At 39.8% G+C, this 72089-nt stretch overlaps 1 protein-coding gene across 1 annotated transcript; it reads left to right on the top strand.

Moving 5' to 3' along the window:
* Positions 1 to 22617: 22617 nt before the first annotated feature.
* Positions 22618 to 49574, top strand: ETNK1 (ethanolamine kinase 1; the record flags this gene model as incomplete). The annotated part of the gene is given in 10 exon segments (XM_082011935.1): positions 22618 to 22773; positions 34348 to 34607; positions 35416 to 35556; positions 37023 to 37165; positions 38854 to 38861; positions 38863 to 38911; positions 43714 to 43797; positions 45512 to 45672; positions 48251 to 48324; positions 49502 to 49574. Coding segments are annotated over 10 exon segments (1149 nt in total).
* Positions 49575 to 72089: the final 22515 nt, after the last annotated feature.

Here is a 72089-nt window from a genome sequence, read left to right as displayed (position 1 = left end):
TGTAAACCTGCAGCACTCATGACTCTTAAGGACCTCTCTAGTCTGCCCAGACAATCCACCTCAATGCTGCTTATTCTCAAACTCTTAAATATTTTTCCAAAGTTAAAACTGGGGGGTGTGATGAAATACAAATCAGTTTTTGTCTTACCCGCTGAACATGGAGACCGGATAATCCCTTTAGAAATAATAGAAGAGTCTTACTGGATTAGACTGGCAATAACTGGTACATATTCTTTTAAGTAATCTTTTTTGTTGTTTAATTTATAGCATCTGGGCCAATAAGATCCACATGTTAACTACCTGCTTTGGGGAAATTTACCTCCTTTTTATTCTGAACTTACAAACTGATTTCACTTGTGGACTTTTATCTCTTACTTTATGAGAGAGAGGGAAGAATTGTTCCCTTTATTCATGCAAAGTTTTTTATGGAAATTTTTTTTGTGGACTTACCATCTAACTTTTTTTTTTTTTTTTAATTCACTTGTTTGAAATAAGTAACTTTAAATTTTCCGTTCTTCCCTCATGGGTCTTTTTTCATGCCTCTGAACATTCTTTTTCATTGCCCCTGAAGACTCTTTGAACAGGCTATGCTTTTTCTTGAAGTGTAGTATCTCAAACAGGAAATAAAGTTCCAGGGAAGCTTTACCAGTGTTGGGTAGTGAACATCTCCCTCTCTCTGGGGTTATGAAATACAGGGATTAATGCAATGCATATTTCTTTCTCAAAACATTTCTGTCTAAGGACCCAGTTTTTCAATGGAAGGTTTTACTAGTCAAAGGACCAGAAATGAGGAAAAACACCTTTTTTGGAGAACGAGTTCAAATCTGTTTCTTGGATACTTGGAAGGATAAATTAGATATGATTTAATGCATTAAGAAATGTGCTTGGTGTATTATACCTGTCTTAGGGCAGAGGCAGAATGAGACCTGTCTTTCCATAAATTAGCATATTACTTAACACATTTCATGTCAATAGTATCCCAGTTCTCTAGGGTCAGCTGGGACTTAAGGAGGCTGAAAGGTAGAAGGGACTCAGCTGAAAGTTTAGTCAAAGCCCTAGAATATATAAATTATATGAGGTATCTAAAATAGCATTAGATTCCCTTCTGGTTTAGGCAAATTATGTTCAATATAACATATACTTGAAACTAAAGCTAGAGTATGTACTTTCTCAGTAATATGCACGCCAGAAGTCCACAGAAAATATTGAGTATTTTCATCATAAGAAAAAAAAGTTACATCTGACATTGCACTTTAGTATCCACTTTATTTCTTGCTGAGTTTTTTCCTTTCTGCTTGAAAGTGATGTTTTAGCAGGTCATGACAATAGAAGTCATGTTTCAGCAAGATAACAAGTATGCTATGCTTAAAGAACAGCGTTATCTTATTCGAGCAGGTATTGTTATGTATTAAATGGCATTGTAACCCAACTATACAATTCAAGAATATTGCTAATTACGATATTAAAGACATGTTGTGTGGAGCAATGTGTCATAAAAATAGGAGAGTTTTGTGTAGGGAAGCTGGGAGACTTTACCATCTAAATGCAAAGATACACATATCCCTTCTTTTCCAGTTGTTGTAAGCGTGATAGAATTTTATTCTGTGTTTTGTTTTCTGCTTAACTTCTAGCTCAGTGTATGCTCAGATTTCCAAGAGAGATTTCCTTTGTGGTAGACATGAAGCCTTAGTTTAGAAATTGATACTCCAAAGAAAAGGTTTTCCCCATAACTTCCAATTTGCTGACCCATCACTTTAGGGTAGGTTTCAATTACATTAGCTTAGTAGCCACCTTCAAGATACAGATTAGAAGGTGGTGGTCTGGGCTTTCCATGGGTTACAACATGACGTGAGATGTGGTGGGCTGTGTCTTAACTATGGGGGAAAGTGCTTTTTTTATTATATTGCATTGAGCTGTTTTGAACAAAAACGAATGAAAAAGTTTTTTGTTTTTTTTTAGTTTGTTGAAACGTACCAAAGACACTTTATATCTGCTTTTGCGTATTAGCATCCACAGAAGATACTGGCTCTGTTTCTACTGCAGTTACTGTGATAAGTAGTCTACAAAACAGGAGTCTTTGTCAACTGTTACCAACAAAGAAAACTCTGCTGTGCCAGTTTTTGGTTTCTGGAAAAATACCAGTATTTCTTTGTAAAACTACACATTTCAAAGCAATCTGGCTGAAATCTACAGGACACCCATACAGAAATGTTTTTAATAATGCTCAGAGGGATCCTATATCCAGAGTGAGAGAGAGAAATGTCCTTAGTAAAGGACCCCTGCATCCCAGGGAAAAAAAAAAAAAACCACCAACTTGCACTCTGACTATGTGTGCCCACTACAAGGATTTAGACAGGGGCAAAATCCTGATCACTACTTTTTATTGCCTGTATGTATTTGATGTGACATTGCAATCCTTAATCCCTCTGATTAGATTAAAAGATACGGAGTGAAACCCTGTCTTAATAAAACCAGTAAGGTGAAACTCTCACTGAAATGAAGATATGGGGGTTGTTATGAACTCCTCCTGGGGGGAACAAGGCTTCATTACTGAGGTTTCTGATTTACGCTGGAGGAGCTCACTGTAGTTAGCCTTGCTTAAACAGAAGATTAAGAGCAGTATTAATGTCTGTTACAATCTAGATGAAAAAATTCCTGCTGCTATAAGAGTCTCTAATATAGCAGGCTTGATAAGGAAAGGATGGAAGTCTGAGCAGGACAAATTAAAACTTGAAATATGTAGACGTGACAAATGGAAATGTGATTATCATTGAGCAAGTTATCAAAGACGGGCATTTTTTAATTGCCTGTAATCATAAGTCATTGGGAGCACTTAGAATCTGTAGTTCTGTCACCAAGACTGCATTTTTTTCCTGACCTGTAAGTGAGAAATGGCCCGTGACCTTGCGAAGATGTGAGCTACATGAAGCAGGAAGGTGACTGTGGGCAGGCTGCAGTCCTCCGTGGCTGTCACCTCGCTGCTGGGGCAGCTCCCTGCCTCTCTCCCTAGTCATACGCACAGAACGGGTGGAAAGTGAGCCTGGAGACAGCAGCAGCAAGGGGCTGTGAAGGCAGTCATGAAATGGTGGCTGCCTAGTACTTGAGCCAAAAGGTTCTTTTTGACTCTCGGTTACTTGAGGAGGATCTTACAGGCTCAGTTTTGCTGATTCATCCTACGTTGCCTAAAGCTGCATCTCTCAATAATGCTTTTTAATCTTGATGCTGTAACTATTAGGTAAAAATCAGAGGATTGTAGTAAGTCATTTCCCTGATGGAATTAAGGTACGTGCTATGAGTAATGGTATACATGGGTGGTTTACTTTTGTCCTGAATCTATTCAAAGTCATTCCTAGGCTAATGGAACTAAGTTGAGCTGACATTGGTGATAGATGATAATATAGTCTATTCTTCTATATTATATAGGAACTGAATACAGAACTTATTTGGAGACAGTATCTTGGAATTAATTTTTGAAGTTAAAAATTGTCAGGGAGTTTAAATACTGTACTGGTGATACAACAGATAGTCAGATGCAGATAAATGTGCTAATATCCCATAATATGTATGAAAAAAGGCTTAGCCAAAGAAAACTCTTTCATTCCAATGATATTTTAAAATATTATTCCCATGCAGATCTAGTACACTTGCTTCCTGGATAGCAAATCACAGAATCACAGAATCACTAGGTTGGAAAGGACCTTTAAGATCATCAAGTCCAACCATTAATCCAGCGCCACCATGTCCCCTAAACCATGTCCTGAAGCACCACATCCACACGTTTTTTGAACACTTCCAGAGATGGCAACCACCACCTCCCTGGGCAGCCTGTTCCAATGCCTGACCACCCTCTCAGTGAAGAAATTTTTCCTAATATCCAATCTAAACCTCCCCTGGCGCAACTTGAGGCCATTTCCTCTTGTCCTATCGCTAGTTACTTGGGAAAAGAGACCAACACCCTCATCGCCACAACCCCCTTTCAGGTAGTTGTAGAGAGCGATAAGGTCTCCCCCTCAGCATCCTCTTCTCCAGACTAAACAACCCCAGTTCCCTCAGCCGCTCCTCATAAGACTTGTGCTCCAGACCCCTCACCAGCTTCGTTGCCCTTCTCTGGACACGCTCCAGCACCTCAACATCCTTCTTGTAGTGAGGGGCCAATAAAATATAATAAAATATATTAAAAAATATAATAAAGTCTTTCCTATGGAAATGAGATCTCAACACTTTATATTCTTTTGAATGTGACATCTTTCCAACAGTCTACTCAAGTCAATCTTCTGTTGACTTCAGCAGTTTGGGTTTCAGTCCATATCAAGCAGTTCGTAAGAACAGAGCACCTTCAAAACATTCCATTGCAAGCTGTTATTGCTGTATGAAGGTCTCAATTTCCATATAGACTCAAAAGAAATTGGATAAAATAAATATTCACTAACACAGGAACGTACGCAGTTACCTACTGGGGGAATCAAACAACTGGATCTGATGTCATGTTCTCAGCCAGTAACTGGATATCATTTATCTTTCTTACAGTTCTCTGAGGGACATAACATTGCATATAACTTTGTGTGTTTTATGAGCAATGAGCAGCAATGGCATAACTAGGATATCAGTTCACAGAGATTGCAGCAGAATCCTGTGTACATATGCTCTAGCAAAGATATTTAGTTACAAGCAGTACAATAATAATAGCTATTGAGTGCTTCATGCTTACAAAGCCCTAGTTAATTAGTCAACACCTAGTTAATAATTTAATTAAATGTAATTGTCAGCAGTGGTATTTATATCAGTAGAAGATAATTAGTCCTTCAGTGACACTTTCAGCAATTCTGCCCTTCCCCTTTTTCAGGGTTGAGATAAAGAAATATTTAACTGCGATTGTAATATGTATGACTTAGTTACTAAAACAGTTATATTTGCTGGCTTCTTTATTCTGCTTAATGTTGTTGGTATTTTCTCTTCCTTTTTCCTGTATAAATGTAATAAATAGGTCATTTATTCAGGTCCCATCCCAAAACATGGAAATATTAATGAATGTGTATATTTATATATTGAAATTGCTGTCAGGATCAAAGATGATGAACCTGAAATTTTGAAGTAGGTTAATGCTTATTAAAGCAATGGTCCTTGTAGTTTGTCTCATCAACAGCTCTGGCACAGGCAGCAAGAGTACATACATACTGCTCAGCAAGTCAGTCTGTGTCTTGGAGGAGACTATTTTAAGCACGATAACTCTGCATAAACTATCTGTAGGGTAGTCTTCAAGATTGCTCACAAGATATGCGTGTTATTTCCTGGTGCATTAGAGAGATTAAATTGGATTGCAATCAAAACAATAAATCTTTGTATTCTAAAACTTGGAGTGAATGCAGTTCTTAATGACCATGTGATGCCTTTGCTCCTTGTGTTCTATTTGGAATAGACATGATGATGTAGGTTATTAAACATTAAAGTTTTTTATGTACAAACAATAAAAACACATTAATGAAGCAAACCACTGAATTTTGTTTTTCAGCAGCATGTAACGCTCTATGTTCAGCTTCTTGCAAAAGTGGAATGCAGGCTTGTGTCTACACAGTGATACTCATTTGCTGCCAAAACATCTGCTAGAGAGGGGTTCACATTGTTTAAGAGTTTAACTCTCATGCCAAGCCAAAAGAGACAGAAGAGACTCATGATCTGAAGTCTTTCTCCTTCCTGAGTACAGAGGAATCAGGAAAACTAGGCACTTAACTCAAGGCTGGTAAGGTTAGAAGCTTAAACTATAAACCAAGATTAATATCTTTATAATTCACTTCCCATCACCGTCCAATTTGTTGTGAAAAGTATGTGCTACCGCTGCAGAAAAGGTCAGTCAGGCTCAGCTTAGCAAAGTGGTCACGGCACATCGTGTGAATAAAGTAGGGGAACTGTGATTGCTATGAGACGAAGGCCTTCACAAACTAGATTAGAAAAACTCTTCCCTCCAAGCTCACAGTGATGGGGAAAAAGATAAGCAAAGAGAAGAAACTGCCCTCTCCTTATCAAGAGCTCTCGGGGAAAGGGTGTGGGCAGGGAGCCCCAGCTAGAAGTCCCAAGTTCGTTTTGTGTTTTCTACTGAGAATGTGCATTGTGTGTTGTGGCAAGTGAACAGTGCTGCTGCTACAGGATGTGAGGCTCTGCACTAGGGGGTTTTTGTGATGAAATCTTATGCTTTATAAGAAGTCACACAGCAGTCTAAAGTATAAGAGTCTTCTTATCTGTGGCTGATGGGTTATTGGAGCAATCATGATGACTACTTCTAACAAAGCAAATCTTTTCTTTTAGTCCTATCATGATTCCTTAACACATTCATGAATCCCACCTGAGGTCGGAAGGCAGTATCCATTCACAGAGAAAGCATAAAAGTTCAAGAACTGCAAGATAACTAAAGCCCCACGAAGTACACTTTAAAAAAAAAAAAAAAATCATAATTTATAGATAGCCGTGGATTCATATAACTGAATTGTGTACGGTGGAAAGGAGAGAAGATGGATGGTCTCAGTACTGACCCATTCTTTATTATTCAACTGGAATTAATCCAGTTCACTCTCTTGATTACTAGTCATTGAAACAAACTTTGCATTCACTATTTAACCACTTTACTTCTCAAGTAAAAACTCTCGTAGAGTAAAACCTGGCTAACTAAAGTAGAATCCTGTCATCTGTGCTTGTTCTTTGAGTACTATCTTAATTCATTCCTGACAGAGTTGTGTTCAATGCTGCATTTGACCCTGTTAACAGCAATTTATGGGGCTTTTGAAATATGAGGACAGTATCTTCAAACTGCCTTCAAAGTACAAAAATTCTCATTCATCAGGCTTGTTCTGCCTTTCTCTGCTTTTATGTACAGGAGAATTACGATCATCACCTTGGACTGTCTTGATAGCAGCTGAGGGAGGTACTGCTTTGATTTTATTAGCAACAATTATTATGAACAGCACAACTTGAGAAATATATGCTAAATACATTGCTTAATTATACATAATAATTCTGTAAAATGACTGAGCATCTTCCAGTGCATGAAAGTTAAACACAGACCTTAATTAGGCAAGCCAGTAGTGAAAGGTGACATCAGGAGGGGCAATGACATCACCCACCAAGGTGCTGTCCCACTGCACTCAAACAAGAAGAGCTGCCTGTGTCCAGTGATGGTGACAGAATTCAGTTAACAGCCTGGTAATTAGCACTCAGGTCTATAGTAATGAGGCAAGTTGAAAGTCAAGACAAGGCTGCAACATGAGGCCATGATCTGCAAGGCTGGATGGAGCCAACTCACCAGAGCTCTTGGGCAAGGACTAAGGAAGGAGCAAGGGCAGGGACCTGAGCCTATGCCCAGCTCCTTGCCCAGGGAGCAGAAGCTGCAGAGGCCATGGGGGGGAATCTTCTCACCACTTCTCTGTTTTTGCAAAAGCTGTACAGCTGTGGCAGATCAGTGCTTGTCTTAGATGCTGACAGCTAAAGGCTGAGGAGAGAGGTGGGAGGGATTGCAAAGGAGAGTTATGGAGGAAGGTGGGTACAAACTGGTGAGAGCAACTGGACCTGGTCTTCTTGTGTTGGTGTGTTCAGTGCCTCAAAGAGAGTATGCTGTTAAAGTTGGAAGTTAAGGTAAGTAGGCTGCTAGCTAGCACCGAAGCATCTAGCAGCTGGGAAAATTCTAAAAAATAAATTCACGTTGAACACAAAATAAGGAGACACACTACTGTATTTTTAAGGAGTAACAAAAAATTCCTCGCTACAGTAGCGGAGAAGAGTTTTCATGTACACAAATATATGACTGGCATCCCATAAGAGCTGTGTCCTACAGTTCAGGCTCCTGGAATAAAAAAGATCTGTGCTGTTGTGTCATTACCAAATATAAGGACTAAGAACAGACCTGACTCTGCTAATTTTAACAGTCTGAAAGCAGCAAGGAGAAATAAGAATATTCCAGTACATCCATCCTGATTTTTAGACATATTCACTAATTTTTTGTCTTAATTTCACATACTAGTCCTGCAGCGTCTCACAAATTACTTTCAATAGTATGAAAACCTACCGGTTTTCCTGATTTTGTTGTTGACTCCTGAACCCTCCACTGAACAAAGGCAAGCAAGACTGATATAATCAGTTTGCAAAGATGAGCTTCCCCATGTAATTTTTGCGAAGGTCAACTGATCCAAGAATTCGTTGCCAAGCATAGCTGTGATCTGTGTGAAGACAAGGCCGTGACTTTTTGAAGACCGAATTCTCACATGGCTTCTGAATCCAAAGAGTTAACTGCTATCACCTGTAGCATCGTATTTTATCTGTGGCCTTCCTTTCCAGTGATTTTCCATTTATGCCAGAGATTATCTTAATGCCCTATGTAAGTTTCGGTGCTTTAAGTCAACAAATTAATCACTTCATCAGCCTTCACTTCTTTTTGGAGGATTGTTTTGAAATTAAGGCAGACCTAATATTAGTTTAACCTTGTTATTGTCTTCATGTGTGGAGAAACATCTTGGTGGCATTGATCTTCAAGTTTAAAAAAGCACGAACTGTCTCAGATAACATTTGAAACATTTTTCTTGTGCTATCTGCCGTGTAATATCTTGCATTATACAAACACGCACATAGTGCTCGGTTTTGGCTTTTAGGTGTCACTGAGATAAGACAAGGCGTGAACTATCACAATGGATGAGTTATACTGCAGATGACCTACTCGAACTAACCTACAGCCAGTAATATGGGGTTGGTAGTTGGTGTGATCAGACTACTCATAGTCTAAAACTGGAGTGTACCGCTTATTCTCTACGGGCAGTAGTTCTAAGGCACGTGTGCATCTCTAAGTGGTTGAGATGCACAGGTATTATGTGTTTGACTCTAATGTACTCTGATATTCCTCTGACCCAGAAATTCTTAGTCTGGTGCCGGAGCATGGGTGAGAACTAAAAGGCTGAGGCAAAATCTCTTTGGGCGTCATGCTACCAAGCTAGAGGAACTAATAAAAAAGTGTGGAAAGGATAATGATCCCCCCTGTAATTCTAGATATTCCCCTGTCCTTTGTAATTCATGTCTTGCAAGCTTTTTTGCTCATCGGTGATCGTTAGATAAGCGTACAAAATTGTGTCCGTGGACACTTTTTGTAATCTGCGTGGAGCAAAGTTACAGCTTGGTCTTTCAGATGCAGCCTTTGCAGCTATGATCTTTTCCAGTTGCAATCTGAGGCTTCATTATCAGAGCATGCTGTTACAGAAGTTATATTTCAAATGTACCTGTGATATTGAATGTCTCCCAGAGGAAGGGGAACCTTCAGCTCATAAACCAGATACGCATCACGGTTTCATTTTCGGTTCTTGGCGGCTGTATACATTCTTTTCACGCAGTCACTGAAAAATACTTTGGTACATGGTAAAAAATGCAGTCCTCCCTCACAGCTTTATGTTAACTGGCAGCGCCTTAAATTGTGATGAACGACATCAGGATGTTGAAGTTGATGCAGCTGAAAAGTAACGTGGAAGTAGAATAATTCTGTTTCAACCACGTGAGATAACCATGTGGTCAGATATGAAAAAGTATCAAAGCTCTCAACTAGGGGTGGGCTGGATGTAGACAGGGTTACACTTCTGTGCTTCATTCCAAATGGCCAGAACTGAAAACAGTAGGAGGCTGAATTTACAGTACAGCTAACGAGCTCTTGTTCTCCACTTCCCTCTCTGATGAGAATAAACACATGGGAATGTCTGGTATTTCTTACAGACAATATACTACCCTACATTAAGAAGCCCATTTTTTTTGATTCAGTATCAAAGAGGACAGAGTTATCAAGTTTCTTCTGAGTTAACCATGCTTGTTGGTTTTGTAAAAATTAAAAGACATTTCTTGTCCCTGTTAACTCATATTTGAAGGCTGCTTCAGAACCTTCATGTATGATTAGAAACTTCCAGCTAGAATACCAGTAGCAGTTTATGCCTATTTTGTGCACACCAATACTGCTTTTTAGCCTAAACCGATCTTTTCCCTTTAGGGTGCATCTGTCCAGAAGCTTTTGTGATGGGTGGTTCTGTCGACACACAGCTTTTATTGTACTAGAAGGAACTAGCCAAGCTCCAGACTTCTCTTACAAGAGAATGGGGGGCTCCATTTACCTAATCATGTTGTTATCCTTTACCCACACCTGTTTTGTTTTTTAATATACGGGACCAGAATTGTACACGCTACTTCAGATGCGGCCTCAGCAGTGCTTTGTACTACGATCTCCCTACTCCTGTGTCCCATGCACCTCCGTATTTGTAGGTAGTCCTTGCTCGGACTGTCTTGACGGATACATCCTAGGATTCCTTTTGCCTTTTCAACAAGCATATCGTATTTGTGCAACAGGCAAGTTTATAAAATCAGAATAATGCCCTATCAGGGTGCAATTAGAGAACTTAAAGTGTAGAAACTAAGAGCTAATATATGTGTGTTCTACACATGCATCGCCAGTTGATACGCAGCTGGGCTTGCGCATAAAAACCCGCCGAGAATTCTGCAGAGCCCTCTGAGGACCTGGATTTCCTCCGCAGCCTGTGAAGGGCTGGGGAGCTCGCTACGGGAGCAGAAAGGCTCAGCGGTGGCAGAACTCCCTCTTTCTCTCATATCTCCACACCAACGTGCAGCAGCATGTGTTCTGAATACTCAGTGTAGAAGTAGGTTCCAATTATCATAGAATCATAGAACGTTTGGGTTGGAAGGGACCTTAAAGATCATCTAGTTCCATGGAGCACCAAGCTAAGAAATTAAAAATGTACTAAAGATGGTTACATTAATGTTTTAACATACTTTTGAATCAATGCACTACATTGTTCTCGCTATTAATTTCTGCTTGTGTGTTTGCAGGCCCTGTGGGTTTCCACCGAGGACACCAAAAATAATCTGATGCCAGATGATATTAGTGATCCACTCGTCTATTATCAGCAGTATCCAAGAACCAGAGGCTTCCAAAAATAGGTGAACAAATTCTAATGTTCCCTAAAAATGTGTGCAGTGCAATAATAAGTAAAGTTTGGAAGAAAAACATTCCCTCCTGACTTCTACCAATTTAATTTATACCTTACAAGAATAAGATTTAATTACCCTTATCTTAATTATCCTTAACTTGGTATGTGCAGTAACTTCAGGTATTATTATCAGCCATAAAATTATTCAGCCACAAAATTTACCTAAACTGCCCAAAGCACTATTTTCCATACACCTATCTCAGTTAAAAATGCTTTTCTTTAACATATTCTGAATTCATTGGACATAAGTTTTATTGGAGTGAATTCCATGTTTTGCTGATAAGGGACATAAAAGTAGCGATTAATTTTTGAAAAAGTTTTCCATAGGCTACGTCTATGGAAACAGCTTATCTTCTTTATTAAATGCTTGTACTGCTTTGACTCACCTTATGTCCGTACAGAAACATCTTATGCTAACGTAAAACTGGAATTAACTTCAGGGTTTTGTAAAACTGGGTCAAAGATGTAAGAAATGCATCTCCACAGTTACTTCCGGGCCCGTTGCAGCTGCTGCTTGAACTTTGAGCCTACGCTTCTCGACCATGCAGTTCTTCTATTATTTCCTGCCCTCCCCTCCAAAAAAACAATGAAGATTGTGTTTCCCAATACAGTATTCAAAAAACCCAAACCCTGTACTAATTACATTTGATTTTCGAACCTTTTTCTGATCTTGCTTATGCTTTCAGCAACTACATCAAAAGTGTGCTTTGTTCTTGTATTTGTGTTCTGGTCTGTGATCCTTCCCATATGAAATTCAGATTTTGCCAGACTCTTTTAGCCAGGTAAAACCTCTTATTTGTGAGCTTTTCTTTCTAAGTGAAGCCTCACTGTTTTTATGGAAACATCTAGTGAATTATGAGGATCAGATCTGAACAGCTAGCTGAGGAAAGAATGCTGAAAAACACCATGAAGATAAAAAAGGGGAAGTTGAAATACACCGGAGAAGAGCAGAAACCCAAAATATTTCTGGAAGCAATTAAAGAGTTTGCTTTATAAAAGATTAAGCAAGGGAGATGTTATTGTAGGAGAAAATATTTTCTGCCAGAGGTTTGGTTTCTGGCATCGACTTTGATGTACACACATGATTAAGGAGAACTTGGTGGAAAAGTTTTCCTTCTTGGTGGAGGAAAAATAAATCCCCAACTGGCAGAAAGTGAACTACAAATAAGTTGTGACCTTAAATTCATCATAGGGTTTTAATGGTGATTTCTGTTTTTAAAGGGTTCTGAAGGTTCAGACACCTGGGTTTATTCTGCTTTCTTCATCACAGGATCACATGTGGCTTGTAAGATAGGATCTGGTTGAGGCTGTGGCAGAGCTGGTTTGGGGACATGTTAGGGATCACATGGAAGTTGACCTTGAGCTGATGACTTTATGCAATTTAGCAAAGCAAAGCAAGACAATGATTTATTGAACTAGAAGTGACCGTCACAGAAGAGCTATCCCATGAGTTCTACTCATCCACCGCCAAGGATCTATGAATGGTATTGCAGGTGTTTTTATAAATACATAATTAAATACATAATTCTGGGCAATTAATCCATGCGATTGTAAGATCGGTCAGTCTACCTCTCAAATGTTCCTTTGCTATTTCTGCTTTTGTATACTTGTATTTTTCTACTGCTTAAAGCTTCCAGTTCCCAAAGACAGAGGGAAACAAATATTTATAAAGATAAGCAGGGAGTTCAACGTTTATGGTAGAATAAGGTTTTGGAAATGTTTTTGTTATTTACACGTCGTAAAAAGACCAGTGGACAGCTTTTAGCATGGGTCTTGGTGATACATTTGATTACATGATCAATAACTGCATAGTAATGGCTTCCCACTGTTTCTTCCCAATGTAGGTGGTTGCTGGTAGTGCCAGAAAGATTATTTCTGGTAAAAAAAAAAAAGGAAGAAAGATGATTATCAGGAAAACCTATTAGAATGTAAACCACTTTAAGAGAAACTCAAAAGATTTCTCAAGTTCCCTACTTTTTTGGATACAACATTACTCATAACAGACATTCAGAAAAGCTCCTGACTGGCTGCTTTGCTTACTCTAAGCATTTCTTTAATTCTGTAGATTAAATAAATATAAAAATATTCTCAAAGCATGAGAAAGTGATATTATTATTGTTGTGGTTGTTGTTATTATTATTATTATTACAGAAGAGGGAGTTGGATTAGAAAAAGTAATTCCCCTGAAAAGAATCACCTCCCAAATAATCTTGCAGTGCAAGGAAAAAAAGAAAGACAAAATGAGTGATAATTAACAGAGCTAGCTGACATGCTGTTCTTTAAAAGTTAACGATGTACATCAGCCGGAGACAGGATATCAAATATCAGTGGGGAGAGCAGCAGGAAACTTTTTCCACTGGATGAAAGGGATAAAAAGAAGAAAAACAAGTCTCAGTTGCCCTAACAGCTGACTAAGCTCCTGACGTACTGGAAGCACAGCCAGTTGTAATGAGTTCCAGGGAAAACAGTACCTTCTAAACAAAAATGCGGCTCACTTAGACACTTGAAGTCAAGATAAAAATGTAAATCTCAGATTAACATTGAGGCAGGAGATACACGGATCACAGAACTGAAACAAAACGCTGCAGCTGCAACCTGCTTGCAAAAGCTTTTTCTGCTGTGCTCTGGGTGAACCTCAGCCTTTCGGGGCTGCGGCAGGGAGGCCCAGCTGACATACAAATGCAAAGTTCCAGCGTGTGGGAAAGAACCAGAGGCGTTGCTCCCTACCTCTGCTGCTTTGGAGAGAGGGGGTGAAGCCGGAATGAATATTCTTTCCTTTTCACATGGTAACAGCTTTGCGGATTTACACGAACCAGGAAAGTGGTCGTCACATTTTCATGTGTAAAGCCTGCAGAGCTGCATCTGCTGCACAAACCAAAATATTTTAAGGGAGGAGAAGAAAGCAACAGAATTTAGGAAAGCTGGTAATGATTAAGAATATGTGTTTGCTTACACTGCAGTGAGGCTTCCAGTTCTCTTTCAAGGTGTTTTGATAAAACTTAAACTTTGAATTCCACTTGCACTGGGAGCCCCTGAGTAAGACACGATGTTCCTGTAGTAGCAACTCTTGCTACCTTTCTCCTCGATTACCCTCCTGTTTACTTACTCCTTGTTGACCAAGCTGGCAGGAGCCAGGGAAGCAATTCTCCTCCCCTGCAGTCCTCTGTGCTTCTGTGGTTGTTGAGCTCAACGACCCCATGGAGGGGAAGACAGACTTGGGTAAACTTTGGCCCCTTACCCTTGGTATATTTGCTGTCATTTTATTGTATTGTATTTATTTTTTACTGTACTATCGTTTTACTTTTCCAATGGGAATACATAGCTTTATTATCCCTAAACTTGAAATGTAATTTAATTAACGTGCCAAGCTCTCCCTTAACAAAAATACAAACGAAGCTGACTAATTCAGTAATTTCCCATGCTTAGCAACAGTTGCAAACAGAGAAGCCTGTAAAAGATATTTACAGCCTATGATTAAGTATCAGGCTGTTCTGAGCTGTTCTTCTCTTGTGCCCACTGTACTTCTTTGGCAAGCCCCCTAAGATTCCCAGTCTCAGGAGCAAAGAAAATCTGTAGGACAAATAATGAAATAAACAGTAGTGGAAAAAATGAAGTCTGTAGGACTTTCAAAAGCAGCCGGAGATGGTGACCTACAGCTTGTAGGTTCAGAATGGAAATAGGAGTTCGCCCCTCTGACAGTCAGATTTCCTTCTCCCCTAACCCCTTGACAGCAGGTTGTTTTGCTCCAGAGTGGGACCAAGAGGGGTGCTGCCAGGCCCTGGGGGCACTCGTGGGCTTTATTGGCCCTGCCCAGCCTCCCCAGGACCTCGATTCAGCCCTTCCTGCCCTGCTCCTTGGCTGGTGTGGTGGGATGAGCCCTGTCCTGCCGCCCCGGAGGTAGCCCCCATAGCCCCCGGCCCCCAGGGTGCTGCTGTACCCCGAGGGGTGGGTGGAATGCGCACCCTCGCCTCACCGTGAGGGCAGCGAGGGAGCAGCGCACCGCTCTGAACTTTAATCCAAGCTCATGTGACTGTACAGACGTGCGTAACCTGTTTCACTTCACTTGGCTCCTAATGAAGTAAACGGTGGTGGTTTTCCTGGTGACGGCAATGGAAGCTGAACCGGCTGCTCAAAGGTCTGGTCCTCTGGCGTAACTGATTTTAACCAGGCTGGTATACAACAAAAGAGGGAGAAGACCACAAGAAAACAGAGGTCAGCTAAAAGAAAAAAAAAAGAAGAAAAAAACCCAACAAACAAAAAAACCCGAACCCAAGCAAAAAGGAGCATGTCTATTATAGAACAAAAAGAAGCGCTCCAGAAAAGGAAAATGACTGCAGAGCCATGGACTAATTTGGGGTGCCGTTGCCCGTTCCTTGGACGCAGTGCAAGTACATCATTAAGGAAGTACATACGTCCACTCCACCAGCAGGAAAGGACCAAAGCATGGAAAGGCTACATGAGAAACAAGGCAGGGGGGTCAAAAGAAAGAAAAAAGAGGCAAAGTGTGAGCAGGGGATGCTAAACAAGGTTATGCTAGTCAATTTTAATCCAAAGAAACTGGGATTATGCACCTTTCAAAAGTGAAGGGACCTCTCCTTTCTACCCAGCTGAGAAGTGGCAACTATAGAGACAAAAAACAAATAAATTACTTCATCGGCAGCAAGAGAATGAGTAAAAGCTTTGCTCGATTATTCTTTCTTTCAGTGATAAATAATAGTGATTCTTTACACCTGTTCAGTAATTCCCAGTTACAGGATTTAAAACGCTCTTGGGGATTTAAAGTCCCAGTGAAATTCCAAAGTCATACTTCCTCAAGTTATTAAGGGAGGACAGACACAGAGTCTGGTCACATTAACCTTAATTCTGTAGGAAACAGGCTATAAACAAGGATGGAAGTAAGGTTTAGAGAAGAGATGCACAGAGGGGCACCAAAAGAGCATCCAGTTTGGAGCCTACTGGGCACGCAGGCTCAAATACTTAAGAAAAGGATGCAGTGGTTTTGCCCCAGAGTCCTCCTGGTTATCTAACAACTTTATGTAAAGGAACTGGATATAAGCACAAGAATGCAGCATAATTTCTGCATAAATTCTATGGTTTTTTTAGTCCTTGACTTCTTGAAACTACCAGGAAAGTTGCTGGGAATAGTATTTTTGTGAGGAGGACACTTAAGCCAGTTTAGTAATTTCTTCTCTCATTGACACAGAATCACAACAAGTTCCCGCTCTTTCCTTCCCCTTCTACCTCTCATCTCCCCTCTTTGCCTCCCTTCTTTGCCTTTCCTTCTTCTTTATTATTGATTAAGGTTGAATGTGAATTGGCAGTCATTTATGTGATAACCATATTCTCAGTCTCTCAAGATAATTCTGTACAGATTTTTAAATTGTTTCAATTTACTTCAGCTAACTCCCCCCACACTTCTTATGCTATAAAATTGATGAGAGATTTCAATAGAGAATACAGAATGGCATTCTGATAGTACCTTAAAAATATGAGAAAGTATTCTAGGCTTCTTTTATAAGCTTGCATAACACTTAAATGCACATTTTATATTGTCTTTGTTCAAACAGAGTGTTTCAAATTGCTGAGGTTATAAGTTTTCTTTAGAGGAGGTTGTTTGATTAGTCAATAAAATGTTAGAAAACCTTAAATTTCTAGAAGATACAAAAGCCATTCATAGAATCATAGAATAGTTTGGGTTGGAAGGGACCTTCAAATGTCATCTAGTCCAAGCCCCCTGCAGTAAGCAGGGACATCTTCAACTAGATCAGGTTGCTCAGAGCCCCGTCAAACCTGACCTGAGATGTTTCCAGGGATGGGGCATCTACAGCCTCTCTGGGCAACCTGTGCCAGGGCTTCACCACCCTCATTGTGAAAAATTTCTTCCCTATAGCTAGCTAAATCTGCCCTCTTTTAGTTTAAAACCATTATCCCTTGTCCTGTCGCTACAGGTCCTGATAAAAAGTCTGTCCCCATCTTTCTTCTAAGCCCCCTTTAAGTGCTGGAAGGCTGCAGTAAGGTCTCCCCAGAGCCTTCTCTTCTCCAGGATGAACGACCCCAACTCTCTCAGCCTGTCCTCACAGGTTCTCTGGTCATCGCCTCCATCCCTCTGATCATTTTTGTGGCCCACCCTCTGGACCCTCTCCAACAGGCCCATGTCTTCCCTGTGCTGAGGGCTCCAGAGCTGGACGCAGGACTCCAGGTGAGGTCTCACCAGAGCAGAGGGGCAGAATCCCCTCCCTCGACCTGCTGGCCACACTGCTTTGGTTGAAGCCCAGGATACAGTTGGCCTTATGGGCTATGAGCGCACATCGCTGGCTCATGTCCAGCTCTTCATCCACCAGTACCCCCAAGTCCTTCTTGGCAGGGCTGCTCTCACTCCCTTCATCACACAGTCTATGCTAATGCTGGGGGTTGCCCCAGCACAGGTGCAGGACCTTGTACTTGGCCTTGTTGACCCTCATGAGGTACACATGGGCTCATTCCTTGAGTTTGTCCAGGTCCCTCTGGATGGCATCCCATCCCTCAGGCATGTCAACCACACCACTCGGCTTAGTGTTGTCATTCAACTCCTCTTCTATTGCTGCAAGTGAATTTATTCTTGCATGCAAGGCATCCTAAATCTGCCTAAGTAGACTCTTTTTGGGTACTTAGTATGTGTATTTGTTGCCCTTGAGAGAGATACCAGGATATAGTAAATCATTGGACGTGTGTACAGTTTGAGTTTAGTCAAGGATCGGTCAACTGGTAAGTACTCTTCATATTTTAAAATACAGCTATATGTATTAAAATGAATGCAGACGCTGGCCTTCATTATGATTTTGTACTACTTTATTTAACCTGTGGTTTTGAGTAGTGTAATTAGTACAAAGATTTTCTCCTTTCTTTATACCCAGTGGCTATAATGTTTTATAAATAGCCCTAAACAAATGTACAGTTCAGCCCCACCAGCATGGAGAAATTGAAGAATTCCTTGCTAAGCCTCAAGTTTTGTCAGGTTTTGTCTCTTCATTGTCCTGAGTTTAATTAACATGCATGTTTAAGTGTTTTGCTTAGTTTGCTCTGGTGTCCTGCAGGACATCTAACTGGATAACTACTCATGGCAGTTCAGCCTATGGTTCATGGACTCAGAGCTAGGGACAGCACAGAGGGAAGACACCTATGCGTTCATCTGAAGGGACCTGGGAGGTAACCAAGCCTATTGGCACAGACATCCAGACTTCCCCTAGAAACTTCTGAGATTTCCAGGTGAAACCCTGAAAAGCTGAAAGAGCTGGAAACCACTAAGCTATTTCACATGCAATGACATCTGTAATCACATCACACTACCTTATGCACCCCACCACTCCCACGTTGGAAAAAATAGGGGTTAGACCATCAGGAACTAGGTTTTCACATGGAATGTGTCAAATGACTGTCACTAATTGGTAGCTCTCTAGAAAATGAAGACATAAAACTGCAGTGAGCATTGAGGCTTTTACTCTGCTATCATATGTAGCTTTCAAAAATATACACTTGAAAAAGCTATAGTCTATTATTCTGTCAAGCAACTTACACAAGAGAAGGGTTTTTACTATTTCAACAACATACTAGGCAGTATCCATCTTAGAGAAATTTGTAAACTGTCAAGATTTTTATAAAATAATCTATTTCAAGCTAGTCTTCACCAAGATTAAAATGAAATCTGTTTATAGAGTACAATAAACATATGACAGACCTAGCAACTTCGTGTGTTGAAATTTGTTGCTGGTAAATCAATATGGATACTAGGGCACCAGGCACTTTAAAAATCAATATAATAAATAAATAAATATAAGAGTTGAATTACAGTTTAACACTGTGTACAGAGATGTGATTCGTCTTGACACAAATAATACATGCTGGATAATCAACAGAGATGACATTCTTTAAAATGCTGAAGAAAGCCTGTGATCGAAGGGCTGGACTGGAAGTCAAAAATTATTTCCAGGCCCGCTGACTGACTGGTTTAACCTTCTGATGACTCAATTTTTATATTTGTGAGATTAGGACAATAGAAAGTATTTTGAGACTCTCTGCTATGCAAACTGATATTAAAATTAATTATGGCTAGAAGGGGTACATTTCCCAGTTATGGTCATGTTTATGCACTGAGTTTTTCTGAAGCAATTACTGGGTTTGGAAGGCAGCCAGGAGAACTGCACCTGGGAAGTAAAAACTGGTTCTGAGCCTGATGTTGCTCTTTCCTTTGTGCCTTTTTTTTCTTAAAGAGCTTATAAAGCATCCAGCACTGACCTAAAGGCATGGTGAAAAATGTAGGAATAAATGAAATGGCACAACCTGGTTTCTGATTAGCAGAAGAAGGAAAAGAGAATGGGGGAACAGAGAGGGTAAGCAGGTTAGACAGGCTGTATGTAGTCAGTACCCAGACTGCCTGGGAGAGAACTAAAGCGCCCTGTTTTCTTCAGCTCCATGTTGTGTACATCTATGGCCAGCCTTAGGATGACTTTAATTTAGTATGGTGTACCTACAAAAATACCAGGCATTAAGAGAAAGCACATTCTCTTGATTCCTGAGCCCTTACTTCAGGTAACATCAGGTCTTTCTAAGAACAAGTGTACAGCTGAGCTGAACACTTTGTATCCTGTGAGGAACCCATGAGACTTATTATTAATGAATTTCACAGTTCGTAGGGTACAGGTGTCAGTAATGGGGGAAAGAAAAAGGAAAATAAATTTTTCAAAAAGGAAAAAAATACTATTCTTGGAAACTTGAGAAAGAGTCACAGTCTTCAGAAGATGTTTTCTGGAGTTTGATGTGGACATGGCAAAAATTTGCAGGAAACAAAAGATAAAAATGAGAGGAAACAGGGTGAGTAGCTAGCTATAACTTTTATTGAACTGTTTTAAATCAGGAATTAAGACTTCCCAATGAACCATGAGGACAAACAAAAAGGATGTGTCTTTATACTATGACCAGAAAGATGAAGGTGCTACTGCCTAAGTGGTCTTGGTTCTTTCATCTATTTGATAAACATCTAGTAGGCAGAAGGTCAGTTCCCTTAATTCCCAAACAATCTAAGCACCATGACTGCTCCAACTTCCCACCTTTATGTTTAAAGTATACTCACAGCCAACTTATGGAAATTTAGTCAGAGTTGGGTAAGTTAGCAAGGCTTCTCAGAGTTAACAACTTTCTGGTAGGACTATTATGTTCAGCATCAGCAAGACTAAATTTCTGTTTAGACCACAGAATCACAGAATCATTAAGGTTGGAAAAGACCTTTAAGATCATCAAGTCCAAACATCAACCCAACACCACCATGCCCACTAAGCCATGTCCTGAATTTTTTTTTATTTAATGTGTAGACGTGGCACTTCAGGACATAGTTCTTGTTGAAAATAACATACGGAAGCTGGAGCATTCAACCTTTGATATTTTATTTCAACAAAAATGCCACTTTGCCTTTAATCCATAAATAAGTCTTAGTTTATCATCTACCAAGCCGCCTGAACTGAAGCAGAGGGCACTATGTATCACATGCTTGATCAGACAGACTGATACTATGCTACTATGGTAATACTAATTTATAGGACTCAACAATGTATAAAGGTGAGTATGTTTCAAGAAGTCTTTTTTTTTTTCCTTTCAAATAAAAGAAGAATTTAACTTTCAAAATTTCCTTACATTTAAAGAAGAAAAGGTGGAGTGGGCTAATGGGAGAAATGAGTAGGTCCAATCAGGTGAGATAGAGAAAGGTTTTAAGAAAGCGGTGAGTCAGCATATGTAAAAGACAGACGCAAAATCACAGGGAAGAGGGTTATAAAACTCTTTTTTTTTTAGAGAACAGATTTAAACTAAGGAAAACCAGAAGCATATTACCACTAGAAAGGTACTCAAGCTGTAACATTTAAATCTGGAAATTTTATAACATTTGAAATTTGATTCAGACCCCTATATTCTTACCCTTTTAATCCTTCATAGGAAAAGACTATTAATATAGACTAACATATTTACACAAATAACACCAACACACAAACATTACATTTTCATTTAAAATACAACAGAAGGAAATTTTGTTTATTGAACTCTCACAAAGATAGATTTTAAACAATTGGTCTGAATCAAAGTTCAGACAGAAGAGAACACTAAGGTCAAGGATCATGAGGAATGAGAGAAAAAACTTTTAAGAAGGAAATTACGTGAAAAACTGTTGACAGACTATTCCAAATGTTTAATCCTGTCTGAGAGGAAAGGCATACAGGTGAGTGGATGAAGAAGAAATACTGGGATAAGGTGAGGTGTTCAACAGAAATAATAGGAATAGAAGCAATGATGCACTTACATAGTGACGTCATGCAAAACCCTTTGGAAACAAGATGATAGCAATTCTTGGTAAAAGGCAAGACATTCACAAGTAGATGGTAGTGGATGACACAATGGAAAGGTTACTAGTGCACTGCACTTTTGGAGAGGAATGTGTATGAAGGAACCTATGGAAGTCGCTGTTTCTCTCATGGCATTATTCATTTTGAGTGTAAATTATGGCACTTTCCCCTGACCGGTGTCTATTTAGAGTAACAACTCTTCAGGGAAGAGACTGGCCATTATTCTGTTTGTGTAGCCCTTGTGTCTTAGGCTAACTTAATAAACTTGCTTTATAACAGAGGGACTTCTTGAGTCTTCAATGTTTCCTACATGGGAAGATCGCAGAATGTGACAAGAGGCAGGTACTTGTATGAATATTAGGGGTAGCATCAAAATATTTCTGAAAAAGATGGGATCATTTGTTCCCTTTTTTTACTTTCCCCTGGATTGGTTAAATGCTGCAATGTAGTCTGGGCTCGCTTTTTTTTTTTTTTTTTTTTGACTGAAAATAACTTCAAGGCATAAAAGAGGAAAAGAAAAAATAAAAGAACGTAACTGTTCTGTGCTGCTCATGGAAAGGATGATCTTTATGAAGGTGCTGGCACCAGGGCAGGCGCGTAGCGTGGTACTTTCCCAGTGCCCGAAGGGCCCACGCATGGTATCCAGCTGCGGCTGGCCACAGCTGGGGAGCGAGGTGGCCGGCAGGTACACAATACACCCTGCGGGGAAACAAAAGCGGGGCTGTTACGACGGCTGGCACAGAAATTAACGACAAAAATTAACCGCAGCAGATAACTCAAAAGCCCGATTAAAATCAACCATTTGCCCGGCGATTGATTGGGCGGCGGCGCCGCGGCAGCTGCCGGCCGCATTCCTTCACGCCCCGCTCGCCCGGGGGCCGCTCTCCAGCACCGGTCGCCCTCACGGCTCCTCCCTCCACAGCCGCCAGGAGCTTTTATTAATCACCCCCTGGCTAATCACCCCCGGGCTAATCACCCCCGTGGCTGCCCCACAGCCGCGGGGTAGGAAGGCGCCGCGGTCGGGCAGGTGAGGGGCGCGGGGTAGGCGGGCGGGAGGGCGCCGCCAGGCCCCGCCCGCTCTCCCAGCCTGCTTCGCGCCGCAGCCGGGGGGAGGTGGAGCCGCTTTATCGAGAGCCGAAGTGGAAATTTCCCCCTCAGTTGCCGGCTCCGCCGCGGAGGAGACGTTAGTGAGAGCCCGACGTCCTTGGCGTCCCGTCCGACCGACTGCTCGCCCCGCCACCATGTCCAACTACATCCACGTCCCGCCCGGCTCCCCGGAGGTGCCCAAGCTGGACATCACTGTCAGCGAGCAGGAGGGGCCCGGCTACCGCCAGGGCGCCCTGCAGCTCCTGCGCCGCCTGCGGCCCCACTGGAGACCCGAGGAGGTGACGCTGCAGGTACGGGGGAAGCCGAGCGCCTCGCGGGGCCTTGCGCCCGGGCCCCCGGCGGGGGGTTCGGCAGCCCGAGCTTGGGGAGGAGGAGAAGGAAGGAAGAGGGGGGAAGGGCGGGCGGGCGGCCATTGTGCGGGGGAGCTGCCGCCTCCCTTCCTTCCCCTCCCCCTTCCTCCTCGCTCTCCAAATGCAGCCCCCTACGCTGAGCCCCATTTGCCAGGCAGCCTGGCGGCGGGGCGTGTCGGCGCGGCAGCATCCCCTGCCCCCTCCCGGCCCTTTTCCTTTCCTGTCGCTCGCTTCCCTCTTCCTCCTTTCGTGCCCTCCCCGCTGAAACTTGGCTCCCCCCGTTAGCGGGGCGGGAGGGGTGGGGAAGAGCTCTTCCACCCGCTCCCGGTTGGCGCCCCCTCCGCTCTGCCGCACGCACGACGCCCGCTGCCGGCCCGGGGGCCGAGGGCTGCGTGGCCGGCTGGGGAGGGAGGGCCCCGTGAGGTTCACTCTCGCCAGGTCCGTGCCGAGCAGGGCGCGTTCTTAAAGCGGTCGGGGGGGAACCTCCGTCGCCTCGGGTCAGAGAAGGGGAAAGGCAGCCGGAGAGGGGGCGGCTCGCGGCCGCTGCCGTCGCGCGGAGGGGGGGTGGCCGCCGCGGTAACGGGCGCCACGCGGGGCTGGGGCGCTCCCCTGGGCGCCATCGGCGGCGGGGCCCGGGGCGGGCTTTCCCCGCGCCGGCGCGTGTAATAAATAAATAAATAAATATAAATGCGTGCTTTGGATTCGCTGCGGGGTCTGGTTTTAGGTTGACGGCATCTCGGTAAGTATTAGCCCCGTTAACGGCCTTGCTTGCATCTCTTAGTCTTGACCGTGTGCAGAAGTATCGCCGCTTAGTCTCTGGTGTTCTCTAGGTGAGCAATCGTTTGTATTCATGACGAGTCATCTGCTTGAGGATTGGCTGCTTTTGCGCTTCTAGAATATACTTAACCTGGCCCCATGCAAGTCTTCAGTCAATTTACCTGGCTGAAAGAGCAGTTTACTTGCAGCCTGTGTTCAGTTGAGCGTTGGTATTACAGGCTCTTAAACTATGTTGTTCGGTAGTAACTGATGGGTGGAAGTGTCTTATTTGATTGAAGCTCTTCTCGAGAGAGCTGCTGGAACTCATTTGCAGAGGAAAACTGCACATTGAGGTATCAGCATATAAATTGGCTGAAATTTTCTGAAGTTTCTTGATAGGAAAAGAAACTTGACACCTGTCAGTCCGGTTAGTATGAAAACAAAGCTAATGAGGTTTTTCTAAGTAATTTCTCTGAGGGCAGTAGCCGTAAGTAAGCACAGCCCCAACATCTTGAGGCGCAATGAAAATAGCGTTATAACTTGTAATTTTAAACAGGGTTGTTAGAGTTCATAGAATCGTAGAATATCTCGAGTTGGAAGGGCCCCATGGGGATCATCGAGTCCAACTCCCTGCTCCTTGCGGGACTACCTAACGTTAAACGTGGTTTTGTTCTTTTTAGGTCTCTGTGGGTACGTCTCAACAGACTTATTTCGTTCATAGAGGAATGCTAATAAATGAAACTGAAACCTTTTCTTCTTAAGGAGGGATGACTGACCTTTCATGAAAGTTCTGCTTGGTTTAAGGGGGGGGGGGGGAGAATGCTGCTTCCTTCTTCCCTCACCCTCTTCAGAAGGAGCTATTAAGAGAATAAAAACCACCGGTACCGTTGGTGTGGAACAGGGACTCATTTGACTGGTCATGCAGTAGTAAAGTAATAGACTACTGTGTGTGGTTAGAGGTCTCTGTCTAAAAATTGTCCGAATTTTGTTTCAACCAAGTTACTTTAAAAACAAAACTTTTCAACTCACTTTTTTCCTTTTGAACAGCAGAAGAACATCCTATTCATGAAGCGGTTCGGTGGCCTTTTATTTTTAATGCTTTGGTCTGTTTAAACTGCTGTGCGTACCTAACGAGCAAGGATGGATGTGGTTTGAAACTAGTTGTGTTACCACCATTGCTGCTGCAGTCTGTTACATGTGTCATACAGTAAGATGCTGAAATGAAAGATTACTGTTTTTCTTAAGAGTATGGAGTGAACAGAAGGTCTGCCTTGGAGTCCCCTCATTAGAGGGGCATGTATTTAGAAGGGAGATGAAAATGAAAATCGTGTATTGCATGGAAAATATGCTTGACTAATCTGAAACAGCAGCATCATAGCAAAGTAGACAAAGAATATTGATGGGTGGAACGGACTACTACTTCCTCTGTTGAACTCTGCTGTTAGCTACCTTTGCTCTTAGTACTTCTTGGGTCAAAACAATTAGTAAGAAGCTGAAGAGTCCAGAGTTTGACCTTAAAAAGTTAATTAACTTCTCTTGCAACGACTTGCTGCTGTGTGTCAAATTGTTTAGTCAGCTAAACAATTTTGAAACAATGTCGTTAGAAAATTATAATGCTTAACCTCACTTTCACTAAGATATATAAGTATCTAAAATCATGAATGTATTTTAACATTCTAAATTTTTTTGCATCGTAGCATAGAACATAAACGTAGGACAGAGGATAAAAGTAATTTAAATATTCAGTGCTAAAATTATTCTTTTATTGCATTATTTATCAGAAAATCTATAGAATCCATAAGCATTGCCAATTCTTTGCTGAATCACAAGCAGCTCTACTGTAATGTATCTCCTCTATCTCAAGTTATGTGTGAATGTTACCACTACAGAACAGTACAAATATTCAAGTTCCCTTACACTGGTAAGGAGAAACAAAATTGTCCTGTCTAAACTCTGGTCTTCATACGTGTGAAGTTGTCATCTGAGGGTGTACTAGGAGCTGTGTGGAACTGGATGTTACATTTTCTAACTCTTGAATTCTTGAGCTTTGCTTTCTCTGCTTTACAGTAATACAAAGCAACGTCATTAAAATATAGCTGCTTTTTTTTGGTAGTCATCTTTTCTGTAACAGCTGATTTTAGTAATAAAATTGTAGAGTAGTTCAGGTTGGAAGGGATCTCTGGAGGCCTCTCTTCCAACCTCCTGCTGAAAAGCTTACTGCTTACTAAATTGAGAAATTGGCTATGGTGAGGATGAGAAACCGATTTCGTAAACATGCTCTTCAAAACTCAATCAAACCCGGCTTTGAGTTAGTAAGCAGCTTGAATTGTGACAGTGGACGTTCCAATTTTTATCATCTGGACCTTTTTATCAATGAAGTATCAAAAAAGTAATTGTTTTAACCCTTTACTGCCTTAAAGAGGCTGTATCACCCTTTCTAATGGAAAAATACAATTATAGTTTGGAATCTGTTGCCCACCTTAAGAACTTTTTTATTTTTCCTATTTTATTGAGATTTATTCATGTTAATATTTGAAGGAGGATCAGCATTTGGTTACAGTATGGGAAGGTTAGTTACCACTTCAGGATTCTTTTATCCCATGACCTATTCTACATCTTGTAGGCCTTGTCATAATGAAGGATTCAGTAGGCTAATACATAGTTTCTTCTCTGCAGTGTAATGTTAATAGTGCAGCAAAACCAATCTGTATTTCTTTCCATTCTGAAGTAATCTTTAACATGGAGAATAAAGGCTGCTTGCTTTTATTGGTAAAAGTCTTAATATTAATAGTATTAATTTACACCATTATTTGGACAGACCAGCATGATATGTTATGTGCAAAAAAAAATCTGCAAAATGCTTCAGAGATCTAAAATTACAAAAATATGCTGGTAAACGTAGTTAAGTTTGTTACTTTAATTCTCTGAAATAAATGGACCTTGCTTGTTTTCTGGTACTGTGTCTTTGTTGGCAAGATGTACATGTCTTTGCATTTATCAACGCTTTGCATGACTTTACTACTGCAGCATTTTATAATTCTTTGCAAAAATTTGTACCTGTAGGTATGAAATGTGATCATACAAGACAGAGCCATGCTTAGAAATTGTACTTTTGCCAGCAACATCCCCTCCACTTTTTTTTTATGTACCAGGTTAGCTTTTCTCCCTGTGTCTTTGCTTTTTCTTCTTGACTTGTGCTCAGTAGCTTTTCTTCAGGCAGTATTTTCTGGCTGCAGCTTTAACTTACTTGCTTGTGTCAATCTTGATATTTTCTTTATAATAAAGTATGATTAGGTTCAGATTTCTGAACTAGTTTGAACAAACTGAAATATTTTAACAGATGATTGTGGAATTTAAAGCATTGAAATAACTGAATGGAAACAGAAGATGTTAGTCTCTGGGAAACAAAGTAAACTAACTTTTATTTTATCTCAGTGTCGTTACGTTTTTCAAGACATTTTTACTGCTTGGCTGTTTTTAGGACATCATGCTCTTCAGCAGTTGTGAAAGTAGTTGCCACATAAAGGGGAAGGACTGAGTTCACAGATTAACATCCTGAAGTGCTAATATCTCTAATTAGTGAAGTGATGAGTGAAGGAAAGAATAAGAAAAGTTAGTTGCAGAATGGGCTGCATTGCTAATGTGTTGTGGAAAAATGTAATTTGAGGTGTGCCTTGAATGCAATGTCACAGTAAGTGGGAAATGTAGGCAGTATTAGATGTCATTTGAGGCTGGGTTGGTTTCTCCATTCTTACTAAGGTTCTGATGAAGCTTGATAAGCCTGTCTTGCAAAGGGTTTTTTGTGGTATCAGTGGGTGGGGCAGCAATTGTGCATGTGGTGGTATTTTATGTAATTGATGTGCCACATCAGAGTGCACGACGTGATACAGGTGTGTTTGTATTGATGACTGGTTCTAATTACAGAGAACTGATGTTTGCTTAGGCATGGTGTGGATCTGGCTATGTAATGGCATATAACTATAGACTCATAACGTTGGAAAGGAAGGTAGCTATCTTATGATGTTTTAGCTCCTGGTCTTTTTTCTCCCTCACTGCTACATGGCCATTTCATGTCAAAATCTTCCAGGGGGAGAAGCAGCAAATTAATTCTTTTGAGTCAGAATAAAATCTTAGACTCCTTTTGTATTAGCTTAATTTTTTTTGATTTATCTGCAACTGTTTTCATCAGTATCATAAAATCTGTAAAAGGATGTAAAACAATCCACCAGTTTAAAAGTCTTAACTAGTTACCTGATGTTGGCTGTTTTCAACCAGGAGAACATTCTTCGGAAACAAGATGAAAAATACGTAATTTCTCTTTAGGGTTTTCTTCTGACAAAAAAAAAGCTTTGTCATCTTGTCACGCATTTAGATCAGAACCAGCCCTTGGAAGGGATGACGTATCTGTAGCATTTTATAATACACTATTGAATGTAATTTTAAATCATATTTATATTGAATATGGAGGATGTGAAAAATCAGTTAAGAGCTTAAAGAAAAAAAAGCCAACAAAACTCAAAAACCCCACACACCATGGAAAAAAAAAACCTCTGAGTTCTTCCTTGAAGCTGCAGGGTTGATGGTTTGGCAGCCAGAGAATCCAGCCAAGTGATACATACAGCATAGGTAGTGTTGGTATTGCCTTGTCCGTGCTGCTGTCGTGGCAGAGCACCCCAAGAGCCTATGGCCAAACTTAGCATAGAATGGTTCCGTTAACTTACTGGCTCTCTGCTAGCCTTAGTACTTGTAACAGCAAATGATCTCAGCCACCAAAATCATGTAGACAGTGGCTTTCACCTGCTGAGTGTAATGATCTAGAGGATATGGCTCCAGAGCCTGGAGACCTTTGAATGATGTTTCTTGTAAGCCCTGCTGAAAGAAGAGATGGAGAAATAACTAACCTTGTTTAAAGAAATCAAATTCTTGAGAGATGTATACTTGTGGATGTGCCTGTATAGACTATACCAGAAAAAATGGAGTTGCATCTTAGAATACAAATTTGAAGTTTTGTGAGCATTACAGGAACATGTATTAAAAGTCTACTCCTTTCTGGAGATCTTAATGTGCGATCTGGGGTTCAGCAGCAGAATTGGGGGAATCCCTACTTATTAATGCTGAAACTTCATATCGCTGTTCTGTTCCTACAGCAGTACAATACCGCTTTCTATATTTCTCCTCCTATGGCTGTAATAACAGTCTGGAGGAAAAAATCAGCTTGGGTTTACATCTTTTCTGTTAGTGATAAGTGCTTTCTCTTTTGCCCTGTGGCACTTTATTTCTGCCTGTTCATGCTTGTTACATGTGATTGTAATTTTATTCTCATTCTTCTCATTCTTTTGAACGCCTGCAACAATAGGATCAGATATAAGCTTTTCTTAAACCACCTGCTTATGAGATGGGAACATACCTATCACATGCCCTTTTCAGGAATCTAATAACCTGATTGTTGCTGATAAGAGTGCTTTTAGGGTAAACTATCTGAAAGATGCTTCATGTCTTGGTTGCGTTTGCTCTTCCTGGACTCACTTGGCCTGTCTTGTTTCTACCACATGCTGCTTTCTGAGATTGCATTCGAGTAACTCAAGCTTATTTGTAGCTTTCTCACCTTCGATCTGCATTTCAGTAAACAGTTTCTATTTGTTCCCAAGAGCTAGAATGCCTTGACCTCAAGCTAGGTCTCTGACTGAATTGTGAGGCAGTATAAATACAGTTTCCAGAAATGTTTTCAGAATTTAGTTTTAGCTTTGTGTCACCATACCTGAAAGTACTTATTACTATGTGATAAGTACATAGCACAGTAATTAAATTCTTGCAGATCACAAAAGTACCAGAATCTTGCTGCTGGATTTTTTTTATGCATTGCATCATGTTCTTGACTTCTATTGGCTCTCTATTTTTTTTAATTTCCAGAATTTTCTACCTGCTATTCATAACATTCTGTAGATTCTTCCGTCTTCTTCCACATGGCCTTGCAAGTTTACTGATTATCTTATCCATGTTATGAGAGTCCATTCTCTGTTTGTGCCACTTAACTGATGCTTTTGTTCGAGAACAACTGTTGCAAGGCATTCTAAGCTGATTCTTAAAATGCTACAGTAAAGACATTCTGAATAAAAGAATAAAGTGAGTTTTATGTTCTTTTACTGATAGAAAACAGCTAATGTTTTCTTATGATGGAATATGGAAGTTGTTCGCTCTGAATAATGTTATTAGAAAAGTAAGCAGCAATAACTAAAATATAAAAAAATAAAAAACTGGGTGTAAATAATTATAGCAGCATGTTACAAATAGATGCTAGTAAGAAGCAGAGTTCCTAAATTGTCAGTTGAGGGAGTCCAATTTCCTTGTAGATTTCTTTTTATTAACACTAATGAGACTTGTTTGAAGGGGCTGATAGACTGTGCAGAATGACAAAAGCTGTACAGTGGCCAGGAGTTTCTGTTGAACGGCATAAGCAAGTCAAATTCTTACTGTTTCTTGGCATCAGTACTACTTAAAGTCTGTGTTTGTTTTTTTTGTGGTATCACTATTTCTGATGACCTTAGAGCCTTGTCTTTTTTTAGTACAATTTTATATGGCTAGAAAGGCAAGTTTCATTAGAGGACTTTTGTAAGAAGTAGAAAACATCAGCACAAGTTCTAGTGATTTGAAAGTGCTGTTGTATGTTGGGAATTATTGCCTATTTTGTTTGCCTCCTTTGCCATTCGATAAAGACAATAGACTTTTTCTTCAGAGGGGATGGTGAATTTTGTACTTTCTGGTTTTGATCCTTGCAACAGAACTTTCACTTTCGGCCCTGCAATGACAGGATAAGAGCTTTTTCTAATGGTACATTTCAGAAGTTTTCATTGAAGTATGGCAGACAAGACACTTAACTTGATTGACAGCTCAATACAAATCAGTTCTCTAAAGCACTCTTTAAACTTTTTACGGAGTTAATTCTGTTTCTATGCTAAAATGTATGAGAATCATTAATTCTGTGTTGATTTGCCTTGTTAGAGTTCTGTGTCCTGTTCTTGGCTCCCCAGTATGAGAAAGATACAGGCTCACTGGAGCAAGTCCAGCGAAGGGCTGTGAATATGACTGAGGGACTGGAGCATCTTTCAGATGAGGAGAGGCTGGGACTGCTTGGCCTGGAAAAAAGAGGTCTTGTGGGGATCTTATACATATAAATACCTTATGGGAGGGTAGTGCTTGTCTGTAGTTCCCACAGACAAGGCAGTGGGAACAAAATAAAACACCCATCAAATTCCATCTGAACGCAAGAAAATGCCCCCCGTGCTCCCCCCACTGTGAGGGTGGTCAAACACTGGAACAGGTTGCCCAGACAGGTGGTAGAGTCTGCAGAATTCCTGGAGATTCCACTGGACGCAGTCCTGGGCAACTGGCTCTAGTTGGCCCTGCTTAAGCAGGGAGGTTGAACTAGATTATCACAGGAGGTCCCTTCTGATCTAAATAGTTCTGTGACAATACATTTACAAGGGGAGAGGTTATGAATTAATATGTTATAACATAAAGGTGTAATCTGTGATTTATAAGCCATACTTCAAATGCATATAAGTAGTGCCTGTTCAAATTAGGTAATGCTGCTCAAGCACATCATCCTTTTCTTGTTGCAACAATGCACATGCTATATCAATATGCTTATGTCCACAGAGAAAACTTAAAACATCTATGTATGTGTCAAGCAAAAGAATAGGATAGCTAGTTGTGTTTTTAATGTGAAAAACAGTATTGTGCTAAACAGTATAATTTTCTTAGTTGCACTCATTAACTTTGTAACATTTAGTTGTTATGAAGACTGCTTAAGATTCTTCATTACTTGTCTCCTGGGTTATTAAAATAATAGCTAGTAATAAAATGTGTCCATAAGTTGTAAAGTCTTAATTTTGACTCAATCAAGGAGGCTTTGTAAGCAGGTTATTTGAATTCATGGTTTCTCTGTGTAGGTGAAAGGTATATGATTTGCTGAACCTACTTCAAGATTGAGTGTTCATAACTGTTTAAGAAGGTGGAGTACCTTCATATCCTCTGCTATTCTGCATCTTTCCTCAGGAACTTGAGCTATTTCTTGTTGGTTGTGATGACAACTGTCCTGGTTTCAGCCATGATAGAGCTGGTTTTCTTCATAGAAGCTAGTGTGAGACTGAGTTTTGGATCTGGGATGAGGAACTGTTGATAATGTGCTGATGTTTTGGGTTGTTGCTGAGCTGTCAAGGACAGTCCAGCTTCTTGTGCTGGCCTGCCAGCGAGCAGGCTGGGGGTGCACGGGAAGCTAGGAGGGGGCACAGCCAGGACAGCTGACCCAGACTGGCCAAAGAGATATTCCCTACCATACGTCATGCCCAATACATAAACTGGAGTTGGCCAGGGGACGGAAATTGCTGCTTGGGGACGGGCTGTCGATCACTGGGTGGTGAGCAATTGCTGTATTGGGCATCACTTGTTCTTGTACATTCCTTTGTTGGTATTATCATTGTTGTTCCCTTCTTTCTTTCTGTCCTATTAAACTGTGTTTATCTCAACCCACGAGGTTTTTTTCCTAATTCTCTCCCCTGTACCCCTGTGGGAGGGGGAGTGAGGGAGTGGCTGTGTGGTGCTTAGTTACTGGCTGGGACTAAACCATGACAACAACTAAAGCTTCCCCAGTCCTTTTCTGCATTTATTGATGAGTTTGTTCACCTCATCACATAAGGGTGCTGAGGAGAGTAAGGCATAATAGCTAAAATGCATCATCTTCCACTCGGAAAGTCTTGTCTTTTCCTAAATGGGAACACCTGACCCAACTTCAGACTCTTTTCTTCAGGAATTGAAAAAATTACTCTTAATGCTTGAGTATTCAAAACCCCTTAGATTTGGAAATAAGCTGTCACTTTTGTTGGAATGATACTACTTTATTTTCAAAATAAAGGCTACCTTGTGGAGGGGGGGGAAAAAAGCCAATGTTTCTGAATTGTGTTTTGCAACAGAGTGGGAGAAGAGGTGTGACTGTAAACACTGAAAAAAAACCCCAAAAACTTGAATATAAATTACAGTTCTGTGAGAACCTTGATTTAAAATTGCTTAGCTCATATTTAAGACTGCAGGAGACTGTTCAGCAGTTATGAAAACAAAACATTGGTGTTCTTAGAGTCATAGAGTGTCTCAAGTTGGAAGAGACCCATAAGGAGTCTAACTCCTGTTCCTCGCGGGATTACCTAAAACTAAACCATATGACTATCAAAAGAAATGGAAAAAAATTTTAACTGGGAATGTCTTGCAGAAAATGTCATGCTAGTTTTCTTATTATAACCAAATCTCACAAGTTATACATATAAAGTATATACACCTATGTACTTAACAGAGAAGTTCAAACAATACATTAATTGCTTGGGGTGTTTTCCCCTGGGAATGTTAATACCTTGCCCTTCAGTCACTTACCTAACAGCTGGAGTTAATATTGGTAGTGCTCCTCTAGCAAGTTCTTATGCATTCAGTCTGAGTTGACATAGTGCTAAGAGTTAGAAAGTGCCAGACATCTGTTTTCTGAGCTGTAAAACTGTCCTGGATTGTAGGAGGAGATTAAGAACTGCTGTGTTATTCCCGAAGGCTTTGAGCGGGATTTCAAGTGCTTGACTACATGCAAATGGGTACACAAAACCCAGTAACTCAGGATCTAGTCTGCTTGTCAGGTAGCATCTGCAAGAGTTCAGCCTGTATGACTGTTTTAGGCCTTGTCAAATGTGAAAGGAGAAGCAGCAGCTGAGGAGTTGTTTTTTTGTTTGGGTATTGATGTTGTGTTTGTGTCCCCCACCCCTCTGACCTTCCATTGCTGTGAACTTGTAGTATTTATACCTCCATCATTATTTGAAAGGCTGTGGGTAGATTATCAGTAGATGTTAACATAGTGCTCAAATAATGCTCTTACTTATTTTTGTAGGAAGTTACTTGCTTCATCTTCAGAGTGTTCAGGCATCAGTGACTAGAGTGGTCAAAGTCCAGTAAATTGCAGGGCTATAAAAATTGCATTTATATACATCTTAATGATAAGGACCTAAAAAGCTTTTTTTCAATCTTCTAAATGGCATGTACCAGTTATGAAGTAAAATGGGAGGATAGTGGGTCTTGTCAGAAGCTTTTCAGTTTGGAATGGTACTTGAGGCTGAAGGCTAGGGTCTTGAATTTTAAGTAGTCTCAAGTTTGTAGAGGAGCCAGAGTGACCTTAGGAATTGTTCTCAATCAGTAAAACCTCAAGGCTAATGGGAAGATGATAACTGCCAAACTTTAATTGTTGCTTTTTAAAAGGAGTAGCTTAGACCTTCAGGAGTATCTTTTACTAGTTGTGCACTGATCAGCAAATACTGAAGTTCTGAAGTGCATCAGAATTGTTTTTGGTTTTGTGCTGTCTGTATTCATGACTTTCATAGTGGTTTAGGATTGCTGCTTTGTTGGGGTGTTGATTTCAGCCATTTTAATCCATCAGTTTCAGAGGGATTATGTGGAAACTCATTTTACAATATTGAGCTTTCAGTTACTGCCTTTTACATGTAGTATTTCTGTAGTTCACTGTAGCATGTTTTCACATTTTCCTCTTCTCTCTTCATGTGGTAATGGTAAAAATCCTTGCAATTTTCTTCACAATTTTCCTGTTTCTTAACGATTTGTCTTGTTAATGCTCCATCTAGTAAACTTTTTTTAACTGAAGAATAACCCTGCATTCTCCTCCTGCATGTTGAAGATGCAAATCTGAGTTGCTTACGCTTTGTTTTTACTTTTCAGCTGTTCACTGATGGAATCACCAACAAATTAATTGGCTGCTACGTGGGTGACATAACAGATGATGTCGTTCTAGTTAGGATCTATGGAAATAAGACCGAGCTCTTAGTAGATCGAGATGAGGAAGTGAAGAGTTTCCGTGTGTTGCAGGCCCATGGCTGTGCACCTCAGCTATACTGTACTTTCAATAATGGCCTGTGCTACGAGTTCATGCAGGGAGAAGCACTGGATCCAGAGCATGTATGCAATCCAGATATTTTCAAGTAAGATTTTTATTATTATTCCATTATTCAAGTTCTGTGATGCACTTAACGGTGTTCTGTCAGGCCCAAAGGATCTCAAGCTTAGTTTGAGTAGGCAGAAATATTTCTGTAAGCCTGCATGAAGTTCATGTTCACACTCTTGACAGCTCAACGTCCTCTTAGTTATCGTGGTATTTCAGTGCTGAACAAGTGATCCTTGCTGTCTCCCCAGAAGAGTATATACTCGTTAGAGGTCTGCTTATTGTGAGTGTTTAACACTTGCACATTACCATTAGGGAGATTGTTTAAAATATTGGAGTTGTAGGGGGCTGGACTTGATTGAAGCAAGTGTTCCTCAGCTCGTGTTTCTAATATATTCCATTTGTGAATAGGTTCAAGATAGTCTTCCATTGAGACATAATCTTTTAAACTATTATCAGTGAATGGAAAGTAGTAATGTTTGTAAACTTAGCTTTTCATGTACGCTGCTGAAATGTATTTGCCTAACAATGGCAGCTAATTTGAGTCAACTCTTCTCTTCAACTTGCGTATCTTTAGTAGACCTGTAAATACAGGTGAAGTGTGCATGCTGTAACTGAACTCCAATCCCTCCTACCTCCCCTCCCTCAAGTAGTGTTGCTAATGACCTTTTGAGTTTTGAAAGATGCTACCCTATAGCTGTGCTGCTCTTATGTAAACCCTCTTTGGATTCCCTTGCTGCATTTTTAACAATTTTTCTGTTAAATACAGTGTTTTCTCTTTTTGCTAGGAAAAATTTAATATATATCAGACAGTCTTTATCATATAACATTAATTTAAACTTTTTTAGACTCATTGCCAGACAGCTTGCTAAGATCCATACTATTCATGCACACAATGGATGGATCCCTAAATCTAACCTGTGGCTGAAGATGGGGAAATACTTCTCTCTCATACCCACAGAATTTGCAGATGAGGAAGTGAATAAAAGGTAGGTATTTCATTATGTACTTTCCTGATTTCCCCATTCTTTCTGATTGAGGGGTAGAAAAATATTTTAAAAAACAGATTTGCGTTACCACATAATCTTAAGTTTGTAGCATTTTGAGTCTTGTCATACTTTCGTATACTGAAGTAGCTGTATATATGTCTAGTATGATAAGGAGTGTCTTTGAATTCATGTAGTACATTGTGTATATATACGTACAGCTCTTGGTTTGATTGAACACTTAAATGATGGTAGTTTTCTGTACTAAAAGCGTGTTTCCTGGGATTGCAGGAGTACTGCTTGTTCTTCCTTCTAATCTGCACCTTTTAGTTGTCTTGTTCAGTTTATAAAGTTGTCCAAAATTGGGCGATGCAAAAGTAAAGTTAAAAGATGGGGTGACCTCCCAAAGTCTTTTCCAGAGGAAAAGAGGAGCAAGAGGTATCCACACAGTTGTTCTAGACCTGTGCTATCATGTAGTATGAATAATGGTGTCACCTGGGTTTAAGGGTTTAATTACATCTTGTTTTTAACATCCCAGTGTAGCTCTTGAGTTGTAAATCGAACTGTGTTTTTCTTCTTAGGAGCTTAACAAAATAAGAAAATATTTCCAAAGAGTTCTAATGTCAGTCAGTACACGATTAGGATGAGAGGAATGGCAAAATGAGGAGCAATGATTATCCTAAATAAAATTTCTGTATTGTAATCTAAAGTTTGAGTTGAAGACAGTGTTTATTGGGGAGTGGAGATGAAACTCTTAAGCTAAAACTATAATTTGGAGGTGTTTGTATAGTATCATCAAACTTCATATCACTCAGGAAGCCAATTCCAGCTTAAAAACATTCTTCATGGAACTTCTTTGAAATCACTGATGCCAGCTCCCCTTCTTGCTGCATTGTAGTTAAAGAATGCTCCAGCAAAGTTGTTTGATTTTTTTTTTCTTCTACAACGTAAAATTCTTAAGAAAACTGAGAAAAACTGAGTATTAACTGAAAATCTAGAAGAGAAAATTGCTACTTAAGCATATTTACTGTGATTAGAACTAAAAATGAATGTTTCATTTCCTCTGTATAGATTTATAAAGTACTTGGTACTTCCTTCCTTCAAGAAGGATACACAATAGTAATGTCATGTGAGGAAAAAGTGAATGAAATTCATGTTATAAGCCTTTTAATCTTTACTCCTTTAATATGCAGGATTGTATTCAAGTTCCACTCCTGATTTTTGGACTACTGTCATGTTTACAGCACAGATAATCTTCACAAAATTGTTTTTTTGGGAGGACAGAGGGAAATAATTGTCTTAATTGGACTGCTGTTGTGCCAGGGGAAAGAGTGCCCTGGTTTGAGAGAAGGTCTGCTGAATTATTTGCAATAAGAATGTAGAGGAAAATAAGTTATTTCATTAGAAATGCTTGGTATGGAACACACAGTACTCAATATTAACTCTCAAAACTTCTTATACTGGAAAAGGTTTTTAAGTGACATTCCAAGTCCTGAAGTTCTTCAGGAAGAGATGGCCTGGATGAAGGAAAGACTGTCAAATTTAGGATCACCAGTGGTACTCTGTCACAATGACCTGTTGTGTAAGAATATTATTTACAACAAGAAACGAGGTAGGTGTTGAACGAAACAGCAAGTAGTTGAGTGGCTTTGTGTATGCTGTAATTGGTATTTCCTACATCAGTGGTGTCATTTTACTTGTTCAGGGGAACTCAGTTTGAGCTTTTAAGACCCAGTGTAATGGGTGGTGATATTTGTGCAAATACTAAGTTGCTTAACTAGATAACTCTCACCTGTATGTTCCTGTACAGGGGAAGACTGTTGGTGTTCCTTGCATCTCTTCAATGATTTAATGTATTTGTTAATCCCTAGCCTGCCTGTATGACCAGGCTTTAAAGTATGTAATTGTTCATGTTAATTCTGTTCCAGCTGGATGAAGCTTTTAGGAAGGGAAAAAATCATACAAATGTAGAAAATACAGGAGATAATGTCTTCAGGTTAATGTGTATTGTTCTGGTTTGTGACTGTGGGAAGACACTTTCATAATGAAATATCTTGGTGATACTACTGCGTTCAGTGACTCAATTGATTTTCTGCATGAGGTACATAGGCATCTTAAAGATTTCTTTTGTAAATACATGCTTTATTAAGCAGTTGTAGGCAGTACGCATCTTAGCAAAGATGAATTACTTTTTTGGGTTTTATTATAATACATTCAACTCATAATTCATGTTATTAAAGAATGCCTTTAAAATGTGTAAAGTTTCTGTATAAACTCATTTTCTTTTACTTCGTTATTTTAATGGTTTGAGGTTCGGTTACTAAATCAATCTATTAAACAGGATACTAAACAACAAAGGCAAACTTGCAACACTAAAATGGCCACTGTGCAGTAAAAATGCACAACTTTCCTCCCATTTCAAATATCTGAGCTTAACTGAGTGCAGCAAGTTAATCGGATTAGATCAAGATTTTCTTTTGAAGTGAGAATGACATTCCTTCTAGTAGCTTCATATTTGTTTTGTGACAGTGTGAGAAGATTGTGGGTATGTAAGCCAAAAGTGTGTGAAATAAATGACTGAATGGAAGTGAAGTTTTCTCCATCAGTCATCTTTGGTCTTTGACCTCTTAAGCTTATGTACCTTAAGTTGTAAATAAAACTAACAAACATGCTGGAGTTGGTTCTAGTATGAAAACTAGCTGTGTATATATAACCAATTTCTGCATCAGATATGCACTGAATGCATGTGAATTGAGAAAATGAAGTATTTTGGTGGTTCCCTCTGACTAAATACCACTTTTGAAGGGATATTGCTAGTACTTCTAGTTATATAGGTGTATATATATATCTGTATATACCTGTACAATGCTATTAACATAAATTTTAAATTTTAAGAATTCAGTACCAAACTTCAGTGGTTTTACTTAGTTTCAATGATGGGTTATAGTTCTGCTTAAAAAGGGGGGGGAACCCAACGTGGAAGGTATGCAAAGAAAATGAGCTTGTGGTCTTACACACATTGGGGTTGCGATATTGTAGTACTAAAGTAAATCTATTTACAAAAGTAAATCTATTTTTACTGCTTGGGTTTTGTCACTGCTGAAACTACCCTGAGTTTTAGCATTCCAGAACAGGCATATTGATGTAGAAGGAATTTTTATAGTCACTTTTCATAGTAGAACCATGCTGAAAAAGAAATAAAATTTGAGGAATTCCTTTAAAAGGTTCATTGTCATGGTCAATAGGCTTGAAGTTCCTACTTTTAAAACAAATGCTATATGCTTTTCTTTTTGTAAACAGAATGGAGGAAAAAACAATGCCAGCAGTGCATCACATATGAGCAATCCTACAATAACGAGTGTGTGAGTGCTTGGCATTTGGGGACAGGGTGGGGAGGAGGATGGTATGTAAAGTACTTTTTCTTCAAGCTAGCTGTAAACAGCTGGGGGAAAGAAGACTTGGAAATATGAATATGAAATAAATATGTTTGTTAAACTTATGTTTGAATGTGGCATGTGTACTGTGTTACAAAACGTCTGCAATCTGGGTACAGCAGGTACGGTTTTCATAGTAACCAAACCTCAATGCCATCTGTAGAAAGAATATTTGCCATTTGAAAGCTGTTTCTTACAGTGTTTTTTTTTGCAGAACAAAAAATACCCATCTGTCTGTTAGTACAATCTTAAAGAAGATTCTTAAAGAATCTTTTAAAGTGGAAGCTCAGCTTTGACTGTATTGCTGGAATTCTGTTCAGCAGAGCAAAAGCTTTTATTGGTATACAAATAATTTTGCAAGAGCACAAAATAGAATCTTTGAAGACATGCTTCATTAGGAACGGCATCAAACCGTATGAAGGTAGTTAACAGCTTTGGTGATGCTGTACTCTTACTAAATTTACTCTTCCTTCTGGAAAGTCTTCTGTGTATCAAAAAGACCTTGGTGACCCTGAACTGAAATGGAGAGAGAATTAGTCTTCTAGATTAACTACTTTTTTATTCTTTTCAGTAAAGTTTGCACAAAGTTGGTAGTGTTTATCTGGCTTTTCAGAAGCTGGCACTTTGACTCATTTACTGGTTTTAGCAACACTATTGATCGTGTTGTTTGTGAATGCTTAATTTGCACATTTACTAGGCACAGTGTGTGTGCGTGTATGTGTTCAAGCTATGGACTATCAACTAGGACTCCTGTCCAATGCAGTTAGAATGATTATACCCAGTGCTTTGCTTTAGACTTGTCCTGTGCATTAAATTCATATTAAGTTTTCAGACTTGAAAGAAAAATCATAGTTGTGACATGTACTGCTTTTAAGAAGAATCAGTCTCATGTCCTTAAATTCTATTTATGAGACTGGAATAGCATGTTGAGTGGAGTTTCACTCATCTGATTTGAATTTGTTCATGCTGTGGCTGAGAGAACCCTGCCTCTTGCTGTTTTGTTAATGTCCGTTTTCAGTCACTCAGGATATGAAAATTTGCAAGTGTTACTTTACATAACTTCTAATTATCAGTGTCATCTAATCTTTGAAGGATGTAACTCAGAGCTTCACGTTGCTTTTAATTACAGTTTGGACATCAAGATAGTAAAAATATGCTTTATGCTTGGTACTGCTTATTTTTAGACCTTGTGTTCTAATGCTCTTAAAGTTTGGTGTGTGTTTTTTCCAATGTGACCTGGGAGTTTCAACAAATACCTGGTATTTGAAGAGTATTCAAAATACTTGCTATTCGATAAGACCAAGTATTAATTTGTCTGTATCTGTATGTGTTCTTTTTGAACGTATTGAAATCACCTGCCAGGAAGTTAAGTGTATAGGTAGATGGCTAGTTTTATTCTGTTTATTCCCTCTGCCTACCCAATGTTTTCTATGATCTTTGGTAGGAGTCTGTGGGTGCTCAGTGCTTCTGAAGACTGAGGTATGTTTAAGGCTTCTGGTTTTGATCTAAAAACCTATTTTGTTTTGCCAAGCTATATTGGGTAAAGTTATTCTTTGGGTATATGACCCATTTGTGAATTTTCAAGTCTGTTCATAGCATAGATGATTGTCTTTACTGAAGCTGTCTTCTAGGGCCTCAGTGGCTCGCCTGATGAGCAGCATGGGATGGAACTCAGGATACACCATTCTGCTGTGGTAACTACAGCTACAACTTGCACGTTGAAAGTGCTTACCTTATTAAACCATTAAAACTGAAGAGCAGCTAGAAAGAGAGGTGTCATCACCCTCCTACCTTTTAGTTCCCTGAGGAGGGCTAGCAGATGCTCTATTGACTACTACTTGATTTAGTAAAATTAATTTCTGGTCTATGGAACACAACACGTATTCAATTTTGTGTCTTTATGTGGCTTTTGTAGATTACATTGCATGTTGTCTACACTAGGAGACCTCTGGAAGAAACTAATGTGTTTGAACTTGAAATAGTCTATATTCTTGACACCTCTATTCCTGTTGATAACAGTAGCTTCTCCAGAGGGATGATAGAGCTTAGTTTTAAATCATGTCTCGCTTCAATAAAATACAGAAGTGCTTAGACTAGTGTCTCTTGTTGGTCTGCCTGCTCCCAGTGATACCAGTGCGATGTATACATTCTTTGTACTTAGTAGAAACCTCAAAACAAAAGCTAGCTGCTTAACTACTAATGTAAGCCGTATCTTTTAGAAGTGGCTTTCCCATATGAACCGCTGTAAATATTAGAAGTAACTTCTAATACTATGGATATTTTAAACTACTAATGTGAAGTTTCTTCTGCTTCTTCTACAACACGGTAGCTGGGATATACATGTGTTATGCATTTATGAAGTGGCAAACTTAGAAGTTTTTGGTTGCTTTCAGTTTCACGGAAAGAACTGTCCAATTTTTTTTGAGCCTTCATGCAAAAATTAAATTTAAGGTTGAATTCCACAGTAGCATGAGTCTGAAAGAGATCAGTAAAAATGCAGGACTTCTTTACTTAGAACTTCTGTCTTAGCAAATGTGAGTTTGCCAAATTCTCTTAATCTGCTAGAGATTAGGTATGCTGCCTATGAATTGTTGCTGCCTTGTGGTGCCATGCACTGTACTACTTGTGCGTGGACTGAAGGTTTATCACATCACTTGTTCATATGCATTTCCCCATAGGAGAGAGCCTAGTAACAGCCTCACCCATATTTTGTTAGTTTAAGTTGCTTATTGTATGTAATATGATATCTGGAAGTAAGTTTTAAATGTTAGCTGTGCTTAAAAATGCATAATAACACATAGGTATGTTCAATATAAAATTTGCACATGAAAAAATTTTAAAGTATTTCTTACGTTGATAATTTGCAAGCGGACTTTCACCTGTTGTGTTTATATTTTATGTGACAGAGGAAGAAAAAACCTCTAAATACAAGCAATATTAAATGTTTAGTGAGTGTTATTCAGGAGATCAGTTGTGTAGCAGAATATTAACCAGGGTTGGGCTGTGCATTTTGATGGGCTTGTAACTTACAGGTGTTTCTTTTTCACAAGTGGTACTAAAGAACCAGTGGGAAGCACAAGCATGTGAATCTGCCAGTCAAGCAGTGGCAGAAGTTAATTTGTGACAATATTGTAAGATCTAGGCTGCAGCTGCTGTAAAATTTCTTGTCCCTTCAGAGTTCTAGAGAACCTCAATTTTCCATTGCCAACAAGATTTTCCTGGGAGGAGCTTGCCACTTTGCAAGGCCGCTTTCATGTTGGTTGGTTAGAGCCTAAAAGGTTTAACCTCGTAACCTTGGTAAGCAATCCTCTCTTTCTGTGAAAGTAAGGGTAAACTCTGACTTGGAGGATTGTGACTAAGTGATTTCATTTGTGTTGTGGGGTTTAACTTCCGTTATAAGTGCTTAGACTAGAAGATTTATCCATCTGGGAAATATTAATGTGTATTTTAAATATGGCAAAGGTGAACTACATAGGAAGGAACACTTACAACAAAGTTGTTCTGTGATAACTTGGTCAGGACACTTATCTGGCAAAAACTATTGTATTTGATATGTGCAATATCCATAAATCTTAAGGAGGCAGTATATTAAACACTGAAAATCCTTAGTCCGGTAAATACGTAACATACTGTAATATTATTCTTGATTTATTTTTTTTGTCCTGGAGTTCTGATAGTTAGCATTAGTATCTGTAAGGTGTTTTAAGTCATTCGAAGATGATTGTTCATTGTAGTAAAAGGAATATGTTTTTATTGAGTAAATATGCAGCTAGTCATCAAAAGAATGGGTATAGAGAGGGAGAAGGGTAAAACTGTGAAAATAACCCATTTCAGCATAGCAGTGGGAAATGTAAGGTTTTACATTTTAATGCTCTAGTGCAAACAGCTCTTAAGTTAATCTGTGGCTTCTTTTTCTGATGTTTTCAGTAATTTTGCTGGTTTCCCTTAAAATGAAAGAGCTCTAGTTTTACCTAATCCATCTTGTTGATGTTTTGAATGATGTGGTATAGACATTCTTGAGCAGCTTCAATGCTGTATTACCTTGAGTGAAGCATTTTCCCTAGCTTCACTGCAGGTAAATGTGTGTAATCTGGAAACATTTGGGGCTGTGTTTTGTGCTCTATTAGTCCTTGTTTATATAATGCTACATAGTTTCATAATTTTGAGGGTTGTCTGACAGTTTTTTGAGACTAGTTTAAGCCAGCTAAAAAAAGCAACAATTAAGAGTAGTCATGCTTTGTAAGTGTGGTTGGACGAAGCAGGAAATACCAACATGTTAAAGGAAGTACCAACATCGTCCAATATGTTAGTCCACTGTGTTTGCACACTTGTGTGAGAATAAACAGGACTGTTCTTTTTTGAGTCAGGGAAAAATTGATCTGTTATTTCTACATCAAGCTTAAATAAAGGAGCCTCTGCGGCATTCCTTATTTTGAAGGTAAGGGATGCCCTCATGTGGTAGAAGTTCAAAATTGAAATTCTGCTATTCAGAGTTTAAAAATAGAAAATTGTAAGCTCTAAGTAATTGAAGAGCTTTCGTGAATGAATATTCAGTGGAATCTTATATCACAAAAATCACAGCCTTACCCTGGAATGTCTGAGTGCACACAACTGAGCAAAAGACAGGTGTGTGGTTTTGTTTTGGTTTCTCCCCCAAAACTTCAAAGGACACCAAAAACTTCATTTGGTATGGACTCTGATGTTGCTGCTGTTGTGTCTCACATAGGTGATGTGCAGTTCATAGACTATGAGTATTCTGGATACAACTACCTGGCTTATGACATTGGAAATCACTTCAATGAATTTGCAGGTAAAAATTGGATTTCTGAGGTAAAGGTATACTGGTTTTATAAAAAAAACAAAATACCACAAAACAACTCATTCTTGCACATTATCTATCTAGATGCTTGTATATTGCTGTTCATCTGATGGTATCAAACTGTGTTGATGTCTCATCTTGCAGGCCCTTTATGTCCTTCCTTTGCAGCTCTACTAACCCAGAAATGAGAACATCATGTCCTAAGTTTTGGTAGAGTTAGAAAAATACAGAACTCGCAGCTTTCACAGTATCCCTCTGTGAAGAGACAGCCCATTGCAATGAAATACTGCGAATGTCTCTCTTACAGCATAGGTGTACATTGAAAATATGGGAATACGCTCTGTGGTTCCACAGTTCCAAATGGCAGTGTTTTTTCGGTGGCTTTGAATGTGTGTGCTCTGAGTACTTTCCCTTGAGTCATGTCCTAAAATGAGAAGTAAAGGCTAAGAATGTGTGATCAGAAAAAGGTAGTATTTTAGAAATAAGGTATCGATAGATTCATTCATTGACTTGTTCAGATTTTTTTCAGTGAATGCCCATTCCATTTACTCCATAAGGGAGGAATAACCTTGAGTCTATGCTGTGTTGTTTCAGAAGATGGGGCAACAGGAAAAACCTGCATAATGTTTAGTACAGATGGAAAGCACAGTCTAGTGAAATTAGGAGCCTGAATCTACTAGTCATTGTTTAAAAAACTGAATATTAAGTGTAGATAACTTAAAAAAAAAAATTCAGACTGTATACTTGGTAACTTAATCTGCATACTTGGGGAATTTTAAGTATTTGGAAAGCAAGTTAAATACTTTACAAAATATGTTAGCTTTTGATGTTTCATCTGGGACTTCTCAGAGTCTGGCTACATCTTTAAGGAACTAAGTACAGTAACAAGACTAAACGCATGAATACATCTCTTTTTGCATGTGGAGAACATTTGTGCTTCACCTCCACTATTCTCTCTTCATCCAGTAAAAAATCTAATTTTTTTTTTAAAAAGCTAAATTTGACTGGATCAGATACAGGAAAGTTTAGTTGCTAGGGAATTGTACCATTCATAAAATAAGACATATGGAGAATTCCCAAATCCTGTGGGAACGATAGCTAGCGGGAGTGAAATGTCATCTAGGTTTGGGACTCTGGGCAGACTCTGTGTGGCCTGTGACTAAGCATCTCCAGTATAGGAAGAAAAATAGGACAGAAAGAGTGGTTATGGAGTTAAAACTTCTAATTTTATCAATACCTTGTGGAGGAGAGAGGTAGATTTACTTCTAATAACGTTTTCCTCCAATAAGAGCTTAGTTGGTGACAATGTGTATGCATCTGGAGTCAGCTTTGGATATTGTTGCATACAAGTCCGTTTTCCTATGAAATGTGTAATGATATGTTGGGGAGGGCTTTTGTTTCATAATGCAAATATTTTTTTTGAGGCTTCTCTCAAACCTGAACTTGTTGAATCTCAAAATACAAGTAGAATATGTATGTGGCTGAAAACATACACAGCATAGGTCTTTCTGCTATGTTGAATGCTGTGATTCATGTATGAGAAGTTCTTGCCAATGTGTAACTGATAAAGTCAGGTCAAAGTAAAAACGCTGATGTTCATCCACATCAATTTGTGCCTGTATGTTGGGGGGGTTGGGTACTCCAGTAATACTCTAATGGACTTTTTAGACACTGTAAGGTTCTAATAGGTTTTTTCTTTTCCTAGGAGTAAATGAGGTAGACTACAGCCTTTATCCTAACAGAAAATTACAGGAACAATGGCTGAGATCTTACCTTGAGGCCTACAAAGAGTATAAAGGATTTGGCACAGAAGTCAGCGAAAAAGAAGTTGAAGTTCTATATGTCCAAGTCAATCAGTTTGCACTGGTAAATAACAAACAATTGATTAGAATATATTCAATGTTATGGAGAAGCCCTGCTACTTTACAGACAATTGCCAGCTTCTTTGAGTAGTGTGGCATGTAAAGAAAAATTGCTATAGCCTGTTCTATGGAAACTTTTTGCTATGTTGTGTGTTAAAAATTCTCTGTAGAATATTCCTCATGAAAGAGGCAGTGAGCATTCAGAAAACGAGGAGATGAGCTTTCAGCAAGTATTTCTATGTGCTGTTTATTGGTCTGGCAAGTTCCTGGATTGGCTAGATATTACGGTGGGTCTGTGTTGAACTTTTTTTTGTAATGATAAGAAGACAGAAGAGCAAGATAGTGCTTCATAAAGACCTATAAATCTTTTGACTTCAGAAGCCTTTTTAACAAAGTTTTATCATCTTACTTCAGAGTAAAGCTAGTATACTTCGATTTTATTTTTCTTTAGAACATGTAATTAGGTCACTTGAGTCTTTCAGTACTACCTTAACTCTTTCCTTTCCTGCAGTGTCCTGGCAAGCAGGGAGTTGGTTGCAGATTTGGTTTTGGTCATCTTAGTGGTTTAAATTTTGTAGCAAAGTGCACGTGTAGTCTCCTGTAGTCCCCCAGAAGTTCTGCCTCTCTGTAGAATGTGAGGGCTGGCTGTATGAGTCTGCTCCCTGCTCCTCCTTTATCTTGTGCATTATAAGCTGTCTGTTGTCTGTCAGTCTGTCTTTTGCAGGCTTTGGATGTAAAAGCTTCATTCCCTTGTTCTTTCCCTTGGAAAGGGTGGAGCTTGTTCAGTTTTCATCTGGCTTTGGTGCCTTGTCTTTCAGGGTGGAGGGGGTAGGGAGTGAGGAGAAACCACATTAAGTCTAATTCATGGAGGTAGAATAAGAAGTCAAAAAGGTGTGGCATTGAGTCTTTGAATGTCCCAATTATGTATACTGTTAGAAGCAGTTTGAAGATGTCTGTCTTGTTTTCCAACCTTTATCTCTGTGTGATTTCTGAAGATACTTTACACGTTATTTTTTTGTTGCTTTTTCCATCTAGCCCTGATCTTGTTTTGCCTAGAGGATGCAACAGGAAATGTTACAGTAAAAGTGCCTTTTACCCAATAGCTAGATAACTTTATTTTGCTTTCCCCTAATGAATAACATGCCAAATTAGTCATAGGAGGACTAAGGCTAAGAAATCAGGACTTATTTCAGTCTTCTTTCTGACTAATCCAGGCACACCTCTGTTACTGTAATACCTTCAGTTTTCTGGCAAAAGCTAATGACTGCAGTGAGGTAATACAGTTCACATTCTAGGAAAATTATTATTGAACAAGCCTTTAAAAATACCAGCTTATTTGCTGTTATCCTTTTAAAATCTGTATTACCAACTGTTACTGTTAAATTCAGCTGTCCCATTAATTTAGGAAAGTTAGATCTGCAATTAAGTAGGCTAGTGGTCTCCTTTAAAATATATAGCCTTGTTTTGTCAGTTTTAAACTGTGGTCATACTAATGTTTAAGAGGATAAGAGTTCTGTTTAGAGAACAGCTCAAGACCTGCTTATAGACCACACATGATACAAAAATACTGCCAAACACTCTTGTGTCAGTTAATGTGGGAAGCTTCGTTAAGAGAAAAGACAAGCTAAAGCTAATGGATGCTGGTGTAAAATGCCAAACTGCTCACTATTGGGTAAAGTTACCTAAACTAGAGGTACAAGAAAGATTTACATGTACATACAGTAGTTGCCATTTTAAGGTGTTTTCAGGCATCTGTGCATGCATGTGTTGTCTACACTTCTGGTAAAGTGTTACGTACAAGCTTCAGGAAGTGATGTAGGTAATTACTGTAAGCATTTATTTACTGAACAGAAGTCTGAAGTATATCACTTGTAACCTGGATGGTCCAGAAGTGTCTTCCACAAGGTGGCTATCAAGCCCATGGCCATTACATGTATTTGTTCATTTCAAGTATACTAATAATCATATTGTTATTGTAATCCATAGTTTCAGTCTCTGAAACGGAACCTCCAGAGTCCTTGTCTGGGCTTGTGGTAGAAGTAAGTTTGGAAGAGATGAGAAATATGTAAATGCTGATGAGTTAGAGGTTCTCTTACATAGCTACACATCATATCTCTTTGTCCAAGTCAGTAGTGAAAGTGAGTGGTAGTTATAATGGCCTGAGAGGTATAACCAAAGATTCAAAGGGAGTTTCATATTTGTACTAGTTGAATACATGTTGAATAATGTATATTTAATTAGCAGTAGAAATGAGAGTCATATTTCTCTGCGTTTTTTACCATGGTGTGTGTAGTTGTGCAACAATCTACTTGATAGATGACCTGTTTCATACATGCAACGTTATTTTTCTTAATGACGCATGGAGAGTCAGGAGGCCAATGGATTTACTTCTCTGATTGCTAGTAATTAATTCTGTAATACTTGTTTACCAATCTCTTTGGTAAAGCAATATCAAAACTTTACAAAATGATTGGGGTTTGAGAGTTCTCTTGTAGATAACTTTTTGTCTCAGTGTGAGAATATATTTATTTACATGTTGGATTTTATATAATGTTAATCTTTCACTAATTTTTTTCTTTCAGGCTTCCCACTTCTTTTGGGGATTGTGGGCTCTAATTCAAGCCAAATACTCCACCATCGACTTTGATTTTCTAGGGTAAGTGTGATTTCGGCATATAATTGCAGAATACTTGGGTCTGGAAGGGGCCATCTAGTCCAACACCCCAGCTATCAGAAACTAGGAGGTCTGAGCAACAGAACTGATCTATGTGATCATACTATAACTCTTAATTTTTAACAGAAAACAAGACAGTAAAAGCTGTCTGTGCCTTTTGTTGCCAAAAGTTCTCTAAATTGGAATGTGACACATGGTGTAATAAAGCAATGAACATAACTAGAGGAATAAGTGATTTTGGACATTTAGTGTTTTTTGTTGGAGACAAAGAAGCTTAAAAGCCAAGTTGGTCTGTGTGGTGTACTATCTGTCAGATGCAAGGCCTACACTTCCAAACTGCAAGAGTCAAGAAATGGGGCTCTTCTACAAAAGAGAGCTTGCTTACTTCTTATGCATGGATCGTGGAAATTCCTAATCTTCTTTTAAAGAGTCTTCATAATGCCAATGAACGTTAAGTTCTGTTTCCTGAGGCGCTGGCCAGTGGTGTTCTGTTTCAGGTAGATATATGTGACTCTGGCACTTGTTTAAATGGTCTTTCACAGCAACAAGCAGAGGAATTCATCTCTGCATTGGGGACTGGGTGAGGTGATAAAAATAATCATTTCACTTGGTGAAAGATCCCACTGTAGATTTTTTTTGTGCTAAGCCAATTTACTAGGTTTAGTTGAATTATTTTGTAAATGAGACAAATACGGATTTCTTCTTGTGACGTTCTTCTCAAGTAGAAGTACTTGTTAGTAACCGCTAGATGGCACAAAAAACAAGTTAAAACACAGGTGGTAGAATCCCAAAACTTGTCAGCTTTTGAATAAACTCTCATTCTTGCAATGATCAAGACCAGATTTCTCTGGAATTGTAGTTGTCAGTTGTTGGACAGTCTATTAAGAACTATTAAACACACAAACACCACCTTCGATAATCCTGGAACAGCATCTGTTTTGCAAACTGTAGCAAGCTGGGAGTGGGGGATGGCAGTGAGGAATTACCATATAATATGGTTCCTCTGTTCCTAATTTCTTCTTTTGGCAGCTGCTAAGGGTCCATGTTGGAAATGGGGTAATGGGGTAGGTGGATTTTCAACTAGTCCTACCTAGCATGGCTGTTTTCATGTAAGCAGTTACCTGCTCTTAACTTCAAATGTCTCTCTCCCTTTGAATAGGTATGCAATTGTTCGGTTTAACCAGTATTTCAAAATGAAGCTGGAGGCCATGACTTTAGCTCTTCCTGAGTAAAGAGGAGGAAGAAACTTACCAAGTGGATAGACAACCCCTGAATCTTTTCTGAGAACAGATACTGGAAAAAAGCTAAACATTTGTTGAAGTTCTGTAATGCTCACTTGGTGGTTCTTGCTTTAAATAATGCCTCTAAACAGTCCTTCAATGTTAAATTTAATACGAAAAGCATATGTACTGTTGATATAAAACAGATTAGAAACTTGATAAATCTATAAAAAGTTGTAGAAATGGCAATTTAATCCTTTGTAATTTAACATATGTTGTATGTGAATTATTTATTATAAGTTTAACATGATTCCATTGCTGGTTTCATCAGTTTTTGTAAAAGTTGGGTGCAGACAGTGAAGTTGTTCCAAAGGATTTGTTTAACAACTTGTTTTATTGAAATTGCATTAACTTATATTAAAGAAAACATGGTCGGAGAATATTAACCTTTTAGATGTATACAAGCAAAATGAGTGATAATAGACTTGTGAGATTACCAGTGTGCTGTAACTAGGGAAAAAGGTTAGGATGACCTCCTCTACGCGCTCCCCCCCCCCCCCCCCCCCCCCCCCGAAAAAGGTAGCTTTCCATAAGATGGTACTTTCCTTTTGTATAGGAAGCAGCCAGCTTGCTGAAATGATAAATAACGTTTTGATTTTTCATTCTTGATGCGTTAAGCTGTAGAAATGTGAAAGTTCTGTGGCCGTCAGATTCTTTGAGGACGTGTATCGTCATAGTCTTAGATGGACAATGTACCATCTAACTTCTGTGGGAAAGCTGCTTGTTTAAGTGTACTTTTAAAGCAAAAGACCACTATTTGAAATCTATATTCCTTTTTGAAACTTGATTCTAAATCTGAAGACTATATTTGCTGTGCTTCAGCAGTATCTAGCAGAATGGACTATTGAGCTGAAGATTAGTGGACACAGATCCTGTTGCACTGGGGAGCAAGACATTTAGGTTTACAGTTCATGTATTGTTGACATCTTTCTGCTTTGTCATTCTGCTTTGTCATCTTCTAACCTTGGATTCTAGTCTTAAATGCTTGGTCCTATAGTTGCATATTCTGGTATGTCTGCTTTTTTTTTCTGTGGCAGCAAATTACTTTTCAAAGTCTCCAGTTTGAAGGATAATGTGGAAGAGTATATGACTTGATCAATGGGACTTTGATCATCACACACATTTCCTTACTTCTTAAAGCTATTATACCAAGAATGGTCTGGATTACAAAATGTGAATTGAAAAGAAAATGTTTACTTAACAAAACAATGTATAAGTTTGCATGGAAAAGAGGCTTTAAATCTGAAGGGGGGGTGGGGGGGAAACCCACAACAGAAAAATAAAACCCAGCAATGCCGTGTGGAGTTGGGCAGGCCTGTACTCAACTCTGATTATACTCTGAAAAACTTTGCACTTTGGTCACATAAGTGCCCACATGTACAAAGTCTGTGTGTGTGCATATACATAATGCAAACACAAACTTACCTGAAGAGTAAATATTATGGGGAGTCTGTTGTACAGACTTCAGCAAAGATATTTATTCAAAATTGCTTTATGGCACACTGCTCTGTGTGTGTATGTGTGCATGTACATACACACACATACATACATATGCGCTTTACAAAAGCTTCGACTGATTCAGGACAAAGAAAACTGATGTGAATGAAAAATTTTCACCTTGAAAGACCATTTTGAATGGCATTCTGTTATTTTACAAAAGCAAGGTTTGGGATTTTTTTTTTCCCCTCTAACTTGTTTATATTCATCTCTGAATGTTTGCAATTTTTTTATTTCCTTCAAAAGTCAAAACCTTAATCCTAATACAAATGGGAGAACTGGGATTTTTTTGTAACTTGAAATGAGGTAACCATTTTTGTTAGCATTTGTTAGCTGGAGGCTACTATACTGGACAAATTTTCTTGGTAGTTAAATAGAAGCAGAGCGCTAAGCCAGACATTTATATTTTCCATTGTAGCGGTTATCAGGGATGTTGCTAGAGCTCATGAAAGCACTGAAGACTTTAATTTTCTATACTTTCTCCCTGTTGACATTATGGACATATGCTGAATAATAACCCTGCTGTCTTGGTAGTCCCTTTAAGTTCAGCAAGATCTGCTTGGAAGTAAGACTGATTAAGATTTTTGAAGTCTTACTACTATTTTCTTCAAGTGGTGGCTTTATTTCTGGCAGTGTTGCTTTCTATTTGTGAAATATTTGAAAAAGGCTGTGACGGTCACTTGGTCTTGGGAAATCCAACACTTGACACATCCTAACTTCCCAACAGTTGGCAAAACACATTCCCTTTTCAGGTACCAGTACTATTTAAGTTTAAAGTTAAGGTATTTTTTTTTCAGTTGTATAGCTCAAGTAGCAATAACTGTAGGAGTGGAAGCTTGGCTTCTGCAGAACCAAAGCTCTTCATGAGTGCAGCTCAATCTCGGTTTTTGTGGAGTGAAGTTCCACTGAATCCCATAAAAGCACTTTGAAGCAGATAGTAAATACTGCAAGCTTTTCCTGAGCCACTTCGAAGCAGCACAAGGATTATCACAGGTTACAGTGGTTGACTTTGCAGTACTGGTAGAGGCTTTTATTTTGCATGTTGACATTCATTTTATACACTTAAATGCTGCTTTGCGTCAGCTCTCTTTCAAGACCAAGTGCAGATTAAAACAATTCCTGTTAAGTTTGGAGGAAATACTGTAAAACATTTTCCAAAACGAAATGCTAGTTACCTTGAGCCTTGTTCCGCATCCATTTGAGCCGGTAGCACTTGGATATTCTCACTTGCTAAGGAATATCTACAGATGTGTGTTAGGTTTGAAGCAGTAGTTTGCAATAGCTTTGCAGATTATACGGTAGCTTGAAACTGTGAATACAGGACATTCTGAATGTAAGTTAGGTACTAGAGAACATGTACTTGTTTCAATTAATTTATCTCAGTCTCTTTAATAGCAATGTTAAGATACTGAAGGATGACAAAAAATGACTGAGCTCTAGAAACATCCTGTAGTAGTTTTGACTGTGACTTGCCAAGAAGATACTCTGTTGCCTTTATGTTAAGCTAAGGGCATGAATGCCACAATTAATGATTCTTGCTGTAGTTAAAGCTGTATTGTAAATATAAAGAGGATTATTAGTAATGGCATTCTTGCATAAATAGCATCAAGTCAATAGACCATAGAGGCCTGGTTGCTTTTGTAAAGCAGAATAGTGTGAATTTTTTTCTTCTCATTTCTGCAGTCAGATTTGGCTAATGCATGCCTAATTTCTTAGATCACCAGAGCGTTAAAGATTTCTGAATGATGACTAGTCTCTTGTCATATGACTTTAAATTCCTTATTTACACTTCTTGGTTTGCATTTTAAAAGGACTTCACAAATGTGCATTAACCAGGTCTGACTGTATATGTATATACAACAGTGTAAATAACCATTTGTAAATTAGTGTGAATTGTACTGTATCTTGCATTTATGGACTTGTGTATTGCATTGTATTCTCTCCTATTTTGTAGACATTTTGATGTAAAGAAATCTAACTCTGTGTGCAGACTACTTTTGTTAAAATTTACCTGTAACAGAGCATAATAGTTTTATGTTAAGGTAGCCATTTATAGCCTTGGGCATCCAGTGTCTTTTTTTTTTCCTTAGCTTTTTTGACATCTTGCTCTTCGGAATGATTCTGGGAATAAAGGAATTTATACAGTACTAAGACAAAGAGAAAGTCTGTTCTAATAATAGGGTGAACTATGGTGTCAGAGGTACTTGTAGTACCTGTGGTATAGGGAAAGCTACTAAAATTGTTTACTTAAACTTCCAAAAATTTCCTATACCTTCTTGAATGCTGGTGACTTCTAAACATAAGCATGTTGAACCGAAGTACTCTTCAAAGCATGTGCTCCCATGGTGACAGCAGTTGAGTTAGTTGTGATAGAAGTCCCTCAACTTAAATGTTTTTGGTGGATATAACCTTATAATAGGGTTAGTTGCTAACTTATAAATGCTTACAATAAATGCCCAAATCACTACAATAGTTCTGCCAGTCATTTTCCTCAACACTAGAACTATTGGTAGCCCCTTTAGACTACTTGAAACTTACCTGAGATATTTTCCCTGTGTGCCATTCCCTCCCCCTCCTCCCTGTGCCTACAGCCCTACTGCATTAGGGGAAACATGACTATAAAAGCTTCCTTCTCATACTTAAGCATCTCTGTTTCCTTTTTGACTAAACAGTGTCCTATTTTGTCAGTACATGCATTCTTGTCAGATTTTTTTTGTGCAGGAAGTCTCTTTCTGAAGAGGCCTTTAACCTTGAAAGCATAGACATGATGAAGCGTCGTTTTCCCCAAATGCCTGACTGTATTTCATTACTGTTGCCTTTCACTCTCTGTTTTGAACTCCATAGTGTCCTTCAAGCTGTTACTGTATTCTTGTCACTGCTGTGTTTAATAACTCTGCTGGAAAATACTGGTGTGCAAATCTCATTGTCAATCTTACAAATTGATCTCGATACAGTTTGTACATCCTGTCAGCTCTCCCTGCACCGGATGAAAGGTAGACGTGCTTATCCGTGCTGACACTTTGTTACTAGGGTCCTGGGAAGTGAGCTTATCAAAGTAGTGTTGGTCAAGAGGAGGGATGGGTGCAGTAAATGTGAGTAAAAAGAAATCATTCACATGGAAACTTAAGCTTTTGATGTAGCAAGGTGTTGGATGTGCTTATTTACTTGCATGGTTTAAGGACAAGAGCAAATTGTAAAGGGTAAAGTTTGTTTCAAAATTGAGTTCAGATTTTTTTTAAAGCCTTTGGTAGCTAACAAAAGCTTACAAAATATTCTTTTGTTACTTCTACTGAAAGAAATCTTAAATTGAGTAACTTTGTGATGAAACAAAACTTTGTTCCGTAACCCAGTGGAATATGATCTCTTGCTTGGGGTAGTCCTTCCTGTAGTTTGCAGAGGAGGTTGACCACATCTTGCCTCTCTGCATTTGAGGTGGCTGTCTATTCTTCATTTGTTTCAATGTGTTTTTTTTTGTATTGTTTAGAGTTCTTGGATGCCTTCTGAGGTGTGCTAGATTACTAAACTATTAGAACCTGCTGCTGTCTCCTATCATCTCTTCCACAGCAGGCAGGCTGTAATTCTAGTAGTGGAACAGAAAGCATTTGATCAAAACCTGAGGTAGTGCAAGGCTGACGCTGAGCAGTCTTGTCGCTGATTCCCTCCCCCCCTTATTACTGTTGGCTGCAAGCTGATTGTTTTCGTTAGTTGTGAAAAGTGTGAGAAGCCATGACCTTTGGTCTTGTGCAAGGTAGGTGTTGTGTTAGCCAACTGCACCACTTTTAAGAAAGGGGCTCTCAGCAGTGAGAAACCATACACATGCAGATGGGACTTGTTGGAAGAAACCGAACTTTGTGGCTCACGGACCTCTGGACTGGAAAGGACAATGTGCGAAACGTTTGCATGTGCCGGCTGTGTGGAGGTGCACCATCTAAGTGCTGTGGTGAGATGCTGGAAAAAGCACTGTTTGATTTTTTTTTTTTTAAAGTAACTTTTCCAATTAGTCTGGTCAGTAGGGATTAAGCTTTTGTGATTAGGAAACCAGGCAGCCTGGGGGGAAGAGGGAAGAAATGTTCCAAAAGGTTATTTTAAAAACCCCTAAACTTGCGCAGTTGACTAGTTTGCAACACTTGCGTGTGTGTTGGGCTTTTCTGCCTGTTTAATAGTACACATGGTGGTCTGCAGCAGATTCTCTAATAAAGGGGTTTATTGTGAAATGCCAGAAAACTAACTGGAATGGCCCTGAAGACCATTATGATCTTAAAACAGGTGGCCAGACTTCAGCAGATTACCGAACTTCCAGTTCAAGATTTTGCATCATCTGTTTCTGTAGCCTTCTAAAATTGTTGAGCTGCTGTCTCAGGATCCCTGTGGTATGGGGCTTAATTCATGGACTTCCCAAATATGTTTGATTTGATGCTTATAGAGAGATGACACAGAGAAGAATTGGTGGAAATTAAAAGTTATGTGAACATTTAAAAAAGCAAAGAAGTTACTTGAAATCTAACAAACTGAAAATAAATGCTGAAATAACTTTAGGTACTGCACCAGCCTTTTTTTGTGGCATTGCAACTGTGTTTTTTTCTGGTGTTTTTTGTTTTCCCCTGTGGAGATCCATGCAAAACACAAGATAAAAGAGATCGTGGAAGAGAAACATGAAAAATGTTGTATACAATGCCATAAAATGCAGAGTGAACTTGAAAAAAGCATATGTTTCTAAGCTTTTGGTAGTAGTAATTCTTAAGTGTTATCAAAAAATGGTAGGTGTCAAGTCTTCAGTGTGCGAAAGATTTTTTTTTGTAGAAATGTTCCTTTTAGCATTTTGTAGCTCAGATGCAGTCTGTAATAGTTAATAATGCTGCTTTGTACACAAGTGCTTTGAATAGTCTTCACACCGAGAATGTATCCAGTCTTTCTAAATAGAACTTAGATTCATTGGTTCTGTCTCAAGCCTCTTAATCCAGCTATCTAAAACCCTTTAAGTACTTGCAGAAACAGGGCCATAGCATATTAAGAATATATTCCACTTTGTGTCATTATTTTGTTACTGCATAATTTTTCAGTGTTCTTTTAAACATGAGTCCATTTATGTCCTGTGAATAAAATAAGCTCAATTTACAAATAAGCCTTTGTCATCTTCCAGCACTGTCATCACCCCAAAAGTCCCCATGACCCTTCTTGTATCTTGTGGAGTTTAGATGCATCATTTAACCATTGGAGTGAATTGTATTTCTTTTGAACTAAATGTTATTGAAGCTGTTATAAGGCCTTCTACCACTGATTGAATGAAGTAATGTACCTTTGAAAGAGATTTATATTGTGTAAATAGTTTCAAACTGCAACAATAAAGTTTGTTTCTAACTGTGCTCTTACCATATATTGCAATGATTTTTTGCTTTTCCCCAGGTCTTGGGGAAGCACTTGATACGGAATACTTGAGTTCTTAAAGGCTTTTGACTTGTGCTCAAATGCATCTCTCTGGGATTAACAACCCAGTTAAAACTAAATACTTGGATCTGGTATTTGACTTGCAAAATGTTAACTCTCAACAGTTTTGCTTATTAAATAGGCTTGGTCATTGACCAGTAAAATTTCCCATCTGGGAGGCAGGCATTGGGTGGACCATGGCTGTTGGTGGGATCACCACCACTGAGGAAACGGAGGAAAGCATGCAAAGTTTGGGCTGCTCCAAAGATGAATTTATGCACTTTTAAGGCTGTGTTAACAACAGGGGACCCATTTTATAGGCTGATCCATGGTGCTGAAGAAAGGCTCTGCAACCAGTGCTAGTGGCACAATGGTAGATACTTGCTTGGGGGTTAACTGGGATGTTTTGATGTACATCAACAAAACTGCTTCCTCCATCTTGGCTGTGCACCCTCAAGAGAATGATTTCACCAAGGTACAGATTTTTACTTGCGCTTGAGTTACCCTGTGCAGTTGCCTCTGCTGAATTTATTGATGAAAACATTCATTGGGCCAAAAGTCTGCGCTCCATTATGTGCCTGCCGTTCTTGTCACTGAAAATGGGCATTTCCCACATACACTGAAGAGAAGATTTTGGTCTTGTTCGTAGTGGGCTTGATTAAGGTGCTATCAGAGTTTAGTAAGGGGACAGATAAAACAAGCAAATAAAGCAAAACCTTGGGGGGAAAAAAATGCTGCTGAGTGCAAAAGGAGAGTAACCTTTAGGCTATGAAAAAGCATTGACCCAGCATTGTAGGAGATTTTAGGACTTGAGCCCCAGGTGTCTTTGCTTAAGTAGGTTTTTGTATATAGCAATTCCTTCCTAATTTGCAAGGCCTCTAGCTTTTAACACTGAATATTTTCTGGAAGTGTAATGATCAGAGTAATGTGCTCTATGCACAACTTACGTGGCCTGAGATTCTCCAAACGCTCCAAGCGTTGCTGGTGTTTGACGTAAGCGGGTGGCTGCCTTCTCTTGGGCTTTTTGCTGCTGAAGTGCTACTACTACAGAAGGGGTGAGTCGAAGAATTGTTTGTCAATTTAATAGAAAATACTCACACTAGGGATATCTAGGGTTACTCATCTCTACTGAATTGCTACTTAGAGCCAAGAGATGTTGTTTCTCTGGTGTCCACTGCCCAAATCCTCAAAACTTTCCACAGGGCTAAGCTGTGGCTAGTCTTTGCTCACTGTTGTAATTGCAGTGAAAGGGAGTGTGCCAATGAACTAATCCATAGTAACATGGAATCTTTCTTTTCTTCCCCAGGTAAAAACCCTTCTTCATTCATAACTTGGCTTTGTTATTACAGAAAATGCAGAACAAGCTCTTACTGAGCTAGGAGTTAGTGGAAAGTAATAGGGATGAGGGGTGGTGTTTGAGACCAGTTCATGAAATAAATTCTTGAATAGGGCATTTCCCTCAAGATGCAGAGCAAACTACAGACATAAAATAGGAGGAAAAACAATGGCATGTGTAGTGGATTTCAATATGTAATGTATTTAAACATTAGCTGTATAAAATGTGCATTCCTAGGAATTTCCCTGAGTGAATTCAAAATAGCACCTATATCCCTAATAACAGAAAGCTGATTTGTGTTGTATAGACTGTATATAGGTTTGTAGGTTAATATATTAAATAGGAAGCTTTACTGTCATTGGCACTGCAGAGCCAAGCTCCGTGAGAGCATGCTGGAATCTGGTTTGTGCTCATCCACGGGTGTGTGCTGCCAATGGCTCCCTTTCAGAACCTGCACTTGCTGCTGGTAGAGAAGGATTTTTTTTTAAGCCCTGCAGTGTGCTTTGATCGCTCACATGCAGCGGCAAAAACATTTCATCAGCAGCTGGCTTTGAGACAGGAGTGTCAACCTCTAGTTGCATACTCTTTTGGAAACCTATCTTGAGACTCCGGACTTAGGCTGCTAACCATGACTTGTTTCCTTCCCATCCCCTGTTAATGTTACCTACAATTAATCTGCGCTTCATCCTCATCCCAGTCTCTTGCTGTGCTCTTTAGAATAAAGCTGCTTGTCTGTTTTTTAAATTTTTAGGAGTGTGAAAAGAGCAATACACGGAATTCTTCAAATGGTAGCAATCACCCAACAGGCCAAAGGTGGTGTCTACTTAAAATGACATTATGACTGACTGGGGCAAGTCAGAAGCATGGCTCTTTATTGTAGCTCATTTCTGTCGATGCCTTTATTTCTCTGTGCCCTGGGAAATGGAGTGGGATGACAGACTCCAGCACTTACCCGCAGGTGGCAATGGAGCTGCAGACTGTGTCTCATTGTTGAAGAAGCTTTTCAAGACAGCTTATTTTTGTAGTGCAGCATGTCATACATTGATTTAAACAGGAAAAAGGGTATTCTTTTATCTCTCAATGAGTTGCAGCCAAGATCTGTAATTGCCTTGCTCTTAATGTTGCGTAACTGTTAGCAAGGCTCAAGCCAAGCATTAATGAATTTCATCAGAACTTCATTTTTTAATGAGCATCATTAATCGTTAGTCATGCGTGCTGCAACCTACACTTTTCAAAAGTGGGGGGTTGCCAATCGTGTTGCAGTATAAAAACGGCAGCATATTTTCCCCAGATTTTATCAGTAAAATAACAACAAGAAAAGAGGGAGTGAGACCAAAAAAAACCTCATTTATTTGACCTTTTAAATACTTAAGATGCTCTCTGAAAGTTGGTCTGAAGCTTCAGCTTGTGAGCAGCTGCTGCCCCACTTTTCTCTGGGCTGTGGTAATACTGTGAGAGCTCTTGTGAGAGCTGGTGGGGACTGGAATGAGTCTCATACTGAACTTGAATTGCTCCAAGCTACAGTGTTGATCTGGCCTCTTAAGATGGACTCACTGGGCTTCCTCTGGCTCTTGTTACAAAATTCAATTAATTTTTTTTTAAGGCAAAACTTATTCTCAGGCTTGGAAAAATGATGACTAGTGATCTCCTGGCTGGTCTTTACTCCTTTGGGTTGTGCAGCTGGATGTGTCTGAAAGCTAGAGAAGGAGCGTTGGGTTCCTGCCTGTCCTGGTGCCCTTCTCCGGATTTAGCAAGTCCGGTAACCAGTCAGTGACGATGTTCTATCTGCACCGAACTGCCTTGCAGCTCGTTCGTGCTTACTCTATAATCAAGTGGAGCTGACTAGTTTGTAGAGGTGGATGAATTAAGTTGTCACGCAGATGTTGGGCTGTTAGAGCTTTACAGGAAAGAAAAGATTTTCCCTGTTGGGTGTACTAGACATAGATGACTAATTGTAACTCTCACCCAAATAGCGCGGTCTCTCACTGCAGATGCTGATTAGTACCAAGATTTCAGAAGCAGGTCAACACAAACAGAACTAGCCAAGTTGTGCCTAATAATACTGCAAAATGATGTATCTTAAGCACTAGACCAAGAAAATGTTTTACCCTGATCTTAATTTTTGGTTTATGGTTAAAGAGGAGGAGTTGTCGAAGGTAGTGGTACATAGCGGGAAGAGTAAAAGAAGGGATCTTCATTTGCAGGGATCAGAAAGAAGAATGTGCCTCTGATGAGGAAAGAAGAAGGAGGAGCTAGCACTATGGAGGAGAAAGATGAGGAAAGGATTATGGTGAAAGAATGGAATACAGATGGGAAAAGAGAATGGAAAAAAAGAGTGATTAGTGAAAAGATGGGGGACCGGAGGGCTGAAAAATCAGGACATGACATAAAGGGAGCACCCAAGATGAGGAGGAGAGGAGATTTAATAGTGTGGCAAGAATAAATCAGAGGTTTGCTTCAAATAATCAGTTTGCAGCAGACAATAAAATGGAGAACTCCTTATGAAGGTGTCATAGTTAATTTACTTTGTTGCTTCTCTGGCATATATTACCAAAAGCAGTAGTAATTTTGGATGTTTTTGTTTGAATGTCTAACTGGAGACCCAGCACTGTCCAGGGCAGCTTGCTATGTGTCCCAAAATCAGGTCTATTTCTAAGTTCTGTTTCGTGTTTTGGAAGTGTATTTATTCATTAGATGTAGGGTTCATTTCAACTGCTTATGATTCTCTAGGCCAAAAAATTGAGAGGAAAAAATAGGAATGCATGCAGTAGATAATTCTCCAGTGTGGGTGCACATTTAGGACCAGAACTATTCATTGAACAAAACTCAATTGCTGCTATTTATGTTGTGCTAAGGTGAAGATTTGTACCCAACCTTTACCTACTACAGCTGATTATGGAAAAGTTTGAGGAGGAAAGGCAAAAAGTGACCTCATGGGCCACCTCAAACAAAACAAGAGTATTTGCGATAAAAGGGTTTCTCTCAGTCTTTAGCTGGTTTTGGCTTGAGGTGCGGAGTAGCGTTGCCTGTTTTCTATGGCTAAGATTAGCAAAACCTGCTGCAGTTGACTTAATAGGATGGGAATCAGAAAGACTGAGATTTTAATAAGCTTCCGTTTAACACCTATTCTGGTGTGTGTGTGCAATGAGAGAGCTGTAGATACTGCCTCTTACTTTTCATAACCTGGTCCTCAGGAAGGGATGATGGGGAAAACTAGTCAGGGGAGATGGCTGACAAATTTGGCTTACAAGAAATAATATATGGATTGCATCAATGAATTGGTGAGATGAAGTTTTTGCCTCACCTGGTATCCTGATTTATGGCTGCTTCACTTGAGAAGCACATGCTTGTGTTAGGATATTGCAGGTGGGGAGTTACTTTGAGTGGCAAAAGTAAGTGGTATTTTAAGTTTTGCTACTGAGTAATATTATTGTTGCTATATTAACGTGCCGTATACTGGACCAAATAGAATATTAGTCCTGTGTCAAATCTTCCTTTGAGCTGTGAACAAATAGACAGATTAACAGCTGGGTTCACCAGCAGGTATGTGTATCTGTCTGAGCAACTGATTCAGTTTAATGCCTTGCCCTGCTACTAACCTGTTAACAAACCTGGTTAGGGACAATCCTGTTTTCTCCATTTGTCTTTTCCTGCCATATTTTGTGTATTTAGTTTGCCAAAGTCCTATATTTGTCCTAGATACTGATAAACAATGGCTGGAATCCCCTGTGTCAGAGATACAAACAGCTACTACTGTCACAATTAAAACAAGCAAATCCCTTCCTTTATATATAATTCTATATAGCAAATCACAGAATCATTAAGGTTGGAAAAGACCTTTAAGATCATCAAGTCCAACCATCAACCCAACACCACCATCCCCACTAGACCGTGTCCTGAAGTGCCACAAATATAACACACAAAATTAATACAAACAATGTACACATAATATACATATAAATATATTAAATATTAATAAACCTATTAATATATAGCATAGAATATATATTATTCTGTATGATATGCTATTACTGTGCATATATATGTTGTATAATGATATGTATTATAATAGCATGTAATTAAGTACATTCATTAAAAGCCATCTTACTCTCAAAGGAAAACAGAGACTTCTAAAACTGAAAAGCGTGATTAAATTTTGAGAGCTGAAAATACCAGAAGCTTATACATAATTTTCTATCATTGTATCAGTTATTAGACTTAGTTGTGAGCAATGTTCTACTAAAAACATCAGTCCTAACCAGTATCTATCATGTGCACATTAAATGGAGCAAAAAAACCAGCTGGCTGGCATATATAATTTCCTTGCCATGGGAAATGATCTGAAATTGCAAAATTTTATCTCATTGTCATATTGCTCTGCAGAGAAACACATGGCATAAAATAATTCTGTTCCGTCAAATAATTCAATATTTTATTTAAATATATAGTATTCAAGTCATGGATGGCAGATAATATCTCTGAGTTGAACTTCCTAACTTGACTATATTTTTTAAATAGATCAGTAGAAGAACAAATATTATCTATGCTAGAAACCAGCTTAGATGTGCAAAGCTGTTTTGCTTTTGTGTGTAAATATACACACACAGGGAAAGAGACAGTCTTCTGCCCAAGGACCTTACAATATAAATAAAGGTAGAAGAAGGTCATATTCCCATTTTACAAGTAGAGAAGAACATAATAGAAATAGAAATTACAAACCTGGCTTCACACAATGAGTTTTGTAGCATGAACAGGAATTAAACACAGATATTAAATTGATCAAGCTTTGCAAATACATATGTTTTTTTTTCCTGGGAAAATGGTGCTCACTGAGAATGAAATGTTTCTACAATTATGTTCTGTTTCCTGAAAATTTCCTGAGATCTTGGGCAATGTATGAGGCACTGATGAAGCTTCGAATCAGAAAGGCAGGCAGGTCTCTCTCTTGCATCTGCGTGAGTCTCCCTGTCATCAGGGCGGTGATTCTAGACCAGCTTTCTTCTTCCTCCCCCTCAAATGAAGGTTAAAAACTCAGTCTCATCAGAGCTAGTACCAAAATTTTGAAAGCTGGAAATGCTTTTGTGAAATGATGTCTAGGCCAGTATTTTAAATCCACCTTCAACAACTGTTGACAATGTTGATGATAAATTCGTGATTTTCAGCATCATTTAAGATTCACTGACAATTTCCTGGCTATCTTCAGATTATCTACCATGTGCAAATAATTAATGTGTAAATTCACATGGATTTTAAATGTAGTGGATATTAATAGAATGCTTGCTCTGATCTTTTCTGTAATTCAGGTCATACAATTTTTTCCCCTCCTGCTGCTAGGATGAACCAAAATAACTTGTGCCTTCAGTAAACCAGCCAAGCTTGATTTAAAGAGAGCCTGAAATGGCGAGTTCGCCGCTTTGACAGGTACCAGGTTCCTACAGTCAGTCAGCCTCACCAGTAAAAACAGTTGGTTCATTTTTCCTCTGAATTTGTCTGCCTTAAAGTCCTTTTTATAACTCGCTGCTTAAAAAAAAGAAGTGACCTTTTTACCTCATTTTTCCCCCATCACCTTTCAGTCATCTTTCTGACAGGCAAAACAATGAAGCACACTAACTCAGCTTAAAAATACTTTCCTCATCGCACTTTTCCATGCTTACGGTTTTACGCTGCTGATACCAGAGCGGGACACCATATTCCACTATTGGTCTTCTCTCAGTATCCTACTTGTTTCTCCCCTGCTTTCATTTACTGCTTAGTTATTTGACGATTAAAACTCATCGACCCCTTCCTGTCAAGGCAGAGTTGCCTTCAAGGCAGCAGCGTCGGCATCTTTGTTCGTGGGGGCAAGGTTTAGATTTTCCTGATTTGACGCGAGTGACGTCACCGGTCTCCCAAGGTGATCCCCATCATGCTACAATGGCCCTGACCACTCTGCCAAAGTCCTTATTACCTCGGAATTTTTAAAAAGTGGGTTTATATTCATTTCAGGATCACAGATGGTAATACTAAATAGCACTGGGCTGTGAACTGATCCCTTTCGCCATGTATCTAACACACAGTAATAATTCACCACTGACAACTATTTTTTTGAGATCTGTGAGTTAGCCAGTTTTTAATTAGAGCTCAGTGAAACAATTCTTCTTTAAAAAAGAATTCTGTTTGTCAAAATCCAAATGTTTTGCAAGAATGTGTCAATTCTGACAAATATTTTTAACGACAAAAAGTCAAAACATTTCATTTTTACTTTCTTGATTTATTTTAATAATATCCAAACATTTTGTTTTGATATAAGATAAAATTGTTTTGACTTTATCATGTTTTCATTTCATTTTCTTTCTCTATTAAAATATCTCTAACATGCTTCATATTAAATATACCAGCTAAGACATCATATTTAACATAAGAGAAGCTCAAATGAGATGGATAAACATTATCCAAATGAATTATTGGAAATATCTTGGTTGTTCTAAATCAAATTGGAGGCAATTTTTGATCCATTGCCCATTATGAAATCACAAAACTTTGCTCTGATTTGGAAACCTTTTCTGCCCCTCTCCATAGCTCCAAATCTTCTGCAAGGTGATTTTGCATTCTGGATCCCTTTAACATCCACTCTCTAAGTGATAAGCAGTAACAGTGTTTTAACTATAATGGTAGCATCATTGCTCCACCTACTAATGTGAGCCCATTTTGTCACTTTCTAAAAATGGAAGACTATCTATCTATTTTAAAGGGGTTTTTTTTTTTTTTGAGCTGTAGCTATGCAAGCTGTCTTCTTACAGTTCTTGGCCTGGGAGGGTCATGGTCTAAGGTGTTGGAGCTGGGGCCTCACACGTTAGTACTATGGACCCAGTGTTGCAAAATTGGAGCCGTTTCAATGAAGCACAGCAATAAGACTGGGGAGTTCTCTTCCAAATCTCCTGGGGAATGTATGAACGACGTGCAGCAAAGGCTAGAGCTGGGCCACTCGCAATTTCCCCACAAACAGGAGCCCATCAGCAAAAAAGCTGTTTGCAGAGAAAAGCGGGGAGACCCCAGTCTGAGGAAAGAGCCTGGGCAGCCTGACCCCCAAAAGTCAAATTTCGGGAGCGCTTGATTTTCAGCCAGGGCATTTTCTTGATCCAGCTTATGGTGTGGCTGTGGGAACCAGCACGTGGGAAGGGCACGGTGTGAGACTGGCATCCAAAATGAGACCAAGGCTGTGCTTTTGGGCAGCAGCCTGTAGCTAGGTTGGGCTGTAAGTCCTGGTGGTGGCTGCTGTGCTGCAGCAGCTTTGTGGCCACTAAAATGTGAAACACTGCAGGGTGGCAAGGGCAGATATCCACACCGCTACCCAGCTGAGTGGGGCCAGAAGATGGAGCCTGGCCTGCTGCAGACCTTTGCCCTGATGGGTAGCTGGGCAATAAGAGAATGATTTGTCCAAGAATGACTTTTCCAAGTTGCCCGTGGCTGGAGTGGAAAAGAAGAAGAAAAAAGAGATAATAAATGGAATGGCTGGGAAGTGGAGTTTGAAATAAGGTTGTGAGTGGAAGGAATAAGAGTAAAGAAATGAAAGATAGAGGCACCAAGAAAAAGAAAAAAAAAAAACCTGTCAGAAAAAAAAATTCATATATGAAGGAAAATAAAAGAAAGCGCTAATATTTTCCTTTGCAGCTAAATAATTAATGTGAGACTTACCATGAAAGCAGGGGAGACATCTGCGGTGAACTCGGCCATCAGGTGTTTCTGCAAGCGAAGGCGCAGCCCTGGGGCTGCTGGGGAGCCCGTGCGGCGCGGGCCGTGGGGAAGTTGTGTGTTGTGCTCCTCTCCTGCCCTTCCGTCAGCTCTTCCGCAGTGTATCGCCATTTCGGGCGTAACAAAATGAAGCTGGTCTGGACGAAACTGGTAGAGATGTTCCAAAAAGTTTGAAGTATTATTTTTACAGGCTTCAAAAATAGGTGGTGATTTCTGAGTAGGACGTGGGTAGTGAAATAGTGGGACAAAGACATCCCTGGCAGAAACTTCTGTTGCGATTCACCCCACGCTGCTCAGGTCAGGAAGAGGGATCTAATTTTCAGTGAAAGTCCCGTGGAACCTAGTGGAGATACTGGGTTTATCTACGTGACAATATTCCTAGGAACTTTCCAGGCATATTTTGTAAAATACCTAAATATTCCAAATAAAGCCTCTGTTTGCATAGTAAAAAGCAATATCTAGAATCAAGCTGATGCTGTCTCTTGGTCCATCTACTGCAGCACTGCACACCTATCATGGGCAGGATACAGAAATACTGAAGTGCCATTGATATCTGAAAGTACCTCACCTATATAAATATCTGTGTACGTGTCAAAGGAACCAACGAAAGCCTTCCAAATCAATAAGGATGCTAAAAGCTACGGGCTTCCCTGGGCCTGGAGGTTAGATAGCGTTTGTCATTTTGCGGTTCAGGTACAGGTAAAGCAAGGCACAGAAGGCAGGTGGTTTGCCAAAGCTTACTCCACGAAGGAGTGCAAATTAAGGGACAAGTTCTGGCGCAGTGGGGAGCCCGTGGCAAGGCTCCAGATGACGTTAGGCAGCCCGGCTCACCTGATACCCCCTTGCAGCCCTCCCTCCCCTTTGGATGTCTTCCCTCCCCTTTGGATATCTTCCCTCCCCTTTGGATGTCTTCCCTCCCTGGAGAACTAACAGAGCACAGTAATTTTTACAATGAAGGGCCAGGTCTTCAGCTTGTGTTCAGACACCAAGCTGCAGGGAAATCACCGGAGATTGGCAGGCTTTATGGCAGCTGAAGCTCCAGTACCTGTCACTGCAGGCCCAGTGCTCCGGGCTCCTTAAGGCGGCTGGAGACCAGTGTTGCTGCCTGGGAGTCGGAGCTGAATAGACAAGTGGAAGCAAAAAATGGGGATTCGCACTTTTCTTCCAATCCCACAACTGGCTCTGCTTTTAAGCCGGCACAGTGTCCTTACCCAAACGACACATCGGATTCATGTCAACCAATTTAAAAATAGACCAGCAGGCACAATCCTGCCTTTTCCTGCAGCTTCTGGCTTGCGTACAGGTTCTTTATTTCAACCTCTTCTTCCCTTCGCCTTTTCTCTTTCACTCTCCTCCTCCTGTCCCCGCCGCAGCGTGGCCCAATATCTGCCAACGCGCAAGCAAAGGATCCCATTGTTCCGTCCGCGTAGGACGGCGGCGTCCGAACCCGAACCCGTCCCTGCGCAGCCGGCGCTGGCAGGCAGCCCCCCCGCAGCCCCCCCGGCGCGGTCGTCGCCCCGGGAGCCCCAGCCGCCTCTTCTGCCGCCGCGCCACGTTGTTAGGGGTGGCCGGAAAAAATCAGGTTAAGCCTCTTGCGGAGTAGCTGCCTTTCCACGTAAGGCCCCGCCGCTGCGGAAAAGCGCAGCAGGGGAAGGAGGGGCAGTCCAGCCCCGGCCTCTCTGGAGTAAATGGCATTTTAAATGACCGAGTGGCATTAGGAACTGAGTGAAGCTTTTGCTCGTGCAGAGGAGCTGAAGGCGCCTGCTCGCTAGTAAGCGTGTGGAGGAAGCAATCGCTTTTATCGGGCTGCGGCGGAAGGGAGCTCACTTTAAAACCAGGGAGTCATAAATAAGCTTCGAGTGAAGCCGTTTTGTTCCCGGCAATTAGCAGGCAGGTGCCTGAACCCGACGGGGCGGGGGCAGGTAGGCACGCTGTAATCCCTGCCCAAGGTGGGCATAATACAAAGAATAAGACACGATAATAGAGCTGGTAGAAAAGTGGTCATAAAACTCCTCCCCACCTTGCGTGTAGAAAAACAACTGCTTGGTCAAAATGGAAAATTTGATGAAATGGACATTCCTAGGGGAGATGTCTGTTTTCAATTCCGTATCACGCACAAAGACTTAAATCTGATACTGTTTTGGTTTTCTCAACAAAAAATATTTTCTTAAGAATGTGTTTTTTAAAAAAAGGCAATTTCTTTCCAAAGGACAGCTAAACTTTAAAACTTTTTTAATAATAACCATTAGCTGGTGAAATATTTGGCTTAAAATTGACACATGCTGTTTTCAGCTCCAGTGTTCCAAACTGTTATGGTTTGAGATTTTGGACAAAAGAAAATTTAAGAAAAACTGCTGAAACAAAAATGTCTTCCCTGTCAATACTTTTCATTAGAAAAATATAAATCTTTTACCGCTTCTATGCAACTGCAGTCCCCGTATTGCAGGAAGTAACATTATATCCAAAAATATACTTTCCTTACTGTACGGTGGTGATGTTACTGGCAATGACTAATCTCCCTAGAACTCAAAGTCCTTTCTCCATCTGTAAAACCGAGATGTCACCTCTTAAGGAGAAATAATCTTAACCCGGGCTACTTTTGAAATACAAACACTTACAGTGTTCCTAAACTCCTTGCAGGCTTAGATACTTAGATTTGAAATGACATTTTGCTTCATTAAGTAGCTACTTAATTAAATGAACAAAATCCCCTTTCCTAATCAGTAAATCTTCTGTCTCTGATTTTGAGTCATATTCCAAGTGACAAAAATTATTGCTTTTTCTCTCATTAACACTGCAGAGAAATAGTAGCAATAACTGACCTAGATGCTCTTTTGCATCAGGAAGAGAATTTTGCTAAACTTTATTCTACCTTTATTCTATTTCTCCCATGCTAATTCAATAAAGCACATTTTTAATAGAGAACCTAATTTAATAGAGAACCTTTGATGCTAGTGATGCGTAAGGAAGATGCTTTGCTTACAAGCAGTCAGACAGTAAAGAACACTGATAGGACAGGATAAGTGGTTAGATTGGGAGAGGTGTCTAAATAATTGATCCTTTGTGTTTAAGATAAGATAACATCTTTAGGGCGGGTAGCAGTATGCCTGATCTTACTGACAAACTCAGCACGGTTTATAAATACACAATACTATTTCTCTCTTTGATTGCTTTACAGAGGAGAAATAAACTTTTAGTCCCTATTATAAAACAGACAAAGGTGAAAAACGTTTTGCTAAAATGTTCCTGTAGGGTACATATGTGGAAAAAGATGTTGTATGGATGCGTGGAAAAAGTAATATACATGTACTTTTATATATGTATAGTATGGATGTTATGCAAATAAAATCATAGAATATCTCGAGTTGGAAGGGACCCAATGAGGATCATCGAGTCCAATTCCCTGCTCCTCACAGGACTACCAAAAACTAAACCATATGACTAAGAGAATCGTCCAGATGCTGCTTGAATTCCGTCAGGCTTGGTGCCGTGACCACTTCCCTGGGGACCTTGTTCCAGTGACTGACCACCCTCTCCATGAGGAACCTTTTCCTAATGAACTTTTCCTTTTCCAATCTGAATTTGCCCTGATGCAGCTTCATTCCATTTCCTCCTGTCCTGTCTCTGGTCACCAGAGAGAGGAGATCAGCACCTCTCCCTCCACTTTCCTCTCTGAGGAAGCCGTAGACTGCAATGAGGTCACCCCTCAGCCTTCTCTTCTCCAGGCTGAACAAACCAAGTGACCTCAGCCACTCCTAGTAAGTCTTGCCCTTGAGGCCTTTCACCATCTTGGTCACCCTCCTCTGGACACGCTCTAGTAGTTTGATGTCCTTCTTATATTGAGGTCCCTCAAATTGCACACAGTACTTGAGGTGGGGCTGCACCAGTGCAGTGTCGAGTGGGACGAGCACCTCCTTCAGCTGGCTAGCTAAGCTGTGCTTGATGCACCCCAGGACACAGTTGGGCCTTTTGGCTGCCAGGGCACACTGTTGACTCATACCCAACTTGCCATCAACCCAAACTCCCAGATCTCTTTCCATGGGGCTGCTCTCCAGCCTCTCATCCCCCAATTTGTACATATAATCTTAAGATCATTAGTCTGTATAAAATCTTCACAACCTATCTTCGGTTATTTTTTATTTTTCTCGTAGATATTTTATGTCCTGTCTGTAAGGCCTGGAAATATTTTTCTGGCTTGTGTTCAGGTGCGATAAAATGTTGACTGAGAGTTTTTCATTCCTTTGATCAAATGAAGTTTGTAGCCAGAATTCTCCAGATCTTGGAGATTTTTAACAAGTAGCTCCGATATCTGAAGAGGACACAAGCTCTACCTTTCAAGCTACATTTTACAGAGATAGAAAAAGATACCTCACAATATTTCCTGCTTAATTTGTGTCCCATAAAGCAATGCCTAACATAAATGAAAAAAAAGTAAGGAGTGAAAGAGAATTAAAAAAAATCCAACCTAAACAAAACAAGCCACTCGGGTAACAATAGATACTGAAGAAATATGTAAGAAGTGCAAGCAGCAAGACAACATCAACATCTGGAAGCATTACACGTATGAAACATATGCATTACTCAGTTTGTGCTTTATCCTCACTGTAACGTGAGCATGTAGATACCATTTTCTTCTTTTAGTCAGGAAAAACGTCTAAAGAGGATGCTGTTCTATAATGAGGCCTTCACAGGTGGCCGTAATACCATTCAATTCATTACTCCATCAGAGAAGACCCAACAGATAGCCTGTGGTGACCATTGTTATCTATCAGTTGTATATTTAGAAACAGTGCTTTTGCTGCCTTTAAGCCTGTCGAAATGTGTGAAACAGTTATATAAAATTAATTTTAAACAGAAAGTCTGCCAGATACTCCCTAAGGTCTCTGAGCAGTTTAAGAGCAGAACCGGTATTTTCAGATGGACGCAGAAGAGAGGAGTTACAAATCAGAGGACATTTTCAGTTTAATCAATCTGAAATATTTACGGAACAAACCAAGTGACCTCAGCCCCTCCTAGTAAGTCTTGCCCTGTATACGGGACCCAGCAATTGTGCAAGACATGGGTACGTATGGAGAGCTGGGTGGGCATAGGAGCTTCAGAAAGACTGTGCTTGCCTACGCCGAGGGCTGCACACAAGAACTCAGGCTTTTCGGCTTGGGCACGGTGTGTTGTGTGCTGCAGTGTGCTGACTTCACCTGGTCCCAGCAATACTCAGCAGGTGTAAGAGAGATCAGTGAGCAGCGACCTCAACAAAGGAAATATTCATTTACTGCACGGTATGTCCACCTCTTTTGTTAACCTCCACTAAATATGGCTTGGCAATATATTGGTTGGTGTCCACCAGAGAAAATGGGTTTCACACCCTTGAACAAGAAGGGCTGGTTGCATCTGCCTGAGGTAGGGTTGAAAATCTGGTTTCGTCTATAACCCCCTTGTTTCAAGTGCCTCTGACTGTCTCAAACTTTCACCATTTGGACTGGTATTTTCCATGCCATTCCTGCATCGAAAGGTGACTATATATTTTTAAAGATTGTTGCAATCAAAGAAAGGAGGAGGTTCTTCTGTTTGTTTATTGTTTGTTTGTTTGTTTGTTTTTTAGAAGAGGCTAGATTACTTTTACTTTTTGAGTGGATAGCTTGGCTCTCTGGAGAACATTGCATTTTTCCTCCTCTCCATGCAGATTTTCTGGAGTTAGGCTTTTCGCAGTTGCTCACTGCTAAAGCTTGCTCAATGAGACGATGAGCTCAATGTACTCTAGGAGAAAATAGGACTAAAATCTGAGGCAGACTGGATGCCACCTCCAAACTTCTGCAACATTTAGACAGGAATCTTTCTACCTAATTTAGGATGTGACTCTGAATGTGCTTTTCAAACTAATCTTTTATTCTACTCTACATATAATCTAATAATGGTTTGTGTCCTGCAGTGGCTTGAACAGCATGTAGGAGGACTGCGCTGGGCTAATACTCCACCGTATTCATTTGCTCATGTGGCTTATTCACATTTCTTACCTATCATCCACATGTCTCTTAAGTGGAAGCCTCCAGGGTGAGCTGAGATTATGTATGTATAGCAAGCTGTACAGCAAGGTCCTTTCCCAATTATTTCTTTGCATCTTAGGCCTTGTTGTTGAAAGTTATACGCAAACACAACTAGAAATATGTCTGATGTCTTTCTGTAGTAGCTTGTGCTACATGTTAAAGAATTGCTGTTGTCACATATGCTTTTTTTTGGTAAGTCCATTTCCTCTGTCAGTTTGACTGCAGCCACCTCAGTGGCTTTTCGAGCAGTGTCACAATATTCACAGAATCACAGAATCATTAAGGTTGGAAAAGACCTTTAAGATCATCAAGTCCAACCATCAACCCAACACCACCATGCCCACTAAACCATGTCCCAAAGTGCCACGTCCACATGTTTTCTGAACACCTCCAGTGATGGCGACTCCACCACCTCCTTGGGCAGCCTGTTCCAATGCT

Source organism: Phaethon aethereus (genome assembly GCF_964289735.1).
Source record: "Phaethon aethereus genome assembly, chromosome: 1".
In the NCBI taxonomy this organism is placed as follows: Eukaryota; Metazoa; Chordata; class Aves; order Phaethontiformes; family Phaethontidae; genus Phaethon; species Phaethon aethereus.
This window is presented reverse-complemented; position numbering and strand designations above follow the sequence as displayed.